The following is a 69,148-nucleotide window of genomic DNA, read 5'->3' as shown; positions in this document are numbered from 1 at the left end:
TTTAATTGTTTTCAAATCACTTTGTTTTTATTATAAAAAAATAAATAAATAAATAATGCTTTTGATTTTATTTTTAGAACATTGAATGCCCCCGTATAACCCATATTCATCTTTGAATTATTCAACTCTTATTTTAATCCACATCGGTAATTTTTGCCTTTCTTTTTAAATAAATAACCAAACATCATTGTAATTGAATTAAAAAAATCTCAGTTGAAAAAATATGGATAAAAATCCACAATGCACTCTTGTCAAAAAAACAACTCCCCGATGAAATCAAATAAAAGTTCAAATGTTAGAAAAGCGGTTATCAAATAATGAAAACATATACCGAATAGAATTGTTAAACACATAGAAAAACTGTGTAAAAAATCCTAAAACTTGAACAATGAAGGTTGATTTAGAACTCCAATGCATGTGTTTTCACACCAACTTTTAGTTTTTATCAGTTAGTACAATTCAATTCTCAAAAACTCACAACAATAATCAGAGAAAAGTAGCATAGCACTGCAACATTTCGTCCAAAGCTTTCAAGGGTGCAATTTTTTTTACGCGTTAATTTTGGGTAAGCCTTCAAGGGTACACATTTCTACTTAGCTTACTTGTTGCTCTATTCTAAATAATCTTATCATTTTCAGTGGCCTAGCTTAAATTTTTCAGATGAAAAATACAACTATAATAACATTCATAATCCCATGATCACGTGAGTGATTCTTAATTCTATGCTTGTCCACATATCAAGCACCATACTAAAGTACTTCAAAAGTTGTAATTTGTTTTGGAGTTGATATCATGAAAGCTTATCACCATAGATGTTTTCTTGTACCTCTCCCAACCCCATTATATACTCTAGCATTAAATCATCCCATTTAAATTCCTCTAAGCATCAGGATCATACAGGTGATAAACTCCCAATATGTAACAAACACATGATAAGTTCCACCTATGACAGGGGTAACATACTCAAAATCACTGCAAAGTCAAAGGATGAAACATTCCACCACTAAATATTTAAAGACCTAATCCAACTGTGCGGCCATCTCTTCGCCGAAGACCTGCAGTATACTGCTTCTCTAGATCCAGCTGGAGTTCCTTCTGCTTCTCAGCACGGAGTAAGTCGTTGTCATTTTGATTGTCAGAGTTCTGCTCCACTTTGGCTTCTCCTTTCACACCCTACAATTTGCCATAGGCACGAGTACAACCTCAGACTCAAAATGTGTTAGTAGGTGAAGAAACACTAACAGAGTGAGTCAGTCATTCAGGAACAACTAAACAATCTCCTCATGTTATTGTTCAGTCAGAATATAACAACCGAGTGAATTCAAACTTACCATGAGTTTGTTGAATTTCTCTTGTCGCTCTGGATCAAACACTGCCATATCCCAACGGTGGCCAGACTGCAACATGTGGAAAATGCATTACAGAGCAGCAATCAAATTCTTTGTTTACATGAGGCAGAAAAATGGTACAATAAAGCAAGAAACCTGAGGCAGAGGTTTTTCAGAACTGTAGGCCTAGGAACTCACCATTTACCACTCTAATTATCCTATTACAACATAGATAACTTTGAAAAGATGTGTATAATCTTTGGGCAAAATGAGACGGATAAGTCGGTTAACTATTCAAGTCAATGTAATAGGACAACTTGCACCATAAAATTTATGAACACCGTTTACTTGTAACGAGACAGTAAACAATATCAAAGGATAATACCATTCAAACAGAGGCCAAGGCAAGTTTGCCCTCAGGTCAGACTGTAAGTTTCTGATTTAGCTTAAAAGACCCCAACTTTACCCTCACTTTGGGTGCAGGGATTACCTAGGGTGGGTTTTACCTCATTTAAAGTGTGCGATATTCCCTTTATAGAAGATAAAGTAATCTCACACTTCAACAAATAAATCAACAGTCAATATAACACCCGCAGACATAACAAATTATAGGTGTGTTAGAATATCCACAACTGATTTTCTATCCTAATGGTTGAGGCGTCTTACTGTACCCTCTAAAGCGAGTACTCCAAAGTTGCTAGAGCGGGAGTTTTACGAGAGAGTGCACAAATTTTAAAGGTTGGATGCCTTCATGACTTACAACTGAGAAAGTTCTGTTCATGTTAGACAAAAAAAACGACCTTTTGTCACCTCAAAACATGCAGTCATGAAGAGGCCATAATTACAAGCGTCGCCAAAATTTAGAAGAGACCATATTGCTACAATACAACTATTAACCAAGAATCCAATATAAACGGGGAGAAAAGGGACACTATACACCCTAACTCAAAGTACTCCTAATGTTATACAAAAAAGAGTTCGGTAAGAACTCGGCAAATAAAGGGGAAAATGTAATAAATTATCAAAGATACCTCTTCAGTGGGTGTACTCTTTTTGCTGCCCCACAACAGTTTCTTCTTTTGGTCCGTAGTCAAGCAATTAGCCCCTACTAAGTTCTTGTTAACTGTAATGCATCAAAATTTCCAAATAAATAACAGATTATATCTACAAAAGTTAAAGAATTGGAAACGCAAATTATTAGAAAGAAAAAACCATTTATGGGGAAAATATATGAAATGAAAAGCAGACACATGTCTAAAAAATTGAAAGTAATAGTCATGCCCATGATATACATCCAACCCACAACAATCCATATTCTGCAAATGTTTAAAAATTATATCCAAGAACCTTCAAACAACCAGAATCCAACCAACGACAGACTTAAGTCCACATCCCAAATAAAAGCTTTTCAGGAATTGCAGTGTATACCTAATTCAGCAGCTCTCATTGCTGCCACTTTTGCAGCATCTACATTATTGCCACTATCAAAACCGCTGGTCCTGACAGCCCCTAAACCTGGCTTTGTCTCATGAGAAAGCTTTGAACCTGAAGTCTTCCTTTCATCTGCTTCAGCACAATAACAACTTAATACAATAATAGTTTTGAGAGTAATAATCATGCCTAGATTATGTATAAAAATTACAAAGACAATACCATCTTTTCCGGAATTGGCATCCTTGTCAGCTCCAAACAACTTTTGTTTCTTTCCAGAAGATTCTTTATCTTCAATACCAAATACCTCTCCTACTTTTTTAGAGTTTCGGTCCTTGTTCTTACTAATCTCAATGTCTTCTTTCTGGCTCCTAGTCTCTGAATAATACAGTGCACGGTCACTTTTGTGTTCTCCAGAACTTCTTTGTGAATCCTTTTTTTCATCTCGAGCATCCCCGTCTCTTGTACGCTTCTCCTTCTCCACCTCCTCATATGTTGCACGCTTCTCCCTATCTCTGTCCTTGCTTCTAAAATCAGACCTTTCATATTTTTCGCGTGAATACTTGTCCATACTACGCCCATAGTCTTTTGACCTGCTGTCGCTCTCTTCTCTCATTTGATCGCCCCTTGAGTCACGTGCAGAACGTGATGATAACCTCTCATGTTTTCTATATTCATCTGCGTACTTGTCATGCCTAGAGTGGCCATAGGAGGTCCGAGACGAGTGTCTGTCAGAATGTCTAAGAGAATCGCTGGTTCTGGCATATTTTGTGTCTTGTTCCCTGGCATCATACTTCCTTGAATGATGATGAGAGTCTCTGACAGAATCTTCTTCCCTTGAGCTGTGTTCGCGCTTGGGACTACCTGCATATAAATGAAGAGTATAGATCTCTTCATCCAACCCCTACTCCATATATATTATAGAATAGCTCAGATAAATCTTGGCAACACAATACACAAATTTAAAAAAGATAGAATGAAACCATGAGGTGGGCGGCGATAATTCCTATTAGCTAGTGCATCCCCGGTAGGCTTGCGAAATGCAGGAGCAGCAGCAGCATCAGCATCAGCAGAATCGTTGTTGTTGTTGTGGTCATGAGGCGGAGGAGACTGTGACTTTGAATCCATCCTACCTGACTACTGTAAAGAAACATATATGAGGTGGTAATAGTAAAACACTGACTGACTAAAACTAAATTGAGCTCATGAATATTCCAAGTTTCAAAATTGGTTGCTACAACAAATAAATGGAAGTGTTGGTTAACTCGTAAACATGTAAATATGTAAACAGGAATTGAAGATGAGAAGACAAAAAAAAAAAATAATAATAATAATAATAATAATAATAATAATAATATGTATGAATAGAAAAGGTGAAAATGGGGGAAGGAGAAAGGGGGCATACGAGTATGTGTGGGGATTTGAGGGCAAGTAACTGTGAATTGAGGATGATGAAGACGAGAAGAACGAAACCCTCGATTGATTGATTTTTCCCTCTTCTCTCCTCGTTTTGTTTCGACAAACACCACTTGCACTTTTTTTATTTATCGACATATTTATTTATTTTAAAACTTTATTGCTCTTTTTTCATTATTAAAAAAAAATAAAAAAATATTAAGAGAGGATATATTGGATTAGGATTCTAAAATATTTTAAAATATTTTTTAATGAAAAAAAGTCTTGTGATATTCAATTAAGATTATTTACGATTTCAATTAGATATTTATGGGAATCTTATAAAGTTTTAGTTCTTCCAATGTTATCTAGAATACTATTTACCCAATCTCATGTCAAGATCTCTTGGCGATATCTATGAATACTTTAGTTTAGTCTAATCTATCTATAAAGTCTACATAGACAATAATACCTACTCAAGGTCTATGATTGTCTACATGATCCTTATATGTTTTCTTATATCCTATGAAAGATTTGGTCCTAAAATATATCATCTATTAGACCCAAAAACGTTTTCTTTATATAATATAACTCTTATATTTCAATTATATAATGTTTATTTCTAAGGGTTAATTAAGTTTTTAGTCCCTATAAATATATTGAATTTCATTTTTAGTCCTCATAAACAAAATTTGATAGTTTTTGGTCCCTATAAATTTTTTCAGCACATAGTTTTGGTCCCTGTTAAATTAAAATTTGTTTAATTAAGCTTAAAACTTTAAATTTTTTAATGATTTTTTACATACTTGTAATATGGTTGTTTGTTTATTTGTATATGGTTGTTTGTTTATGTAATAATCTGGTTTTTTCACATCACTTCTTAATACACTCTTTGTGTTTTAGGGTGACAAGATTCTTGCTATTGTTCCAGCTCATGTTGTTGATCTTTTTATCAATGTGTTGGCTGAAGACTATGTCTACATGTTTGCTTTTTTCCATGTTCTGTGTGACACTGCTCGATTGAAGGCTGCTTACAATGATCATAGGATGGTTATTCACCCACAAACGGTTGTGAGAAAGACGTATGATTTTCTGGTGCATGGGAATGGCCTCACACCGCTTTCATCTCATATTTTAGCTCGGCCATCTCTTGGTGTAGGCCATTTGATTGGTAAGTTATGTTTTTTTTCAAAAATTTATTATTTTTTAGTGATGTTTTCCATTGGTTGATGTGTGGTTGTTTTGTAGATGTTATTGGACTCCTAACTGCGATTTCCTATCATAATGTTGAGGATGTAAGTTATGTTTTTTTTTTCAAAAATTTATTATTTTTTGGTGATGTTTTCCATTGGTTGATGTGTGGTCATTTTGTAGATGTTATTGGACTCCTAACTGCGATTTCCTATCATAATGCTGAGGATTCCACTGGGACCATGACTACAGTGTTGAAGTTTGAACTAACTGACCTTATGTGTGTATCTTTGTAAAAATCAGTTTTTTTGGTTTTGTGTCTGGTTCCTGTTTTAGAGGTTGTTCGTGTGGAGATATGTGTTAAAATTTGCAGGGGAAGATTTGATTGTGTTTTGTATGGAGCCTACGTTGGGTTGTTTCAGGAAATGGTCAATAACTCATCTCCTGGCTTACCTGTTGTTGTTCTGCAGTTTGCAAAGATCAATAGAGAAACAGGTTTTTTCAAGCACTTCATCTTGTCTTTCAGTCACTGTTTTTGGTTTATTGGTGTTTTCTGTGATGGTCTTTTTTTTCATTTGTGAATCATAGGTGCCTTCTATCTGGAATCTTTTAAGGATGTTACTAGGTTGCTTTTGAATCCTCACATAGGTGAAGCTCTTCAGTTTAGAAATGAGTATGTGCCGGTATATTATGTGATGATAGTTTAGGAAATAAATTTAGTTTGTTAGAGGTCCTAATCATTTTTTTCATTTGTCGCATTTGCAGTATTTTGCGGTCTGATCCATGTTGCCCTTTGGTGAGATGGAGGGTCGTTAGAAGTCTAATTACCTCGGATACTTCTCAGTTTAGGCGGATGTATCCTGTTAAGAAAGTGTATGAGCTGGTGCAATCGGTTGAGGATGGTTTATTTGTTGTGTATGCAGAAGTGGTTGAATGCATTGAGTCCCATACATGGTGGTATCCTATGTGTGTTTGTCAGAGAATTTTACCTATGCGTAATGGTGCGTATTACTGCCGTCATTGTGATATGAGTGTTTTCAAGGTTATGTTAAGGTAATATTGGGTGTCTTTATTCATTGTCAGTGGTTTTTAATTAGTTTGAAGTATGTTTTAGGTTTGCTGAAGGTTATTTTATCACTGGACTAGGGTCAAGATTTTAGTGGTTGATGATACTGATGCAGCTGTATTGGAGTTTTTTGATGATCTACTGCATGGCATCAGTTCTAAGAATTACAATGCTTTGGTAAATACCCAGTTCTAACAATTACATGGGATCAGTTTTTTGCCTATGTGTTCATTATATTGTCTAAGATTTTATCATCTAACATATTTTTCTAACTTTTCATCTATAAGGGTCCTAATGTTGTTGCCACTGCAATTGGTATGGAGCTACTTCAAGGTAAAAAGTTGTTGTTTATTGTTAGGAAGACACTTGGATTTAATGCTACTTCTGGTGATGCTTTTGAGGTTGTTCAGATTACCGATGATCAAGGGCTCATTAATGCTTATCGTCTCAATTGGTGACACTATACTCCCCATAAGGTAATTGGATTTTGCTTAGTGAACTATGTCATTTTGTATTAACATTTTTCTCAATAGTCCTGCGTGTTCAGATGTTGCATTGTACAATGGGAAAATTGTTCATTGATATTGTTTTTGTTGTCCAGTCCAAGTTCCATCCGACCTTTACTGCAATCACCACCAGCCCTTCTGGCAAAGTGTATGATTCGAGGGGTGGATATTGTGTCACTGCTGATGGGACGCTTACATGGAAAGACTCTCTGAAGAAGGTTCGCATTCTTGGTGCTAGTGGTTCTTTGGGTGACTCTATTGCTAATGCTATTGATGTTGATGCTGAGGATTGTTCTCGAGATGGTCATGTCTTTGAGCATTCTGGGTCCAAGCGGAGCTTGCCAACTCCGTGCCGATGTTCTAAGGGGAAAAATTCTGCAACTATGGTTAAGTTTGAAAATGTTGATTCCTTTGTATCTAAGTGCCCAAGTTTTGTCTGTGTTTCTGCTATAAGTGGTGTTGTTTCAGTTGGAGTTGCTCCTGATCATGGGTGTGTAGCTGGCCACGATGATTTCTTGACCTTGTCCCTTGGTTCCAAGGTCGAGGGTTCATCTGATTTTCCTTTCATTCGGTCTGAATTCTGGAGAAACTGTGATGCCAAAAAGGATTACTTGACTCTGTCTTGTGGTTCCAAGGATGAAGCTTCTCCCTCTGACTTAAAGAAGAGAAGGCTTTGATTATGTACCCTAATTGTTATTATTATGTGTAGCCAGTTATGTATTGCGTTGTATGTGTGTATTGTGATTTCCTTGTGCTGAAGCTTGCTAGGTTTGATTTAATTTCATGTTATGTACTCCTTTTGTTGGACTGTAATGGTTGTTATGTACTAGCTATGCACTTTAAGTTTAATTATAAGTTTGTTTGAATTTCTAGAAAGGTTTTTGCTCTTTTATTTCTGTTGGTAGAAGCATACATTTGTTTCTTTGCATTGAGTTCATCACTATTTATCCCTTAAATGTATAATGCTTTACTTGACTTTTTTTTTTTACTCTATTTTGCTGTCAAGATAGTGTTTTAGCCATATTGTAGGCATCTGTTGGGGCAGAGTAATTCATTTAAGCGTAGAGGAGAGGTTTACTGTCTAAATCTTTGGTTTGTTGTTCTGAACCTCATTTGATTGTAAGCATTTGTTGATTTATTTAGTTTCTTTTTTTTTTAAGCAACCATTTTTTCCTGACCTCTTTGTCTATAATTTTTTAGTCATATATTTGTGCTTTTTAGTAGTTTTTTTTTAGTTTTTATTGTCTGCTTTACATAGCAGGGCTCTATACATGATAGATGCTTGTGTGATGCTTTGTATGCTTGATTGACTCTTTCTTCTTTTTTTTTAAATCCCATAGTATTATTAGGCAAGGTTTTTGGCAAAAGGCATAGTTCATGATACCTTCCTTTTCATAATTCAAAACTGTCATTATTAAAGCAAACATGCTAACGCTATACGATAGCAGAAAATGCGTGACAGCACTGAAGGTAGGAAAAATGCAAAATAGTGATAACTACTAACAAATTCTCAACGCATCACAGCCACGTAGTAGTAACAGCAGCTAAAGTAACGCAAAATTTGCAGCAGTCATCCGTAGGGACTTCGATGCCAAATTAGAATTCCGATATTATCTTAGAAGACTATCGTGTTGGGTTTCAGCCCCATTCACGATGTGTATACGTCGGAATATCAGCGTTCATTGCTCTGTTGTTCCGTTCACCCCCGGATTCAAATTGCTGAAAATTCTTTTATTTCTCCTTTTCCGTATAACTCAAGATGTTGCTTGCAGGACAAGTTAGAATCCGTTGCGTATTTTCTTAATACATTAACTATATGTGCATTACTCAATGCCATATAAGGGACACCCTATTATGTGTGACTTTCGTCGGATAGTAAAATTGCCCTCCCACCGGTGCACGTCATCTGATCACAGCTTTATAGTGGAGTAACGATGCCGGGACACTTTACAAGCCCCTCGAAGTATATCATTTCTGTATGTTGGATTAATTTTAGGTGGAAATTCATAATGCAGTGACTTATAAAAAAAAAAACGCCGCAGCTGTCAGTAGTTGAATTATTTTGGTATTTAGAGGTGATTAAATATTCAATGCTTATCTCATTTGATGGGAGAATTATGTGTGCATTTTATCTTACTCAATATGTGATTTGTTGAAGATATGTTGGTTAATTATAAATGATGAAGAATATTGTCAACGGATTTGTTAAAGATGTGTTGGTTAATTATAATTGATAATTGATGCATAAGCACAACTTTGATATGTTAATAGAATCCATATTAGAGAATCAAAAAGTGTCTTACCATTTGTTAAAAAAGATGCTTTCATAGATGCAGCTTTTGTTTTTTTATATGGTCTGTCAGATGCTTTCATAGATGCTGCTTTTTAGTGGTATGTATTAGAGCTAAAGTTTCCTATGCTACCTCAAAATGACATTTGCTTTATTCTATTATCTCGGTGACACATGCCTTGCTAATCCCTAGGGTTGCATAGGATGTATTGTCCTTATACACCAATACCAATTTAGCTTGCCATTGTGAGTTTGTAGTTGTTTTTGTTGCCTACATCCTTTTTCTGCCATTCCCCTTTTAAGTTGTCTTCACCCCTTTCTCGGTTCTTTCATATGATTTAAGCTGTTCAATCTGAATTCTTAATTTTTAACTTCAATGTTTGTTTGAAATCAGTCCATATACTGTTACATGGATTTCCAAGATGATGTCTCACCTGCGGCCATTGCAAGACAAAGGAGGTTAGAGAGAATGCAAAAGCTTAAGAGAATGAGGAGCCAGCCTCCAAGGATTCGGCCTGTACTTAGACGTGGTTGTGAGTTGTTTGAATTAATTTGGCTTGAGTTATAGTGTATATTATCCAGTCTGACCAACACATATCATTTTTTCTAATTATAGTGTATAGGCACAACTCCTATATTCCAACATCATCCAGCTTGAATCCTCATTGTTTGCAGAATCCAGCTTTGGGTATTGAAGTTTTCGTTCACTGTTCTACTTTGCGAACACTGTTTCGTTTTTTTTTTCTTTTGAATTAGTTGATACTTTACTTATTCTAAAGTCTGCTTATTTGTTTATTGACAAGTATTTCTGATGCATTATGTGAAGAATCACACAACGTTGTCACTAACCGAGTTGAATCATCGAATTTGGGTCTTTTCCGTGATGGGGAGGTACAAGGTACAGAATGTTAGCATATTAGGATTTGTATAGAATTTTGGCATATTTTGCCTTTCATGCAATGTTTATATGCACTGATGGATCGATAATTTTTTTGTTTTTCCGTTGTCTTAGTTTTTCGTTGATAGCTATTTTAATTTTGTTCTCTTAGGATTTTTTTTTTATGACATGCTATTAGTTATTTTTTAATAGAATATCTCGATATTGGGGAAATGAATACCGTGTGCCAGAAATGTTTCGCTAGGGTGTGATATGCCGAGAGGGCTCGCAAGGATGTTGTTACAACCACACCCAAGACTTCCCTAGGTTGTATGCAAGGTAACATTACTCTTCCATTCATGACTGAACCGCCCCCTCTCATGAGGAATTTGTTCAGTGGGACAGATGCCAAATCTAGACATTTTCTATCCAATATAAGATCTTACAACAATATGTTTGCATTCACGTCTTTGGGTGGGAGGGTGGACACCGGGAGAAATGATGGTCATGGTCCACCACAGTTTATCATATCTGGGCAAAAATATCATCGTATTGGAAGTTTGGTTCCAGAAGAAGGGCAGACACCTAAGTTTGCACAGTTGTACATCTAAGACACCAAAAATGAAGTTTCTAATCGTATGTCGCATTTCAGGTGCGTTTTTCGTGTTTTGGACTATTTATTTTGTGGTAAATTTACTTTAAATTCCTAATTTTTATTTGCATGGATCAATGTTAAGGTAATATCGCTAGCTATAGAAGTATATGTGTCTATTTTATTTGATCCATAGTAAATTTATAATTTTTGGTGACTTAATTATCACAGTGAACTTTCAGATGGGAATGGTCTTGACCGTTCTTTGGTTCAAGATTTGATGAAACTTATGGATGAATGTAACTTATTAGTTAAAAAATTTAGGATGGTTCGTGATTTTCGTGAGGCTAATGTTGACGTTCCAGTGAAGTTGCGTTTGTTTCGAAATAGAAATTTTGATTCGCGGGTGTACAACGTTCCAGAGATAAGTGAGGTTGTTGCTTTGATTGTTGGAGATTTCGATAGTTTTGAAGATGGTAGAGACATTGTTGTGAGGGAGAAGGATGGAGGTTTGCGTCGTATACATGAAACCCATTCAAAATATATTCCACTCCAGTACCCTGTTCTTTTTCCATTGGGGGAGGATCGATATGAAGAGAAGATCAAACTCAATCATCGTACTACAACTGGCTCTGTAAAGAAACGTGTGCGTGTCTCGCTTCGTGAATTTGTGGCTTATCGCTTACAAAAACGTGATAATGAGAACTCGGTTATCTTCCAGGGAATGAGACTTTTTCAACAATTCATCGTTGATTTGTATTCTATGGTTGAGAACCAGAGATTGTCTTATGTTAGAAAGAATCAAAGTCAGATTCGCTCGGGTTTACTATGGCTTGATTCACGCGATAAGTTTGATTCCCCTAAGGCAATAAATTCGATTATATGTGCTGAGCTTCCAGATTCACAAATGTACCCAGAGTTATTTTCTACTGTGCCCATGTGGTTTTGCTAGATTAGGCTCTCCTTGCATGAAGGATCGGCATTGCACGAAGTTTTATCCAAAGAAATTTGTTCCTAGGACCACCTTCGATGAGAGTGGATATCCAGTATATCGACGCAGGGTGTAATGCCCTATTTTATTATTTATTTATTTTATTGAGTTTAGATGTCTTTTTATAATTTAGTCGATTTATTTTGATGAGTGATATTTTGTTATGTTATATGTTGATATTTATTAGTATAATATATATGTTATGTGGTGTAGAAATATATTTGTTATTTCGTGTGGAAATATTACGTTATTTGGTGTGGAAATATTATGTTATTTGGTGTAGAAATATATATGTTATCTGGTGTATAAATATATATGTTATCTAGTGTAGAAATATATTTGTTATTTGGTGTAGTAGAAATATATATGTTATCTGATGTATAAATATATTTGTTATTTGGTGAAGAAATATATATGTTGTAGAAATATATTTGTTATAAAGATATATTTGTTATAGAAATATTTTATATTATATATATATTAGGATAGAATATTGAGACTTTGAGGGCAGATTTGGAAATAAGAGAAAATACGTAGGTTAAAGATTTATATAAAAGGGGAGAGTTAGAATTAGAAAATAAGGATTACGTGGAGCCTATTTTTGGAGAAAAAGGGAGAAAACCAAGAGAAGAGAGAAGTCAGAGAAGAGAAGAATCTTGTGAGAAGAGGAGCAATCTTGTAGAGTCCGATCATCTAATTTAAGGTAAGGGTGGGACTAACTTTCTCTAATTCTAAGTTGTATAATTCTGAAATTGAGTTTAGCATGTTGTAGGTTGTAGTTATGAGAATTTGGGAATTAGGTTTTGAAGTTGTAATTGGTTGTTAATAGAGTAGAAAATCCGTTGAATTTGTGTAGAATTGATGTTCAGATCATGGGTTATTTTTAGTGCAATGTTTTATATGGTTTTGAGTGCCTTAACATGTATAGAAATGGTTAGACAAGTTTTTGGATCAAATTTGGGCATAGGGAAGTTAAAATTGGGATTTTGGGGGTGAAAAATGGGTTTTTCCCGAGTCGCTCTCTGACAACACGTCCTATTTCATGTTCTTGCGTCTTTTTCACACGTTTCTGTTTTGAATTGGCCTTTGGTGTAAACATGAAAGTTGTAGATAATTGAGTTAGCTTTCCAGTGGTTTTAGTTGGACGTGAAAATGATTTTTGGTTCTTGAGATATGATGAAAATACTCCAAGGAGGTCTTAGTGAAATCTTATGAAAATTCAGCATAACTGTTTCTAAGTTAATCCAAAACTTAAGGAATAATTCCAAACCTCAAAACTAGAAGTACTATGAGTTCAACTAGGGTGTTTAAGAGTATTTAATATATGTTGTGATGGATCTAATTTGGTTTGACGTGAATATCTTTGTTGGATAATTTGAAATACATATATTTATGTGCAAAAGGTATGATATAGAAAATAATTTTGTTATACCATTCAAGTTGTTATTATTAATGATGCTATGTTGTGAAGTTGTTGTATGTTGTTGTCTCTGCTGTATTGATTATTAAATCATTAAGTTGCATATGTTGGTCAAGTTGTTAAAGTTGTAAGTTGTTGTCAATGTCGTTAAAGTTGTAAGTTGTTGTCGATGTCGTTGAAGTTGTTCGTTGTCGTTGCATTAGTTGTTGAGTCCATGCATACTCATTTACGTTGAGGGTTTGATTCCCTGTGAGCTTTTGCTCTTTAAGTTGAGGGTTTGATGCCCTGAGAGTATTTATGCTCAATACGTTGAGGGCTTGATGCCCTGTGAGCTTTTGCTCTTTAAGTTGAGGGTTTGATGCCCTGGGAGTGTATTTATGCTCAATATGTTGGGGGCTTGATGCCTTGGATTGGTACCACATGCATGATTAAGAAGTCGAAGTTGCATTGTCGAGTCAAAGTCGTTGTTGATGAGTTGTCATCCATGAGTTGTTAAGTTGTTGAGTTGTTTTATATCCACATGTTGTTAATGAAGTGCTTATGATGATGTATATGATGTGTTGTTTATGTTGTTATAAGATGATGTTTATGATGTGTTGTCTATGTTGTTATAAGATGATGTTTATGATGTGTTGTTATAAGATGATGTTTATGTTGTTATAAGATGATTTTTATGATGTGAAGATTATGTCGTTATATGATGATATTTATGATCTGATTATTATGTGCTATATGATGTTGTATATAATGTGATGAATATGAAGTTAATGATGATTAGAAGTTGGTTGAGTTATTAATGAAGTATTATAAGAAGAGTTAATATTATTAATTGATGAAGTTTAAGTTGTTAAATGCTTTTGATGAATTATATGCTCATTATTATTGAATGTGAAATCTCACCCCTTCTGCTTGGAAATGTTGCCCTTCGTATGGGTAATTTGTAGGTGATCGAGAATAAGTTGTTGTTAGTTGTTGTCGTGAAGTAGACTATCTCTCACGTGTGTCTTTAGGTGCTCTGATACGTAACGGGATGGGATTTTGTTGCTATTTTCTATTCCTTACGTATTACTTTATGAATTTTCATGAATAAATTGTTGATTTGATTTGAAGATTTATCTAGACTGGATTTTAATAAGTTGTTTAAATTGAGGCCATTATGCCAACACGATGTTGAATTTAAATGTTTTCCGCTGCATTTGAGATTTAAATTGATGACATGAGATGATTGAAATGAATAGTAACTTTACTATATTTGTATTTGAAAGAAGTGTAGCATCCTGTTTTAGTTGTTTACTCTGATTTATGCAAAAAAATTCAAGTTGAGAAAACGGGGTGTTACACAGGGATACTGGGGTCACAGTGTTAAAGAATGGTATTCAACTTGATAATCGTAGTGTTGTTCCTTATAATCCAAAGTTAATTATGAAGTATCATGCTCATATTAACATTGAGTTTTGCAACAAATCAAATTCTATCAAGTATTTGTTTAAGTATATCACTAAGGGTGTTGATAGAGTTACTGCCACGTTAGAGACTTCAGAAGAACCATCTGTTGATGAGATACAGTAGTACTACGATTGTAGATATCTGTCTCCTTCAGAATCCATATGGAGAATTTTTGGGTTTGATGTTCATTGTCGATATCCTGCAGTTAAGAGGTTGACATTTCATTTACATGGTGAACAAAGGATAATGTTTAGGGATAGTTCAAGACCTGATAATGTTTTAACTCGAAATAGACACAAAAGAACCATGTTTCTTGCTTGGATGGATGCTAATCGAAATTATTCTCAGAGTTGGAATCTCACTTATGTTCAGTTTCCCAGGAAGTTTACTTATAATGTGGAAAATCGATCTTGGCATTTGTAGAAGAGTGGACAGTCGGTTGGGAGGTTGACTTTTGTTCCGCCAGGTACCAAAGAATTGTACTGCATGCGTTTACTACTGAATCGTCAGATTGGATGTACCTCATTTGAAGATATTCGAACTGTTGACGGTCATGTTTATAATTCTTATCGAGAGGCCTGTGCTGCATTAGGATTGCTTGCTAATGATCGACAATTTATCGATCTTATTAGCGAGATTGTTGTGGTTGGTTCGGGATCTAGCATTCGCAAGGTGTTCACTAGCTTGCTGCTAACTTCATGTATGAGCGACCCTTTAAACGTGTGGAATCAAACTTGGCATATTCTTTCTGAGGGCATTCTTTATGAACGACGGAGGACTCTGAATTCTCCAGGTTAGTGATTTTTCATTTTCGTTTAAAGATATGCATGTATATATATGTATATATTAAGATTGTTTTTTCGATTGATTTAATTTAATTTAATGTTATTAGCTATTGTTTTTCATTATGTGTTCACAGATTTGGTTATTTCAGAAGATGATTTAAAGCAGTTTTGTTTGATTGACATTGACAAGTTCTTGAGATTGAATGGTAAAGAGTTGAGTGAGTATGATTGCATGCCAAAGATTTTGAACCCGTCTCCTGTTATTTTTAATAATGTTTTGTTGGCCAATGAATTGTGGTATGATCATGAAGAGATGTTTGCAAAGCATGAGGAACATTTCAAGCTGCTAAATAGTGACCAATTGTCTGCATATGAAAAAATTGTAAATGTTGTTGATAATGAGCTAGACCATATGTTTTTTGTTGATGGTTATGGTGGAATTGGGAAAACATTTCTTTGGAATGCGCTTTCTTATCATTTTCGCTCAGAGGGGAAGATTGTACTTAATGTTGCGTCAAGCAGTATTGCATCCTTGCTTCTTCCTAGGGGTCGTACTGCTCATTCTCAATTTAGTATACCTTTGATGTTGTTAGAAGAATCTGGTTGCACCATTGAAAAGGAAGGCAATAAGGCTCAGCTGTTGACAATGGCAAGTTTGATAATTTGGGACGAAGCACCAATGATAAGTCGTTTGGCTTTTGAGGCTTTTGATAGAACAATGCGTGATATAATGAGTAATGTTGTTGATGGTGCTTCAAATTTACCATTTGGTGGTAAGACAGTTGTTTTGGGTGGAGATTTTAGACAAATTCTACCTGTCGTTCCAAAAAGAGGTCGTGCTGATATTGTTGATGCATGCATAAATTCTTCTATGTTGTGGCGGCGTTGTAGGGTGTTGAAGTTGACAAAGAATATAAGGTTGCAGTTTCCCACAAATGGTCAGGATGATGCGTCTTTGAGATTATTTGCTAGATGGATTTTGGATGTTGGTGATGGAAAATTGGGCATTGACAATGATGGGGAGGCAGTGATTGAGATTCCAGATGATATTTGTCTTAAAAATTCAGGGAATCATGTTGGAGATATTGTTGAATCAACTTATCCTAATTTATTGTCAAATATGAAAGAGTCCTCCTTTTTCCAAGATCGTGCTATTCTGGCTCCTACGTTGGAATTGGTTGAGAAGGTTAATGATTACGTCCTTTCGTTGGTTCCTGGTGAAGAGAAAGAATATTTGAGTTGTGATACTGTTTTGAAGTGCGATGAAGAAGTTGGAATAGATCGTCGATGAATTACTCCTAAATTTTTTAATGATATCAAATGTTCTAGGATGCCAAATCATAGACTTTGTTTTAAAGTAGGTGTTTCTGTCATGCTTTTAAGGAATATTGATGTTGCTTCTGGCCTTTGCAATGGAACCCGATTAACTGTGGTTAGTTTGGGGCAAAATGTGATTACTGCACGAGTTGTAAATGGATCTCATTCCTCGGAGATGGCTTATATCCCATGCATGAACTTGATACCTTCAGACTCAAATGCTCCGATTGTTTTTCAGAGACGTTAATTTATGTTGTGTCTTTGTTTTGCCATGACTATTAATAAGAGTCAGGGTCAGACACTGTCTCATGTTGGTTTATATTTACCAAGGCCTGTCTTTACACATGGTTAGTTGTACGTTGCTATGTCTCGGGTGAAAACTATATCAGGCTTGAAAATACTGATTGCTGATGACCATGGGGAATCTTCAAACTCTACCATCAATATTGTTTATCCAGAAGTTTTTAAAAAAAAGGGATTCGTCAATCCTGTTCCGTAGATCAAGGCTTAGGAACATGTTTAATTATATGTAATTTTTTTTTCATTTGTCGTTGTTAAGTTAAATTTGTTTGTGTTTGTCTTCCATGGAGCATTAATTGGTCAGGTATGTGTCCATTTTTTTTTATCAATGATCATTTTTTTAACTTTTATACTTTTTAATACGAGGATTATGTGCATGTATTTTTATTTTTTTACACTAAAGAACTATATCTTTGTATTTGATTTGTTTATTTATTTATGTGCTTAGGAGGTGTAGTATTTTTTGGCTCACGTTCAATTAGCAGAAGTGAGGCAAATACGTTCAATAAAAATGTGTAATTGAGCTTGGTTCAATTGGGCCCGTAGGCTAGCGACCTTTATTGGTCGGGTTGCCTGACCCAGATGGATTGCAGCATGGTACATGGGTAGGGTTTCTGGCCTTTCTTTCTTCCTATCGCTTTCGAATTGGCACTCACGACAGTCTCTTTCATCTTCCAAAGATGGCATTCCTCAGCACTCCGTAAGTGGTTAATGAAAAAATAGTCATGATTTGTTGTTTTTATTGGTAGTTTATCATGATTCATGTGTCTTGCAGCAGCAAACGTGCCTTTTTTCGTCTATAAAGGGTTGATCATTATATTTTTTTCTCTGGTGTTTTAGTTGGAAGAAATTTATATTGTTGTTGTGTGGTTGCGATGGTTTATCAATTAACATACATACTATGTAGGATATTAGTTGCCATGGTGTAGTATTTTAGTTGGTGATTTTTTGTTTGTGCCTGATTTTAATAAATTGGTTAATATATTTACCAAACGTATGACATTAGGTTGGTTGTTATACCTCATTTGTGCAAGATGTATGTAGGGTCATAATACTTAATCATTGAGTATAGCTTGAATTGGGTGGAAGATGTATGTAGGATATGTTGTATTAGGAGAGTTTTAATTGTTTTGAACGATTGGTTCTGTTTTTTGTTTTTTTATAAAAAAATGAAGGAATAGTAGTGTTATTTGCCCCATTTAGTATATTCGCCAGAATTTGTAGTAGTGATGTCCATTTTTTATTCTCTGATGTATTTTATTGTCGCATTGCTATTGCCAGCTTAGGACCTAACTTGGTGTTTTTTATTTTATTTTGTTTGATTCATTAGTAACCATGTCGGTGGCAGTTATGAACCTTTGAATTGTTTCCGAACCACTGTCTATCCTGATGAGGTATTCTACGGCTGTTTTTTAGTTGTATATGTTTGTTCATATTTGAGTATACTGAGTATCATTTTTATTGAAATTTGGCAGGATCATATAGAGGTGCCTGTTCGTTTTATGAATGATTGGAAGCATGAATTGATCAAGCAGAGTCGTGGTTGGATTAAGGACTTGGTTGAAAATTCCATTTGCATCGACACCTCTTGCATTACTAGTCATTATATCATTACGGGAGGAATCATGATTTCTCATAAATGTGGATTCCAAAATCCTCAAACGGTGATGTTGTCATATCAACCTATTGACAATCACTTTCGCATGGAAATTGCTCACGAGGAGTTGAATGAGGATAGTGTATGTCTTTCCACCGAGTTTTCCACGAGACTTTGTCTCAATGGTGATAACGATGGTAACTGTTCATTTCGAAGTGATTCTGATGATGTTTCTGATGAGTGTTATGATGGGTATTCCTACAATTGGGCTGTGAAAGTCACTGATTCTATTGCAAAGGGAGAGAGCGTACTGGTTAGTAAAGTTTGCACCTATTCTTATTTTTTGTGTATTGCTGAATAGTGGTATTTATTTGTATTTGTTTGAATTTTTCTGTAGCATTTTCCGCAGTTCGTTGTTCAGAGATTTCCATTTTTGAACCCACATCATGTTCATGTCTTTGAGGTTTTTTCTAGTTATACGGTGCAATGTACCGTGAGGACTATTACAAAGCCTGATGGGTTGGATGAGAAGTTCTTGACTAATGGATGATATGATTTTGTCAAGAGTTTGCATTTGAAGCTTTCTGATAAGATCTATCTGACCGTGCTGGATCCAGCTGTGAGAGTTTGTATTTATGTACAGCGTCACCATGTTGTCTGATTGCTATATGTTTTATTATGTAGTTATGTGGTGTGGTGATGTAATTGTTATTACAATGGATGATTTAGTTTGTTGCTGTTGTTGTTGTGAATCTTCACAACATCTATGGTTTTATGTTTCTATGTAATGTTTACCTTGGTTTAAGTAAGTATTATGAAATTTTATGAAATTATGTGCACGTTTTTATTCTATTTTTTGTAACATGTATGTAGACTATTTATCCACTTTTCTTTATAAATATTTAATATCAATTCCTTTGGATCAAACATGTGAGTAAATAGTGTTGTATTGCCTCATAGAGTATGGTGTCTATTCAAATTTTGCAGTACAGGAATTGAGGGATTTGAATGTGCTGGCCTCTATTTGTAGACAAGGTTTATTTGTATGGTTGCTTTTGTTGGAGAATATAATATGATGCTATCAGCCCTGTGCTCAATAATAAATTTTTTTTTGGTGATGAGTGCTCAATGATTAATATATCTATAAATATTTCAGAGGTTTTGTGCAGGTCACTCATTTGTTTCTAAGCTTCTACTTTTTTTTTTTCATAATTTGCCACAAGTTCGTTTGACTGATGGATGGTATTAAGATATTCAAGCAAAATAGGCCTCTCGCGAGTTTTATTGTTGTTCATTTGTCATTTCAGGTTTTAGATTCATTTATTTTGTTGTTAAAGATTTTATTCGTGTATATTTTTTTGCATGTGATTGGATATTGGTTTGAATGACTCACCTTTTTTTTATTACCCATTGTTAAGCCACATGCAGAAATTGATCCAGCGTTCGTCGATACGTTTAACGATCGTTTGGGTTCCCTTTCTTTGTTGTAAACAAAGAAAGAGGTGGTCATTGGATTAAATTTAACAAATCTGTTATTCATCCACTTATAGTAAAAGGGTGGGATGATCTTGAGAACTATCATGGATTTCCCGAGGATGTTTTGGTTGAGTTTCGTTACTGTGGGGATAATGTTTTGAGCGTTCAATCTTTCAGTCTTGCTGATTTTCCAAGTTCAACCCCTTCTTTCCATAGTAGGAGTGGAGATCCACAGGAAACTTTCGGTTTCGATATTCGTCTTACTGACATGGATGTTGCAAAGTCAAAATTGGTTACGTGAATTTTTTTTCTTAAGTAAATTTATGTATTTATATAAAGTTGGGTTTTTTTTGAAAATGCTAATTTCTATTTATTTTTTATGTCGTGTTCAGTTGCTTCCTGAAACCTTCGCTGATTACCTTAGGATGAATGGGTATATCAATCTTATCTTTGCACGGATAGTGGAGTCCATTGTTTTTTTGAGGTGTTTTTGAAAGATAATCCATCTTAGGTTAAACTGGGATTTGAATGGAATGAATTTTGCTTGTCTAATGGATTTAATGCTTGGGACTACATTCACTTCAAGTTATCTGTAACCAATCCTTATAAAAGATGTCAAGTGTTCAAGTTAACTTAATTGGCATTAGCCCCGACTGCAAGTGTGTTTTACAAGTGTGTTTTACTATTATTGTTTTGGTTTAATAATTTTGTTATAGTTTTTAATTATTTTGCATTGTTGTTTGTATTTATTATTGGTCTATATTATTTGTGGTAATTTAACTTTATTTTGTATTTGTTTCATTAGTTATTTTTGTATTTCTGTTAACGATGGTTTGAGTCTGTATTTGTTATTTAAGAATTCAAAACGTGGGTAGAATAATTCTCATTTCTTGATGAATCAATATATGTATAATAAATTCGTATGCACGAGAAATGTCTTTGTTGCCACTTATTCTTTGTACGACACATCGCATGATTTATGGGTGAAATAGTCATTTGTTATATATATATATATATATTTTTTTTTTTTTAATGATTGCTAGGTTTTTTGAGTTGGATGGAATATTAATAAAATAAAGGTTTTTGTTGGGTTCATCCCTTAAAAATGAAAATAATATGATTAATTAAATTGACAAAGTTGATGTAACTTAAATAGATAAATATATTTATTGATATGTTGTCTTACATATTGCATTGCCTCACATAAATATTACGAACTAAATTGACCTTGCACTCGAATGCGACATTGATTGCCATTCAATGGTAGACATTGTTTGGGTCTAAATAAAATGCCTAAATATAAATACTACCAGGCATAGCTTCAGTCTCTCCTTTAATAGATGCCTGAAATGCAAAGGTTCTTCTAAAATATTTTGTGTTGCAATATCGATGAGTAGAATAGTATTTGTATTGCTCTATGACAGAACAATTTGTAGTGAATACTAAGCATGAAAATGTCTCGAGGTGAAGATTACTAATAGCTCTTTTCTATGTCTCTGTCAAGACAAATGGTAATATCCATGCAAATCCTAAAAGTAGCAGGACGATAACTATAATACATTCTAAGTCGTCTGCCCCTATTTCTTCCTCATCAATGTTGTAACACCCCGTTACCCAAAAGCAATTAAATAATAATTAAACATACATCAGAGTAAATCCCAAACGGGTATGTCACACTACATTCAAAAAAATTTAAATAGAATATAAAAACTATTTAATAAACATCCTTCAAAATCATCATTAATTTGCAGCGGAATATTTGCATCAAAAGCAACAACGACAACCATTTAATTCTCCATAAATAAATCTTGGCATAAAAGCCTCATCAACATAAATTCAACAACCAATAAAGGGCTACATCATTAAGTTCCAAAATTTGATACATAGGAATGAAAATAAGCAGTTAAATCCTATCCCGTACGTATCAGATCCCTAGACACTTGAGCCACCACCTACTACTCAGGATCACCTGCAAGTTACCCATATGAAGGGCAACATTTTCAAGCAGAAGGGGTGAGATTCACAACAATAAATATAGATAATAAATTCATCAATTGAATCTAACACCCTAACATAATTATAATTCATCAATATATAAATATATCATCATTAACAACATCAACAACAATGGTATATATAACCAACAACGTCGACTCATGCAACTACTCAACGACTCCACTAAGACCCCTCAACAATGCACATGCATGTGGTACCAATTTACAGGGCAGTAGCCCTCACCGGATATTGAATGGTTAAAGCATTCATTCAGGGCCTAAGCCCTCACCGCTTTGAACAACAAGGTGTTTCAGGACATGAGTCCTCCCGCTTTGAACAACAAGGCGTTCCAGGGCCAGAGCCCTCCCGCTTTTATGCTTATGCAACTGACTCCACTTGTGTATATCTACATACAACTTCAACAAATGCATATATGTATATATGACTTACAACTCCATAATTCATCAACATGTATGATTTAATTAAATAAAAGCATACATCCCAGTCAACAACAGATCATCATAATCAATTCAGTAATTCCAGAAAAATGCACAATTAATCATAATCATGCTTAAACATCAATATCATTCAACATTATTCAATTAAATCACAAACAGCTCTGAAACTGGACAACTCGCCTCGCGAGTACATCTACTCGCTATGGCGAGCACAAGAAAACGGGTTGCTCGCCATGGCGAACTCAAGGCGAACTCAAAACAGGTGCTCTCGGAAGTTTTGACATTTTTCTCACTAAATCTTCATTTTTAAGTTCCCTATTCATCTTTTTAATCTGAAAATTGTCCCAGACCTCTCTAAAATCATCTAAGCACTTAAAACTATCCATATTACAACTTATAACAACAATCCAAAAATCATGTTTTTCTCACGGGTACTCGCCATGGCGAGTTGGCTTGCTCGCGGGGCGAGCTATGAACATTGCTCACTCGCGAGTGATGAATGTCAGCACGACCAGAATGCAGGTTTTTCCCCAAAAATCCAATTTTCTCACTTTCACTCCCCAAATTGGTTTACAGATGTGAAATAACTTACTGTATGCACTCAGAACCTATTTCTTTCTGACATCAGAACAACAATCTCCACCCTCAAATCACCCAAAAACCTAGAATTCAACATAAACCCCAAAATTCCCAATTCTCACATAAACCTGTTAAAAATCGAAATCAGAATTTATCAACTACACTATTGAAGTAAACCTCACCCTTACCTTAGTTTTGCAGAAAAAATGCACAGCAATTGATTCTCATGGCTCTACTTGCTCTTCTCTCCCTTTTCTCCCAAAAGCTTGGTTGTACGTAAAAACGTTTCTCTGATTTCTCTTTTCTTAACTCCCAAAATAATAACTCCCCTTTATTTCATTTACTCCCCCCTTAATTCTATTAATTCTAATTAACTCCCCAAACTCCAAAATAATATTAATTTCCCACTTATTCTAATTATTATTAAAATAAACTATATAATAAAATAATACACACCACATAAATCACAAATATTATTTAAAATCATTTAAAAGACTCTAAATAAATCAAAAATAAATAAAATAACAACTAGGGCGTTACAACTCTCCCCAACTTAGAGAATTTCGTCCTCGAAATCTTACTTCAATCAAACAACTCTGGATACGACTCCCGCATCTTACTCTCCAGCTCCCAAGTCAAACTCTCACCAGTTACTCCACCCCAAACAACCTTCACTAGAGGTATATCCTTGCCTCTCAACTTCTTCACCTCACGGTCTTCAATCCTCAACGGTAAGGTCTCAACTGTAAGGTTGTCTCTAACCTGCACGTCATCTCTCGGAATAACATGCGAAGGATCCGCTACATACTTCCGAAGTTGCGACACATGAAATACATCATGCAAATTCGAAAGATGTGGTGGCAAACCAACTCTATATGCCACTGTTCCAACCCTCTCTGAAATCTGATACGGACCAATGAACTTAGGAGTCAACTTCTTCGACTTCAATGCACGTCCTACCCCCGTCATAGGAGTAACTCTCAGAAATACATGATCTCCCTCTTGAAACTCAAGGGCTTTCCTACGCTTGTCATGATAACTCTTCTGTCGACTCTGCGACGCTTTCATCTTCTCTCTGATCATCTTGACTTTCTCTGTAGTCTGATGAACCAAATCCGATCCCAACACAACACTCTCTCCTGACTCAAACCAACATAAAGTGTAACACCCCGTTCCCAATAATCAATTAATTAATAAATAAACATGCATCAGAGTATTAACCCAAACGGGCATGTCACACTACTAAATCAACATTTTGTAAATATAGTATAAAATCTATTTAATAAACATCCTTCAAAATCATCATTAATTTTGCAGCGGAAATTTTTGCATCAAAACAACATCAACCGTTTAAATCTCCATAATTAAATCTTGGCATAAAAGCCTTAACAACAGGGCTACATCAGCAATATTCAAAATTTGATACATAGGAATGAAAGAAAGCATTAAAATCTCATCCCACGTATCAGAGCCCTAGACACTTTGAGCCACCACCTACTACTCAGGATCACCTGCAAGTTACCCATAGGAAGGGCAACATTTTCAAGCAGAAGGGGTGAGATTCACAAACAGTAATAATAATATATAATAACATCAATTGAATCTAACACCTTACAATATCAATGATTATTCAATATGCATAAGTATTTCATAATCAACAACATCATCCAGATATAGCAATTCAACCAACAACAACAACTCATGTAATGACATGACAACACCTCTAAGACTCCTCAACAAATGCAGCTATGCATGTGGTACCATATTCAGGGCCGGAGCCCTCACTGCTATCGAATGGTTAAAGCATTCTTATCAGGACATAAGTCCTCACCGCTAAACACCGCTTTGAACAACTAGTGTTCCACCGCTTTGAACGACAAGGCGTTCCAGAGCCGAAGCTCTCCCACTTTAATGCTTATGCAACTAACCCACTTGTGTATATCTACATACAACTCAACTAATGCATATGTATATATATGACATACAACTTCATCACAACCAATCCAACATCAGAAAAATGTATAATTAATGTTAATCATACTAAAACATCAAGTCATTCAATGTAACATATTTTCACTTGGTTTCATACCCACTTCAATCCACAAATTCATTAAACTATACCCACTCGATTAACAATGTGTTTAGTAGGATTCAGGGTATATATAATGGTCTTACAAGTTAAAAGGAACACTTAGAAATACTCAAAAGGATCCCCTAGTGCACGAGGCAAGGTTCAAAAGTGGCTGACTAAGGTCATCTTCAACAACAATTCAGATCATTCTAACAATCACACAAAACTTCTCCAATTTATCCAACAGATTCTAATTTCATTCCAATTCTGATCACAGCAACATTATAGATTAAGAAATCATTCTGAACATCAAATTACAACACATTAAACATAATTCTTACACCATTCCTTTCAAAATCAGCATCAACCCTAATTCCCAATTTTTATTCTCAAGAACAATTCATGTTAAAACAATTTTCAGAAATTATATACTATGATTATCGAGAGATAGTCTCACCCTTACCTTATTTCAGGAAATCGCACGACACACGGGTGATCTTGGCTCTACTTGTTCTTCTCTCCCCTTGTTCTTGGTTCTTTTCTCCCAAAACTTGTTTCACGTAAAACTGCTTCTAACCATTTCTTTTCCTAACTCCCAAAACTATAACTCCTCCTTTATTTCATTAAACTCCCTTAATTTTTTATTAAATCCTAATTAACTCCCACACTCCAAAATAATTCTATTTCTCATATTATTCTAATTATATTAAAATAAATCATATAATAAAATAATACACACCACATAAATCACAATTATTATTTAAAATCACATAAAAGACTCTAAATAATTCTAAAATAAATAAATTAACGACTAGGGCGTTACATAAAGGAGTCATGGACCTCCGACCATACAAAGCTTCGAACGGTGCCATACCGATACTCGAATGGTAACTGTTGTTGTATGTGAACTCTATCAACGGTAGGTGACTATCCCAAGCTCCACCTTGTTCAAGCACACACACTCTCAGTTTCCAATGATTGGATCGTCCTCTCCGACTGACCATCTGTCTGTGGATGATAAGCCGAACTCAACCTCAACTTCGAACCCAAAGCATCTTGTAAACTCTTCCAAAATCTAGAGGTGAACCTCGGATCCCTATCCGACACAATACTCGACGGTACACCATGTAGCTTCACAATGTTATGAATATAAATCTCCGCCAACTGAGCTACCGGATAACTGATATTAATCGGAATAAAGTGTGCCGACTTCGTCAACCTGTCGACCACAACCCACATAGCATCATGCCCTCTCGGAGTGTTCGGTAAACTCGTTACAAAATCCATAAAAATGCTATACCACTTCCACTCCGGCCGGCACATCCAACGGTGTCAACAACTCTGCAGGCTTCTGATGTTCAACCTTAGACTTCAGACAAGTCAAACATGCATACACAAATTGAGCGACATCACGCTTCAAACCGGACCACCAAAACAGCTTCTTCAAATCATGATACATTTTCGTAGCTTCCGGACGAATACTTAAGCTACTCTTGTGACTTTCCTCTAAAATCAACTTTTTCAACTCGTCATTATCAGGAATACAAATTCTTCCTCTGAACCTCAATACACCCTGATCATCAACCTTAAAGTCACTATCCTTAGTGCCATTACCAGCAACCATCAAATCAACCAGCTTGACATCCACTTCCTGTGCTTCTCGGATACTATTCAAGAAATCATTGTTAATCTTCAGCATCCCCAACTGTACACTCTGGGGTGTCAATTCACAAACAAGACTCAAATCTCTAAACTGCTCTAGCAAATCAAATTCTTTCACCATCAAAGCAGACATATGCAATGTCTTCCTGCTCAACGCATCTGCAACCACATTGGCTTTACCCGGATGGTAATTCAAACCAAAATCATAATCCTTCAACAGCTCTAACCACCTCCTCTGCCTCATGTTCAATTCCTTTTGATCAAATAAATATTTTAGACTTTTATGATCACTAAATACTTCGAATCTGGAACCATACAAATAATGCCTCCAAATTTTCAAAACCAAAACCACCGCAGCCAACTCCAAATCATGAGTAGGATAATTCTTTTCATGTATCCTCAACAGCCTAGAAGCATACGCTACCACCTTACCATCTTGCATTAAAACAACACCTAAGCCCAACTTAGACGCATCAAAATAAACTACAAAAGGTTCTTCTGGCTTCGGTAAAATTAAAATAGGATTAGTTGGCAACCTTTGCTTCAATTCATTGAAACTACTCTCACACTGAGCATCCCACACAAACGACTTACCCTTACAGGTCAACTGAGTCAACGGAAGTGCTAACTTCGAAAATCCCTCAATGAACCTGCGGTAATAACCAGCCAAACCCAAGAAACTTCTAATCTCAGTCACTGACTTCGGGGTTTCCCATTGTGATACTGCATCAACTTTTGAAGGATCAACTGCAATACCACTACCAGAAATAATGTGGCCAGGAAAACTCACTTCACTTAACCAGAACTCACACTTCGACAACTTAGCATACAACTTCTTTTCTTTTAACACTTACAATACAATCTTCAGATGCTATGCATGCTCTTCTTCAGTCCTTGAATAAATCAAGATGTCATCAATAAACACAACCACGAATTTATCTAGGTAGGCATGGAAAATTCGGTTCATATACTCCATAAACACACCAGGCGCATTAGTAACACCGAAAGGCATCACCTTATATTCATAGTGACCATAACGTGTCCTAGAGGCCGTCTTCTGCATATCCTCATCCTTCACCTTAATCTGATGGTAACCTGACCTCAAGTCAATCTTACTGAAAACATTTGCACCCACTAACTGATCCATTAAGTCGTCAATTCTCGGAAGTGGATACCTGTTCTTTATCGTAACTTTATTCAACTGACGATAGTCAATGCATAACCTCATAGTACCATCCTTCTTCTTAACCAACAACACCGGCGCTCCCCAAGGTGACGCACTTGGTCTTACAAACTTTTTATCAAGCAAGTCTTCCAACTGTTTCTTCAATTCAGCACAAACATTTTGTGTTGCAATATCGATGAGTAGAATAGTATTTGTATTGCTCTGTGACAGAACAATTTATAGTGAATACTAAGCATGAAAATGTCTCGAGGTGAAGATTACTAATAGCTCTTTTCTATGTCTCTGTCAAGACAAATGGTAATGATCCATGCAATATCCTAAAAGTAGCAGGACGATAACTATAATACATTCTAAGCCGTCTGCCCCTATTTCTTCCTCATCAATGTTGTTGATGAGGAGTAAAATGACTGCAAGTATGGTAATGCAGAATAGAAAACACTTGGCCATTTGGCAGTATTAGTAAATTAAATTTGATTGGTGTGAGTATTGTTGAAGAAGGTGATGTATTTATAAGAGGTATTGGGTAGAGTCTGTTTGTGCTGCTGGTGCTATGTTTAGTAATTTTATTGCCATGGAATGCTTATGGTCGTAGTCAAATGGTCAACATCTTTTGTGGTCTTTGATTGTAATATTCCAGCAGCTTTTTCCCCCTTTTAATTCTCACAGTTGTTGGCCACTTAGGGAGTATATGTAGGCACTAATTGTTTTCTCTTTGATAGATTCGCATGCTTGGAAAAAGGTGGTTGTCCGGGTGATTTTGTTGGAAAATTTGTTGTTGTTTTCGTTTTGTATATTATGTCTGTGTTTGTCTTTGTGGTTTGTGTTGCTCAATATGTCCTTTGACATCAAAAATCAACGTTGATGAGGGGTCGTATGTAATGTATGTCATGCACGGGACATGTGTTTTATGAATACACGCGTTGTTGCTGATACTCACATATTTGAGCTTTGAGGGTTAAGTGTTTGTTGTGTTCACATGTATTGTGTAAATCTATATTTACCCGTGCGCTCACATGTATTGTGTGAATCTATATTTACCCGTGCGTTTGCGCACAGGTCGAACACTAGTTCATAACAAAGTAATGAATCACTAATATTTGTATAACTAATTAGTCACTGTTTAATTACAACATAATCATTCCACTTAGGTTTATTGATGATCTTTTGGGTGAAAACATTACACTCTTGGCTCTCACGATATATGTGACATTGCTCATAACATTTGATGTGTCACAGTTAAATTGATCAATGTTTTGCATTCTTACCTTTTTTTTTGTGGTGGCTGATGTTTGAACTTGAAATCTTGCATATACTATGCATCGTAAGCAGTGGCGGAGCCACATGAGGACCAGGATGGCCATGGCCTCCCCATTATTTTTGGGAAATTACTATTATACCCTTGACGCTGTTTAAAAATTACAAACATGTCATTCCTAGTTTAGTCTTCTAAAACGCGATAAACATGCTCTCCCTCTCCGGTATTGCAGTGATACCTCCACCATCTCCCACCGTCAGCCACGCCGCGACCGTCGCCTTCTCTAACTCTCCATCGAACTCAAACCCACACTCATGTCACTCATCTTCTTATCTTCTCTCTGTATCGATCTCTGATTTTCTTCATTTGTCTCCATCTCTCCAACAAACCCTAACTGAGTAAGTGTATATTATTTTTGTTTTTTTGTTTGGTAATGATACTGGTGTTTCCTATTGTTTGGTGATGTATTTGGTGTTTGATTTGTTTTTCAATTTCAATTTTTCTATAACCCTAATCAAAACAAAAAGGGAAAATAAAAAAGAAAATCAAAAACTGAAATGTTGATTCCTCAATTGTAATATTGATTTATAATAGTTTTGAACTGCTTATTACCATTTAGTGAGTTTTGAACTGAGAGTGATTTTTCAGTGACTTTTCCTATATAATATTAACTTGTGTATGCTATCTTTTTTTCTGAAGTGTTTTTCTTTTGGTGTGAGTTTTGTTGTATGGCAATGACTTTTGAGAGGAAAATGTAATAAATAATCCTAAATAGTAGAGGTAAAAAAGATGGAAAATGTAAGCTTATTTGATTCAAAAAAATGTAAGCACATCTTCAACTTCAACTTGTAGCGTGCCTAGATATGCTAATCTTGTTGCTTCCTCTATTTTTGATTATGTATGGTTTTTCTATAACTATAATCATGTTCTAGCAACCTCTCATGAAAAGTAGCAACATTCATGGCATTTTCCATCAGAAAAGTTCTATCGAACCTGGCTCAGCTTTTGAATTCAGCTAACATGGTCTTATGTTTATGAAAATCAAGTGAAATATAAATTGGTTCATTTTGAAATCATGTACGTTATTTCAATGAAATTGAAACTGGCTTCTGTTATGAAATTTGAATGTTATTAGAATTAATGTAACATTGAAACCATGTATTGTAATTTGATTTTTACTTTTTTTTTTATTTGATTTTGAAATTATGTTGATTTTGAAAGTGTTTCAACAGGAAAAGTTGAAAAATCTCTTCATTTTTTAAGAGGAAGGCCGATGACATTGAAAGAGTTGACAAAGATATATTTTTTCATTTGTTAGCGGCCACCCCAAAAATTTTTGTTTTGGCTCCGCCATTGATTGTAAGTTAATCACGAGGACTATTGCATTCTCACCTTAACATTAACATTGCACAAGTGGTGTCATAAACTCAGGCGTGCATTCACAAGGTACAACAGTAGTTGAATACAACTCCTTAAGAAAGTAAATGTGAGACGTTGGATTCATCCAACGGTCCAGATTGTAGTTCCCAAAACGACGTCGTCTATACTAAGAAAAGAAGAGATTTTTCGTAAATCGACCGACGTCGAGAAGAGAGAAAGCTGAGAGAAGTCTCTGCCTACACCACCGTGGGTCGTGGTGGCGATTGTGTCGAGAGAGAGAGAGTGAAACACATAACTTTCCCTTTCCTTTCTCCTCTCACTCCCGTTAGCTCTCTGTCCCTCAATCCTCTTCTTCCATTTCTTTTTCCTTCCTTTCCCAAATCAACCAATTTCATCACCAAATCAATCATCCTTAAGAATAATTGATCATCTAAGTAAAGCAACTTCATATTCAAGCTCTATTGGTAGAAATTTGGGGGTTAGGGTTTGTGCTTTGAAGTAGAAGGAGAATACCCATATTGTGAGAGTTGCTCATTGAGACTCTTTGAGGTATATTTATCGACTTACAATTCTCAATTAGTGTTTATTTACACATGAAGATTCGTTTAGAAATTATTTTGTAGGTTAGAATGGATAATGTAGGGATTTTATGGTTAACTCTAGTTAGAGAAGTGGTAGAATGAGTTTCTAATTCATGAGAAAATATTATTGATGTTCAGATTCGGTGGAAATTGCTCCGGTGGTCATTCGGAAAGGCATCACTAGGAATTGATATTTTCACGAAAATTGAATTTTTATACTTTCTTTGAAGTTGATTATTTTGATTTCATTTCATTAAATCCGATTTTTATATTCTATTTGGATTTCTATTATTTCAATTCCTTTTCATTATGTGTGATTTCTATATTTTCTTTAAGGTTGCGGATTTGGGTTGACCTCTTTACAACATTGGGATTTCGATATAATCTTATTTGGTTTGATAAATTTACAAAGTTTTTTGAATTTTCATGTATACACTTGATTGTGAATTTTCATGCGTATAAACGATTGTGGATTACTTAAATTTTATACGGATACTAGTTTTGTAAATCTATATTAGATTTGAGAAAGTAAATAATTGTGCTTGTGTGTTTCCCTTCTAGTTGGTGGTGATTGTTGTCTCCTCACTAAGTCTTTATGACTTACCCCTTCTTCTTATATTTTTTTCAGATTCAAAGTCAAGTGCGTAGAAAGCTTGTAGCAGAGTTAAAGATCTGTCAATGTCATTCTTTTGGGTAGGTCTCCTCCCTTTGTATAAACTGAATGGTCGATGTATCTGCAGCTATTGGTAGTCGACAAATGTTTTGTTTTGAGTTGTATAAACATCTAGTTATGTCACTTTGAGATTCTGCTGATAATACAAGTATATAGGCAGGATTCATATCTTGGAAAGTATTCAAAATATAGAGCATACGCTGTCGAAATTTCTGTGGATATCATTATAAGTGAAAGTAAATTTGAAAATTGTTTAAATTATAGTTTGTCAAGGATTGTCAATAGGCTTGCCGGACTAGGATGCTCTAGTTCGTGCGCCGGTCACGATATTGAATCTTGGGTCGTGACAGAGAGAGAGAGAGACAAAAATGGCGTGGAGAATTTTCACATCACCGCTTCTCAATAAATTTCAGTTCTTATCCTCATCTACCACTTTCTTACTTCGCCACAAAACAAGGTACTTCTCTCTCTCCCTCTTCGTCTATTTCACTTTTACAAATGACAGAGTCAAAATAATTTTGATAATATTGACTTACACTGTTGTAGCTTGAACTATGTTATATGCAAGGTTTATGCCCAGGAACACCATCAATTCAAGCTTCCTTCTACTTCTACACGAGTAGGATGCCTAAGTTTTCATTCAACTCCATTTTTGAAGTGTAATCATGATAAGGTCGTAGAACAACCTCAGGATTCGGATGGTGATGTCAAAGTACCGGCGAGGAAAAAATTGAAGGGGAAAAGAGCTGTTGTAAGGTGGCTTAAGTTCTTTAGATTTAAGAAGAAGAAAGAGTTTCAAAGGATGACAACAGAGGAAAGAATTTTATACAAGTTATTAAAGGTACACTCTCTTTAGGAAATGCTATGTGACATTAATTGCTTGAGTGGAATATTTGCATTTCTTGTTTCAGACTCTTGCTCCTACTTTAACACCTTATTTTAAAGATTTCATATTTTTACTCTTAGTCTATTGATAAAGTTGTTGTCGCGTGACTCAAAGGTCACTAGCTCAAGGCTTGGAAACAGCCTCTTGTGTAAAAAACATGGTAACGCTATGTACAATACACCAAAATGGTAGGACCCTTTCTTGGACCCTGCATATGCAAGAGCTTTAATGCACCGGGCTGCCCTTTTAGTTTATTGTTACCGGGGTAACAATGATCTCATCCAAGAACAAGGGTGGAGCAGAGGTCGTGTCTATTAGTGGTACTAAAGAGAAGACACTATATCATGACATTGCTAAATGTTTTCTAAGTCTTTATTACATTGCTAAATGGTTAATGTTATCTTGGTAGAACATTATGTGTCTCACAGAGCAAGACTTTTATTGTCCTTTATGAAGGTCAATCCTAGAATTCCTATCTACAAGTTGTACATTCTGTAGTTAATTACTTGTTTTCTAGTATTCATAACACTTCAATGGACCTCTGATATGAGTATCTTATCTTAAATGGAAGGACCTAAAAGTTATAAAATTACAAATTTTTTGAAGTTTGTGTAGATCAGGTTAACGCCGGTTAGTTCTTCTCTTGGCTTGTCAGTTGTCACCATAACAAGTACTCGTATAGACCTTCCTGCTTGATTTTTCGGTTATAATATTTTCATTTTTACTCCTGCCATTATTAAATCAAAGCTGTCCTGCACTAAATTCATTTCCATCACACCAAGATCCATCATTTTTGGTTTTTATCTATGTTGATGTCATATTTCTTTAACCTTTTTATTTCATTGTTTTGAATTAGATATATATAAGTCATATTTATGTTTGTCTTACTGCTGTGTATTTTATGTTTATTATGTTAGTTGGTGAATATAGAATTATTTCTTTCTAATGCAGGCTCGGAAAAAAGAAGAGAGACTTCGCGAAGCTCTGAAGAAGATTGAGCCTACAGAATCATCAGAAACAATCCATGATCCCGAGATATTGACGCCAGAAGAACACTTTTTCTTCTTAAAAATGGGCCTGAAAAGCAAAAATTACGTGCCAGTTGGAAGAAGAGGAATTTACCAAGGTGTAATTTTGAACATGCATCTACATTGGAAGAAACATCAAACTTTGCAAGTGGTGGTGAAGACATTTTCAGCAGAGGAGGTTAAGGAGATTGCCACTGAGCTGGCAAGATTGACTGGAGGTATAGTGCTTGGCATTCATGAAGAGGACACAATAATAATGTACAGAGGGAAAAATTACTCTCAACCACCAACAGAGATAATGTCTCCACGAGTCACTCTCCCAAGAAAGAAGGTACTTCGTTTGGTGTTCAATATTTCATAAGTTTTGTGAATAAAAAAACAGATTTGGAGTTTCCCTAAGTTGGTGTTTCAAAATTTCTTCATACTATTCTAGGATTTCATTCCCCAAGATTAGCATTTTGGGAAAATTGGTGAGAAGAAATTATGTTTTCGCCGTCATGAATCCATGAGTTGTATTCTTGCTCAACGCCATTAATATTCTGTCAATAACAACTGACTCTAACCATTGTCATTTAAGCTGATAAAATGTTAGATACGACTCTCACAGTCGGTTGCTTTTCTAGCGTGCTTCATTCGAAAAATAGTGATGTATTTGGTGTGTTTTAAGAGATGTGTGTGTGTTGTGCACGCACAATAAAATATCTGTAGAGTAGAGACTGTGTTTGTCCTTTGCATCTTCTTCCTGTTACCCTTCTTTTGGAAAATAAAAATTTGGACCATTTCTAATTGTATCGTGTTTTATCAGATGTCCCTAAAGATTGCCTCCACCACACAATAAAAGATTGCTTCACCTTCCTATTTGCCTACTTCCCTAGCCTAATCTCTGCAATGTCTTATTTCTAGCATTTATTTGCAACCTTGGATCTATATAAGGTATATATGCAATCTTTGCTGTGCATGCTACTTGTCTGTTACTGTTGCACAAAAAATTGAACTATTACTTTCCAATTTTGAACTTTTTCAAACTTTCTTTTTTGTTATGCTAGTTCTCATTGTCTCTCCTTGGGTTACTCTCATTTTATTCAGGCATTGGATAAATCAAAATATAGGGATGGCCTCCGCGCTGTGAGGAGATATATTCCCAAACTCGAGCAAGAGCTCGAAATTCTTCGAGCACAATTTCAAAGCACAGCTGAAAGTAACACAGAAGCAGCTGAGGGAATCCAAATAAGTGACAAAGTGAGTGTTGAACCAAGTAGTGTTTCAAATCTCCAACTAGAGAAATTAGATAAAGTTGGTGCAATGTTTAATGATAACAACAGTTGCTCGGAGGATGAAGCACATATGGACTCTGATTTGGATTCATATTCTGATAAATTATCAGACATCTTTGAGACAGATTCAGATACAGAGGATTTGGTAAAGGAGGAGAAACCTCTTTATTTGGACGAATTTAATAATTTTCCGGAGCAAAGTGATGGAGATACAGATGATTTTGAGGAGCATCTGCAGCAAATATCATACAACTCTAAAAACATGGAAAAAGATGCTGACTTGCCCAAGTTTGATGAAGTTGACCAGATTTTCCTGCGTGCTGCATCATTTTTAAAGAAAAAGAGAAAATGAGACTCATCATTGTACTCGATGTAGTTTTTTTGTTTGTTTGTTGGGAAATGGTATTATAGCAGAATATTTGAAGGATTCATTTATTGAGGATAAACCATTAAAACCATCAATTCTTTTTCCTCTTTTCTGTCAAGTACCATCAACTACAAATGTGTCTGGACGAGGGAATTATATGAGCTAATGTAATTTTAGATGGTGATTAAATCTTTTCAATATAAATTATATCTTTTATAATATTTTTGGAGAATTGTTACAATAAAGGGATTTTCATGAGGCATTATGTAAAGCTCAAGTAAGAGAGTTTCAAATACCATTTAAAAAAACCCAAGAGTGTGTTTGGATTTAAAAATGTTGAGGTAATGTAATTTTTTGAGTGAGTTCAAATCATTTTAGATAAGTTCTATTGCTTGGATGATAACTTGAGGAATTTCAAATAATTTTAGATGACACCTAAAAGTGAGGAATTTCAAATTTTTTTCTTTTTTATTTTTTTTTTTTAAATTTGCATTTTGGTCTTCGTATTATTCAAAAGTAAGCGCATGTTTCAAAAAAAAAAAGTAAGGGCAAAAAATTGAATATTGACCCCTTAATTATAAAAAATTACAAATTGAGCTCTCAAAATTTTCAAAAACTGCAAATTGGTCCCTTAATGTTTTTGAAATTTGAAAATTGATCCATATTTTCCAATTTTCAAAGTTGATCCAAAAAATTCAAAATTTATAAAACTAGCCCAAAAATCATAACAATGAATGAATTATTTGAACTCCTTAGAATACTAATATTTTTAAAATTTTCAATTCTCTCATCCAAACACACTTTAAGAATTTAACCCAAATTTACAACATCTCCAAATATATATGTGTGTGTGAAGTTACGATGATATATTTATTAAACTAAATTTAACACTTTAGTATATTTGAGGAGAAAACAAGTGTAGATAGATGGAGAAAAAATATTTTGTTGTTTGGTCAGGGTAGAAAATAGAATTTAATGCCTCTTATTCTTAATGAAATGGTATAAATATGTAATTTTTAAAAAATAGGAAAGAGATAAATTAGTATTTTTTGAGGGGGGAAGTAGAGATATTGTTATAAATTAATGATGATAAATATTTAAAATACTTTTTTGAAAGTGTCCCCACCCTCTGATGTCAAACATCTCTGTTCTTTTTCAACCGTCGATTTGTATCAGGAGTCTTGGAGTGAAAGGAATGTCACGATGAGAGGGGAAAACTTTTGAAAAAAGGAAGGAGTGAGTATAACAAATAGAGGACGTTGAAAAAAAGAGGACATTGGGGGTTCATATTTCTTCTTAATACAAAATTCTCATAATTTGGAGGAACTCAAAGATTGTATTGGAGAAAAGTTTTGAGGGGTTCTGAAGGATTTATATGAATTCTTCATATTTAATCTATTTTGTTATAATATTCTTAAAATTAAAAATATATTAATAATAAGCATTAATATATCATTCTTTAAAAAAATCCGTTTTAAAAAATGTCAAAATTTTCTTTATATTTTCCTATATTTTTTTTCAACCCCAAAGCCATCATTTCCCCTCCCTTCCAAACTCCTAAACAAAGCCCTAGAAAGGTATGGAGAAAGATTTAAAAATCACGATAACAAAGAAAGGAGGATTATGAATGAATATGAAACATGAATGAAAATGAAACTTAAAATTTCTAATTTCTAATTAAATCTCGTTAAAATGGTAACAACACCACTACAATATGAACAATATTTGATACTGATAAAAATTATTTAAATTTTATTCAAAAAAAGATTTCATCGTGTTATATGATGAAATTGATATATTTTTCTATTAAAATATATTGATATTGCATATCCCTTTGTCTCAAACAAAATTATGCATTACACATTATATGAGATTTTAAAACATTTTTTCTTTGTCCTTGTAAGTTTAGCTCAATTGACAAGGACAATGGATAATATATGTAAGATCTAAGATTCAAATCCCGGTCACCACCAAAAAAACATTTCTTTATTTCTCAAAAAAAACATTTCTTTACACAAAGAAAACAGATAAACTTTATTTACATTTCGAGTAAGTTTAGAATTTTACATGACCAAAGGATTAACAACGGAAAAAAAATTAAAACATTTTTCATCCATTTTATGACAATTTTAGTGACAACTTTTTCTCTCTTTTTATTGGTCAAAAACAATGGAGAGAAAAAAGGAAGAGAGAGAATAAGAACATCATGTGAGTATGAGAGAGAAAGTTATACAAAAGTTGTCACAAAATGGTTGTAGGAATATCATTTCTCTGTTTTTTTACACATTATTTTCTGAGATATCATTTAGAAAGTTTAATTAACTGTAGTTGAATGAAGGTTTAATCGTAATTTAACAGAGGGATAGAAGAGGCAATAAATAAATATGAGTATAAGAGGAGAAGGGTTTTTGGGTTTTGGTTTTAGGGTTTAAGAATTCATTCATTCATTCACAGTTTATCATCATTGCTCGCTCTCTCTGTGACCAACCAATATGTGGGCTCTTCGCAGAACTTCTGTTCGCCTCACCTTAAGGTTATCAATCTCAATCTTCACTCATTTTAATTTTATTATTTTATCCCAGTTTAATCATTTTCCCTATTATCATCAATCAATGCTTGCTTAATCATCACTAATTTTATGAATTTGTAGAAACCAAGGGCTTAATAATAACAATTCTGGAATTTCTCGTGCCGCTTCTGTCAAATTAATTCCAAACACTTCAGAGGAGGCTGTTCCTGTTCCTGTTCCTGATTCTCATGCTCGATTTCTGTCAACGAACCTACACACTCCTCATGCTTCCCACAGATTTACTTTCACCACCCGTGAACTTTCGTCACAGGCTGATGCTAGCAGCCAAAAAGAGGATGATGCTGATGATAATGATGACATGGAGATTGAAGATCGATTGACTGAGCCAGATGCAGACGGAGATAGCCGTGACACTGCTGAAATAGACATCAATGAGCTGGAGTTGTCGGATACTGAGACTGATTCATCCGACAAAAAATCATTTTCTTCAAGGAGACGGTCAGAACTATTCAAGGCCATTGTAAGTGTTTCAGGTTTGTCAGTTGATTCTGCTCTCGACAAGTGGGTTGAAAAAGGTAAAGAATTAAGCAGGCAGGAGATTGGGTTGGCATTAAATAGTCTTCGAAGGCGTAAAATGTATGGAAGGGCTTTGCAGGTAAATCTCTCACACCCTTAATTATGATATATAAATAACTAAATATAATTTGTCTATTTGGTGGGATCTTACCATCTATGTTCCGATTCATGATTTACGATTTTTCTATACCAAACAATCTTAAGTGGGATCTCAAGTTTGACAACCATGGGTCAAACCATTATAATTTATGAGAGATTTTGAAGTAAATGATATATAATCTTAAACTTAATATGTGATAGGCCATTATGAAGTCATTTGATAAATGAGCCAATCACACATAATTGGCAGAGCAATGGCTGTTATTGTATTTATGATGATGGATATTTGACCCCACCTAATAATGGTTTAGTGTTTATATCTGCAGCTATCAGGTTGAGTCCAAAGTGGCATTGATGTTTGATATCATGCTATGCTTGTTTAATCTTCCAATTCCTCATTAGTAGAAAATTAGGAATGATTTTCACGGCTTTTTTTTTTTTTTTTTTACCACAGTTGGGTGATTAGTTCTCAAATTTATCTGGATAGTGCAAGTTGAACTTGAAAAGATATTACCAGTTTTCTTGGGGTATTTGGTCCTACTTAGAAACAGACAAAATATATTCCTAAATCAGTGTGAATTGTGATTACCAAGTACGAGAATCGAAACCTCTAAAGCAAAGTCATGAATACCATAAACGATATTTATTTTTTATATATTTTGCAGTGAGCCATACATTGGATATACAACTTGGGTGTATTATTTTTTATTTTTTTTAATATAATGACAGTAAGTCATATATCAATACATGAATTTCCCACTTATTTAAAAAACTGTAAGCCTCTTATACTACATATGTACAACTATTTGTTTTTTTTTTGTTTGATCGGCATGTACGACTATTTGTTGTGTCTAAATAAATAGCCTCCTCACCCTGAGCAGTCAATGAGAGATACCCTAAACCTCATTAAGTTGCTGAACATGGCAATAGGTTCTTGGCCACATCCTAAATTGCCTCTTGCCTCACAACTCACAATACATAGGCTCTCCACAACCTCCATGTTCTTCAACTTCTATGAAATTACCTTGACAACCATGGATGTGACTCTATTTCCAACACTCCCCTAAAGCTGGAAAATAGCTATTTCCCATTTCCAGCTTGCATAACATTCTTTCAAAATATGGACTGCCCAATCCTTTGGTAAGAATGTCTGCAAGTTGGCCTTGTGAAGGTACATACGTGTACGAATCAAACTACCAACGAGCTTTTTGCAGATAAAATGTCAGTCCTTCCCAGATTATGAGCTTGCTGATTGCTGGCTCATTATCATAGCACAGCTTCATAGGTCCATTCCATTCCAGCCCATGTTTTCTTTAATGAAGTAAATCGACATAAGAATAGTTTACTTTCTGTATGTATTTGTCATTGTATTACTGTTAGATTAAACTAGTAACAACTTCGATTCAGTTATTATAGTGTTGGCTGTATTTGTCATTGTATTATTGTTAGATTAAACTAGTAACAACTTCGATTTAGTTATTAGAGAGTTAGTTTCTGACAATTGAATGAGTTAGAATACATTACCTGTCATGCTTTCAGGGGCCTCCCTGCATTATACAAAGCATCATGTTGTGTTTTGATTGGGTGGTCATTGGAGGTTGGTTGCCAAACCCCAATATGGGGAACGAAAGCTCCACTTTACTCTTCTTCTTCCTATTTGCCCACTGGACTAAACCCTACTGCCCCACCTCTGTGCTGGACTTTCAGCCAAACTTCTCTTCATCATCCCACTTGTTTACTGGGTGATTTTCCTGAGCCCCAGTATTTTTTTTTTTCAGCTAAGTTCACTTGTTTGACTTTCTTCTGGCCGATTATGCTTAATTTTCTGGCCAGTAAAGCAACGTGTTGGTTGCTGATCACTCTCTGCTGATTCATGCATTTTCTCTGTTGGTTTAGTTCCAAAAAAACTCATTCTCTGCTCCCACTCTCTCTCTCTCATCTAACTTATGCATGTCTTTGTTTCTTTTCTTTTCCTCTTTTGCTGTAAGTGTACTTCATAGTTCACATCCAACAAATTTTGATCTCACGAGTCCATTCATACTGTTTTATGCAGCATTTATATACACATATTATAAATTATTTACCTTGTGTTGTAAGTTGTACCCATATCCTTTGGTATATTGGCCATCCTGTTGTAGCAGTTTAGAGGTTGCCGGGTTGGTCATTCAATGCAGCTCTCCGGGGTTAATAACTATAGTTAGGCCTTCAGGGATTCAAGATCCTCTCCATTTTTTACCCACTCCATTTTTCCATTATCAAAGTTTTGGGAATATAAATGTAATAATGTGACATTTTGTGGGTCCAATTATTTTATTGACACTTCAAAACCCTTCAACACTATAGTAATGGGGAGGAAAAATGGAGAGGATCCCAACTCGTCTGCAGGGGGAGAGGGAATGGTTCGTTTCCTTTTTGGGAATATATTGCAGGCCTATTGTCTTATTTGATCCTTCTTTAGAAGTATTTTACGTATTAAATCATTAAATATTAATGTATATTTTACCTTGTTTATGTTTCTGGTTCCATAATATGATGTTTTAATTTTTATAACACAAGTTTATCTTTTTTCTTTCTTTGGTTGGAACTGTAGGCCTTGGATTGGCTAGAGTCAAACAAAAAGCTTGAATTTACTGAGAAAGAGTATGCTTCTAAACTTGATTTGATTGCCAAATTGCGTGGCCTACCAAAGGCAGAAAAATACCTCGAGCATGTTCCAAATTCTTTCAGAGGAGAATTATTATACAGAACATTACTAGCTAACTGTGCTAGTCTGGAAAATTTGAGGAAAACGGAGGAAACATTCAACAAAATGAGGGAGTTAGGTTTTCCTGTTACAGCATTTGCTTGCAATCAGTTGCTTCTCATTTATAAGAAGATTGACAAGAAGAAAATAGCTGACGTGTTACTTATGATGGAAAAGGAGAATGTCAAACCTTCTTCTTATACTTACAAAATTTTAATAGACGTGAAGGGCCTGTCTAATGATATTGATGGGATGTCTCAAATTGTTGAGACAATGAAGGCAGAAGGTTGTGAACTAGACCATCTAACACGGGCATCCTTGGCCAGGCATTATGCCGCAGCTGGGCTTACCGAAAAAACTGAAGCTATATTGAAGGAGATTGAAGGTGAAAACTTAAAAGAGAATATGTGGGTATGCCCAACTTTGCTTCGCCTTTATGCAATTCTGGGTAGGGCTGATGAAGTGGAGAGAATTTGGAAGGTTTGTGAGTCAAAGCCACGGGTTGAGGACTGCCTTGCCGCAATTGAAGCTTGGGGAAGATTGAAGAAAATTGAAGAAGCAGAGGCAGTTTTTGAGATGATGTCAAATAAATGGAAACTTACTGCCAGGAATTACGAATCACTCCTGAAAATTTATATAAGGCATAAGATGCTAAACAAGGGTAAGGATCTTATTAAGACAATGGGAGATAGTGGATGCACAATAGGTCCAACAACCTGGGATGCACTTGTGTCTCTTTATGTTCAAGCAGGGGAAGTCGAAAAGGCAGACACTGTTTTGCAGAAGGCACTACAGCAAAATAAGATGAAGCCAATGTTTACTACTTTTATGACTATTATGGAGCAGTATGCAAAGAGGGGCGACGTCCATAATGCAGAGAAGATTTTCTATAGATTGAGACAAGCTAATTATATTTCTAGAATATCTCCGTTCCATGCTCTAGCACAGGCTTATAAAAACGCCAAACTACCGGCATATGGGATCAGGGAGAGGATGAAAGCTGATAACCTATTCCCCAACAAAGCTTTGGCTGACCAGTTGGTGCAAGTTGATCCGTTTAGGAAAACTCCAGTTTCTGATTTGCTTGATTGAGGAGATTAGCATATTATCTCTTGTGCTTCAACTTTTCAAATGCAACTATTATTAGTTAGTTTGATGGTAAGATTGAACTTCCCGAATTTGAATATTTTGTCTTGTACTGATTAATGCATTAATAGGTTTTATAATTTCATGGGGTTCATTTGTTGAGTAGGTATTTTCTCCATTTCTAAAAAAAAGTGGTGATATTTTGTTATATAATTTTGGTTCTATTATCTCCATCATAGAAATGTATGCTTTTATACATCATAAAATGAAGTTTTTGATTACTTTTGAGAAATTGGAAGGATCCAACAGTGCAAGAAATATTGAGAGGGTTTGACAGTAATTAAATAGCTTTTAAGTTTTAACATATACGTTTTTCCCATTTCTATGGCAAGGCTTTTTTCACCTGTAAAGGTGTCTGGCTATAAAACCTTTAACTTATTTTCAGCACAAGTTTTCAAAGGGGCGTGCCTTCGAATGTGCGATTCTCTTTGATTTTTGTTTCACGAGGGTTTCGAAGCAAGCATTCCATCATCAGCCTGATTACATTCGGGCTATCACATTATGTGTTTACACTAGTTGTACGTGCCTCTTTTTTTAGGCATTTCTTTTTGTTAGGTGCTTAAGACAAGTTTGAGCTATGAATGTCAAGGAGTTTGTTTGTCTTGGATCCTCTCTGACCTAGGGAGTTTGGGGAGAACATTTTTCAAAACGTTATCTTGGGATCCTTGGGTTGGAGGAGGAGATGATGTTTTCTATTTTGAATCCTCTCTTCGGCCAACTCTTGAAAAGTTTTGGGAGGAACATATTTAAAACCTCAAGACAACTCTCTCCAGTGAAACTCGTTGAGATTTGGGTAGAAAAATGTTATCTCAAATAAGAGTGTCCAAGACATTATCTTTCTTTGGAGAGGATGCTTTTTGAAAACATTATCTTTGATCCTCTCGCGTCAAAACTCTTTGGAGTTCGGAGTTTGGGGAGGTGCTTTCAAAAACATATTAGTTCCCAATTAATTATCTCTTATCTTCTCTGCATCAAAACTCTTGAGAATTTTGGAGAGATTCTTACTAAATGTTATATTAAGAGTTTTGTTTTTCTAATTAAATAGACTTCTATGGTTTGATTCTAAAATTCTCATCAAAAGGAGTTTTGTTTTTCTAATGAAATAGACTTTTATGGTTTGATTTTAAAATTCTCATCAAAAGGATAAAAGACATGAGGCTCAGTCAAACATGTCAATTTGAAAATTCTTTCGATTGCACCGAGATTTCATGTGTGAGTTATGCGCATTTGTTATAATGAAAAATTGGCTCAAAACTTGCTTACCAATCTATCTTAAATTATGAGATAGTTCCAATATATTGATTTGGAAGGTTGTGTATTTGTAATGTTTATATCCAATTGAATGAGATGGTCTAGTGGTTGAATGCACTATTGTTTATTGTGTTTTGTCTAAGGTTACAGGTTTAAAACCTGACTATGGTTTATTTTTATTTTTTTAATAAAATTCATTATTTTAAAAGGGAAAAAATAATACAAAATGAAGGAAATCGTCCCTTTAGAATAAACTCATGTCGATGTGATTGTTCAAACGGAGTCTTACCACTATGTCAATATAAAAGCTTTTAAATTAACATAAACATTAATATTATTTAACTGTCAAAACGACCACAACAGTAAGACATACGAATTTGCAAGTTTTATAGCCTTCTCTCTCTCTCTCTCTCTCTCTCTCTCATTTTATCACTTTAAATTCTCCTCTTTTCTAATGCATGAGTAAAGTGTAGGAAACATTTTTTTGTAAACTACTATTGAAATACACGCTTAGCGTTTTTGTACGTAAATCACAATACGGGTTCTAAAATATCCGGAAGGAGATTCATTGGTAGACCACTTGCATATAATATATACATATTGATGTGGACAAATCAAACCTAAATGCCAGTGTCGAAACACACACACTTTGGTGTTCTAAATGCATTCTTCATCATCTTCAATAGTGTTTTCTAACACTCATCGTTACTATTCTCAACTTTTGTTTATTCATCATCTATGTAATAAGACATTGAATCGGTTTTTTGTCCTTCATTTTGTTAAGGTTCTTTATTCATTCGTTATTCATCGTAAGACTCTCTAATTACTATTTCAAGGGACTTCTCTATTAACTTCACTATCATTATAGTTTAGTAACATAATATATGAGTTTGTTCGCGCACATGCATGCATGCGGTTACCATTTAGCTTGAACATATGAAAACATGATAATCATTGTTAATTGTGTTCCTTATTTGACTACCCAGATGGAAAAAAATACAAAGGGAAAACCTCCATCCTTGCACCCATAAGACATATCCCATAACTTACAAATATTGTCAATCAAATCAAAGCACAATGTTTTTGTAGCGAATTTACATCTCTAACACAAAGTACATGCAGATGCACACATTCTGGTTTAGGTTTATCATGTTCAAGAACCACCATATGAGTGTGTGTTACTTTTAATAAAACCTCATGGGAGGTAAAAGCAATTTTCTCATATTGTTATTATTGTTAATGGCAAATATATATAAAGAAGATACGGAAGATACAATGTACAAAGGATGAAAATGATTGTCTAATGGACAAAATTAGACAATGAATTTGAAGGAAAAATAATAATATGAAAGGTTAGCAACAATGAACAAACAGTAAATAGATATATTTGTTATGGCCTTTGCAAGAATAGTAAACAAACCCGTTGATTTAGCACTTATTTCCTTATGTTACGGTTTTTAGTGGTTGTAGGATATGACCGAGTCTCTCTCTTTCACCAAAAAAATATTCAAACATTGGATCAAGAAAAAAACCACCTCTTACCTATCTAGTCATGAAAATTTCCTCAGTTTCTTCAATGTCAAGATTAATTCCTTAATGAATTAATTTTTGTTACAAAGTTCACAAAATTAAGAAGGAAATATTGTGCATGTCCAAGTCTAGAACATCAACTTTACATACCCAAGAATATCATGAGAACCAAAAATCTTATACCAACATGCATGTGTTGGTTTCAGCTTACAAGAGAGAAAGCCCCACAAGCTATTGATAAAATTGCATGCTATTACTACATTAATGATACAATAATCTTGTTATGATTTTATTTTTAATTTTTCATTATCAAGGCATATATATTCATGAAATTTTAAGTATTTGGTGGAAAGATTTTCCATTCCAGATGTAAAATAACAAAATGATGGGTAAAGATAGTAGTATGATGAAGGCATGGGAGGCCACGGTGAAGAAGACACAAGCAGTTGCGAAGAAGCGTGCAAATAGCATATTTGGATCAACATATGTAGCTTCACAACATGGAGATCATGAAGAAGAAAGCAAGGATGAAACAGAAGTATACCATGCAGAGAGGGTTCTACCCAATGGAGATTACTATAAAGGAGAATGGGCTGATAACTTCCCACATGGGAAAGGGAAGTACTTATGGACAGATGGATGTATATATGTTGGAGAATGGTTCAAAGGAAAAACTATGGGAAAGGGAAGGTTCACTTGGCCTTCAGGGCCAGCTTATGAAGGGGAGTTCAAGAGTGGTTATATGGATGGAATAGGTGCATACACTTCTACTAATGGGGATACTTATAAAGGACAATGGGTGATGAATTTGAAACATGGTCATGGTGAGACGAGTTATTCGAATGGAGATAAGTATGAGGGAGAATGGAGAAGAGGTTTGCAGGATGGACAAGGGAGATATGAGTGGAAAGATGAGAAATATTATATTGGGGAATGGAGGAATGGGAGTATTTGGGGTAAAGGGTCATTTGTTTGGAGTAATGGGAATAGGTATGATGGCTATTGGGAAGATGGTTTGCCTAAAGGGAATGGAACTTTCAAATGGGGTGATGGAAGTTTTTATGTAGGTAATTGGAGTAAGGATCCAAGAGATCAAAGTGGAACATATTATCCTTCTCCAGGGTCATCGCAATCGCAAGAGGGTCATCTTGATTGGGAACCACAACAAGTGTATACTGAGTTGAGTGAGTATCAAGTTAGTCCTGGGGAGAAGGTTTCAGTTTTGCCATCACAGAAGAGACTTGCAGTGTGGAGGTCTACCAAGGGGGAAGGTGGTAGTGCTAAGCCGAGAAGAATGTCAGTGGATGCAGGGAGGGCAAGTGTAGGGCTTGAAAAGCCAAGTGATAGAATGCATTTATGGGGCGGCGGGGAAGGTGATGGTAGTAGAACTCCAACTGGTAGTAGAACTCCAACCGGTAGTAGAACTCCAACTAAAGATGATCATGAGTTGCTTGGTTTACATTTACATGCTTCTAATAATCCAAGACAAACTTTGAAAGCACCAAAGAAATCAAAGAGGCAGGGAGAAACCATATGCAAAGGACACAAAAATTATGAGCTCATGCTCAATTTACAATTGGGAATCAGGTAAAGTAAAAAAGCTTAAGAAACAAAAACAAACAATGTAGCATTTTTATTCATGATAATTGTTTGAGTTGTTGCATATAATAGGCATTCTGTTGGAAGACCTGCCCCCTCGGCATCTTTAGATCTGAAGCCTTCAGCTTTTGATTCCAAAGAGAAAGTATGGACTAGATTTCCTCCCGAAGGATCCAAATATACGCCTCCACATCCGTCCAGTGAGTTCAAATGGAAGGACTATTGCCCAGTAGTTTTTAGGTAGTTAATCCTTATTAATTTTTATTATTAAGTTCCCTTTTGTATATGATAATTGATCAACATATAATTTTTACCTCTTAAAAATTTCCTTAGAACTCTTAGGAAGCTATTCAAGGTGGATGCAGCTGATTACATGTTATCCATATGTGGAAATGATGCGCTGCGCGAACTTTCTTCGCCTGGAAAAAGTGGAAGCTTCTTTTACTTGACCAATGATGACCGTTATATGATTAAGACAATGAAGAAAGCTGAGGCTAAAGTGAGTTTCATACTAGTTATCTTATCGAAACCAAGGCACACACATTATTAGCATAATATTGATTTGGACATGCTGATTTTATTTTGCAGGCTCTCTTGAGAATGCTTCCTGCTTATTACAATCATTTTCGAGCATTTGAAAATGCTCTAGTGACAAAGTTTTATGGATTACATTGTGTCAAGTTAAATGGACCTTCTCAGAAGAAGGTGTACCTATATGTTGCATAAATTTTTTATTGTTTAAAAAAATTTAAACATTTACTAGTATCCATCCTTATAGTATAGCATACATTTTTGATAAGAGAGAACTATGAAATTCATATTTATAAAATTTATGGATTTCAGGTACGATTTATCATAATGGGCAACCTTTTTTGTTCTGAGTATACCATACATAGACGCTTTGATTTGAAGGGTTCTTCACTTGGGCGCATAACGACTAAGCCTGAGTCAGAGATTACTGAAACCACCATCCTAAAAGATCTTGATCTAAATTTTATATTTCGACTACAACGATCTTGGTTTTTAGAATTTTGCAGGTGATAAAAGTTAAATATATTATAGCAAATTTTAACATGACCTAGCTAGCTATCATATAACAAATTTCTATTTTTACCTTCTCGAAAAGAATAAGAAATTGAACCATGTCATGTGTTTGTTATATATGATCACAGGCAAATCGACCGGGACTGTGAGCTTCTGGAACAGGAGGGAATTATGGACTATAGTCTACTAGTTGGCATTCATTTCAAAGATATAGCACCAGAAGGAGATCTTATTCCTTCAGGATCTCATACTCCACTCGATGGTATTTTTCTTATCCATAATAGTATATATGTTATCTTAATTTTTGTTCATCCTCATTAAATTCCTAGAAAAATATTTTGGATATTCAAATTTAGGTGATTCAGAGGGTGAAGGAACGCCCCGTATTTCACGAGAAGACATGGATCAACTTCTGCTAGATCCTTCCAGGTCACATGTCTTTCGAAAATTTTAATATAGAATCAATGTTTATAAAATAAATTCTTAAAACAATTATTGTATATTTGTTTGTAGATGGGCAAGTATCAAATTAGGAGTGAATATGCCAGCACGGGTTGAAAGGACAGTGAGAACAAGTGATTGTGAATTGCAACTCGTAGGAGAGCCAATCGGAGAGTACTACGAAGTTGTCTTGTTTTTCGGTATCATTGACATACTTCAAGACTATGATATCAGTAAGAAGCTTGAGCATGCCTATAAGTCCATTCAATATGACCCAACCTCGATATCAGCCGTTGATCCAAGACAATACTCGAGGCGTTTTCGTGACTTCATATTCAAAATATTCTCACAAGATTCTTGAAATCTATCATAACCAACATTTTATTTTATATATATACAAAGATAGGGAATCTCAATTAACTTTGTTTTATGTTTAGTTAGCAGATGTATCTTGTACACCATTGCTAAAATGTAATTTCTCCAACAAGAGATGGGGGAACAAAATGTGTTCCTTCATGTTGTAACTAATCTAGATGTATATTACTGTTTAGAATTAGGAAAAGGGAAGATAAATGTTTTTGTTCAGTTTTGTTTACTTCATCACTGCCTTTTTTTTAAAAATGAAAGCCTAAGCAATTAGAAAAACTTACTCAGACCTAATAATAGATTAGATTATCACAATAAGTATATAACGTCCCTAATTATTTTTTTTTAGGAATTCACATCACTAACTTTTATGATCCTAGATGGTTCCCTAATTTTTTTAGTGAAAACCGGTTTGATGCAACAAAAAACGGATTATAAGCAGAAAAACCCGGTTTTTTTAATAAAGTGGTTACATGAACCGAACCGAACCATAAATATGATCCGGTTTGCTTTGGTTTGGTTCGGTTCATGAACCTTTCCCACCCTGACTGAATAAAACCAAGCAGTTTAGTCTGAATGGCGTAAAGCGCCGCACAAACCAAAACCTCAAGCAGCAGCAATGGCGAAGGGTGACGATTCTGTACTGAAAAAACATAACAAAAAGCTCAGGAAAAAACAAAACAGCAAGAATTCCGTCTCTGCTAAGATTGCCGCTGTTATCGCCTCCAAGAAGCGCCGCAAGGCCGGAAAACGCCGCATCTGCGAGGTTCATTTCATTCTTCTTCCGTCTGTGTAGTTTCGTTTTTTCATTCAACATATTTTCCATTTTTTTCAGTTAGTTGTTCAGGATGCACTGTTTCATGTCACTTCTTATTCTAACGGATATAAGTAATGTTTTTGAAGGCATTTCTTTGTTGAAGATGTTAAGAAATTGACATAATGTTTGTTGATTTGCATAAATAACTTTTATTTTTTTTCATGATATTGTAGGGAATGTGCTTTAGCTTACCTTCTCTAGATGATCCATTCAATGATAGACAAGGGAAACCGGAATTTAAAAAGAAGGATCCTAAAAAGAAAACATCTTCCCAAAAAGAGAAGACAACTCCGGTTAAAGGGAAGAGTGTACCCGGGGAGAAAGGCACCGCAGTTGGTAGGAATGGCGCAAACAATAAAAGTGAGATGGTGGAAGTTTGCTGCGGTGAACAGCATGATAATGAAGTTTCAGACTTCCCTTCCAAATTTGTTTTTTGGTGTCTGAGTGCAATTGAAAACGCACTCAGACATGACGATGCTTACACGGATGGAGAGGGAAACTCTTTCTTTCTTAACCCATGGGGATTAGAATTTTCAAAGCATTTTTCTACTGGTAAAGATCTGATTGACACCGGTGGAACCTTTGCTACTACTGAGCAAATTGCATGGATGGTTTCCGCGGCAGCTGATATTTTTGTTAGAAAAGAGAAACAAGGCTTATCATTAGACACCCCCTTTCTTTTGTTCCTCGTCCCTTCCGAAAAAAAAGCTGGCCAGGTTAGATCAAATTCATCTGCATGCTTACAATTTCATCTCTGATAAAAATCAGTATGCTGAAACATCCATCCGACACACTCTCAGGGGTAATTCTAAAAGTTTAAATTTGTACGCAGGTCCGAACAGTTTGCAAGCCTTTGAAATCTGTAGGAATACATACAGTGAGTGTTCATCCGGGTGCTTCCTTAGATCATCAGATTCAAGGGTAATTTGTTTAAAACTTGTCTTGTTTTCCATGAATATTTTGAGAATGTGCATGCACATAATTAGTTGTTTTAAGGTTTTCTCAGCTTACCCTTAATGGTAGCAAACTTCTTATTGAACATTTGTTTTGTCTTCAACAGTCTGAAAAGTTGTGAGCCTGAATTTCTCATTTCTACTCCTGAGAGGCTCTTGGAGCTTGTTTCATTGAAGGCAATTGATATTTCTGGCATCTCTATGCTGGTATGTTTTCTTTCCAATGTTTCATGCAGAAGATATGTACAGTAGCGGAGCCAGGAAAAAATTCTTGGACCAAAATTAATAATATTAATGATTATAAAGCCAGTTTTGTTTGCAAATAAATGAGCAGCAATCTTGTGACAACCATGGGAGAGGTGTTTATATATCAATTAATAACATACTCATATATTCAAAAGACAAAATTCTAGAGAGGATGAATACATAATACCTTGAACCCTTTGTACTTAAGTAAAATTAAAGTCAAAACCAACAACTTAGGTAAATAAAAGAGGAATATGAAGTAGTATAAAGTCAGATGAAGCTTGCATGAGAAAGGACAAGGTGGGCCAACATATAAATTATTTAAAAGTTAGGGGTGTTTCATATTTTCCTCCATGGAAAAAAAAATTACTTATTTTTTTGGGGGTGGGCCATGGCCCACCTTGGTCTATATGGTGCTCCGCCACTGGATATGTATATATCTATGATGCACAAATACTCCTCGGATTAGGGGCGTCCCGGTGTCGGATATGTATCGTGTCCGACACCGACACATATGATTACATTGAATAATGTCATTTTCTTAAATTATTATCGGTGTCGATGTGTCCTCTCCGTGTCTGACTCTGTGCTTCATAGGTATATATCTACGTAGAAGAAGAAAACTTATGCATAAAACAATGTTACATATATATATTTAAAAGAAGATCCTCCCCCGGTTTCTCTTCCTTTTGTTTTTTTCTCTCGATCGTCTCTTAATTTCTTGGTGGTTCTTGATTTCTGTCATGGTGTAGTGATGCCTATTCGGGATTCACTTGATTTCTATTTAGTGCTGCAGTGCTAGTAGACTCATTTGTGTCCACCCTCCTTACCTAATAGTGTTGTAAAGAGTAAGCATAGGCACGTAATTTAGGTGAGGTTAACCCTGCTTTCACTTTAAATGTTGGGACCATACTTTAATTACCATGTTATGTCTGTTTTCAGTTCTTTAGGCCTCGGAAATTATACAAACTGTCTTACTGGTCTAAGAAATGTGTTTTCCCTGACACTCAGCTGACTACAAATGTCTTGCATGATTAAACATTCATCTACAAAAGATGTTCCGTTTAATGAGCACCGGTTCCATTTTTCCTCTTCATATCAATCTAAATTAACTGCTGTTTGATCTCATTCTTCTTCCCCTCCAATCTCTGATAGTTCCCCTATTCTATCCCCATTGTCCCCATTCCCATCCTCTTCTCCACCAGCTCCTAGTCATGCTCCATCTTCTCCTCCTTCTCCTCAATCGGGCTTGTATTGATTCTGAATTATTTGGCTGTTCAGATGTTCCACAATCTGTGCTTCTGGTATCCTCCAATTCTATTATATAACAGGTCCTTATGATTCTTTGTGTGCCTCCCTCCTCAACAACGGACTGTATTCCTCCTTATTATCCTTCCTCTATATTCCCCCTCATTTAATATTCATGTTTGTGCTTATTGTCTATCATCATAACCATATTCTTCTGCTTAGGAGAGTGACAATTATAGGCATCTTTTAATTAACAATGAAAAAAATGTATGTATGGGTTTATATGAATAATGTATTACCTGTATTCTTTATAAGTCAGTTTCAAACATCTCTTTTTTATAATCTATTCTATTTATCATCTTTTATTAATTAGTTAATGTTTTGGTATCAAATAGGTTATTGATGGGTTCGATGCTATTTGTAAAGCTGGCCACGCTGATGCAATAAAATCCATCAAGAAGTTTATTTCTGGAAATCCTAGTCTTGTGGTTTTCAATGATAGCTTCAACCATACATCTATCCCAGTGGTTCGGCATCTTCTGACGGGACCTATTTGTAGAATATCTATCAATAATTCAATTGCTAGCCTAAGTTCGTGCATTGTACAGTCTGTTCAAGTGTGTACATCAGACGAAGATAAACTTGTTAAGGTAAATTTATTGCTATGCTAGCTATGGATTCTATTTATACGCCCTCCATTCCTTTTTAGTTTCGTTTTATGGTTATTTATACATACCAAGAAAAGAAAACTAATAAATTGTTACTTTTGATGGAATTATTTGTTTTTTCCTATATAAGCCTTGACTATTTATTATCTCGTTTCACACATAGTAGTCAATCCCGGATAGCGGTGCGTAGCAGCCGACCCCAAACATAGGATAGCGTATAGCAGTATGACAAATAGCGGTCGCCGATATTGGATTATTTTTTGGACAAATTACATGAATAATACGATAAAGTATAAACAAACTTATATTTAATTAATATAAAATTAAATATAACACTCAAATCTCATGAAACATTCATAACATCAAAAAACAAAAGACAGGGGAACAAATAAAATAAAATAAAACAGAAAACAGAGAAAGGAAAAAAGAGCAGAGAAACCATCAAACAAAAGACAGAGGAACAAATAAAGAAAGAACAGAGGAATAGAACAAAATGAACCTGAACAGTGGAAGAGAGGAAGAGATCGTGTGAGAACAATGGAAACAAATTGGTGAGGGCGAGAGCGTGACAGAGAAAGAGAGAAGAGATCATGTGAGTTGAGAACAGAGAAAGAGAGAAGAGGTCCTTGGGTTGTGCTTTCCAGTTTGTGTTTTCCAATTTGAAGATAGAAGAGTGTGTTTCGCGGCACAGCTGAGAAGAGAGAAAGAGTTGAAAAATGTTAAGAGTTTAAGAAATCCCCAAAATGCCCTAAAAAGGTTTTAAAAATAGGGTCAATTTGGAAATTTCCTACTAAAATCAAATAGCGGCTGCTTCAGCCGCTATCCACTCCACTTCGCCACTATAGCAGCTAAAGTGGCCGCTATCTGATTCTGCACCGCTACGATGATTACCGTAGCGGTTCGTCGCCGCCACACCATGCGCGGCTGCTATAGCCCCGCTATTGACTACTCTGATTTCACATATTTCTCTCTACAATAGACAAATGGATATTACTGACAAAACAATAATAATTAGTGTTGTGTTGAATTTTGAAAAGGACTAGCAAGTATTCTACAAGAGTGAAAATTAACACATGGGGGTACCTTACTAACTCACCTTTTATTGTTGTTTTTCTTGACGTTATTCAATGAATTAAATTACTTAAAGCTAGAGATAATTATATGAATTTCTCTTCTCTAGTCTTTTTTGAGAAAAGATTTACCATTAAAATGACCTTGCTTCCCTCTTAATAGATTTAGAGAAACTTCTGTGTTCATTTGAAAAGATTTTCACCAATGCATGATCTCATTGTTCTACTACCATGTTTGAATTTTATCAAATAATTTTATTTTCATGACTTTCACAATTTCATCTTTCATAAACCTATGTTTAATATATTATTCTTTTCACATTTCCACCCTTAAGATTTGTAGTATAAAAGTTCTTATATTAGATTTTTATAGTCAATACAGCTCTGAGAAATGCTTGCATGTAGCTATGCAATTTTATTTAGATGTGCAAGTTTTAAAAGCATTTCTTATTACTATTATTCTTGCAGAGCATTGAAGTCCTGCGTCAATTTCGGAGCAGCCAGACTCATAGTTCAAACCTTCTATATATTTTGAGGAAGGATGTCAAGTGCCATAAATTGGTGAAGACTCTCAAATCCATGGGTTGTTCCACGTCACTCGATTCTGATGCAGCAACTATAAATGATAGGTAACACACCAAATGCTTTTATAAATATTTTGGTTTAATATTTTGCATTATGATATGCACCATGATCTCAAAACATAGCTTACAGGAAATCTAACCTAGCTTAAGAGAAGTCTACCGAAAAAATAAGTGTTTATAAGGGGCTATCGCTGCCATTTCAGCCATCGTTGGTTATTACAGCTTTAAGGAACTTTTGTAGTACAATGTGTGTGCCTATTGTACTATTTTCAAACCCCAATTCGTTGTTGTGTTTGACCTGCTAAGGTCTAGCGTTGGTTGGTTTTTATGCATTAGCAGTGACAACTGTGTTGGTTTTGTTAACCATGGTCCCTGCATTCTTCTAGAGTCTCAAACACAGGGTGGAATTGGGCTGTGAGAGAGCAATAAAATAATATTGATAGAAAGGTCGAGATTAAGAAGTACTAGTACATTGAGTATAACAAAACAGACAGCTGGCAGTGTGTGAATGGAGTGGGGGTCTTGGCAGGTCGAGGGCTGAATATTGATAGGAAGGGAGGGAGGGTGTAGGAGGAGGCCATGGGTAGACGAAGATAATTTTTAATGCAAAGTTGGCTGCTGTTGGCCTTGTGGGTGGAGATTGCTTTTTACAATCCCTGTCCTTGGGTATCTTTCTATTGTTTTTTATCTTTTTTGCTACCGTTTGTGTTATCCCGAGGATTTCCCCCTGTTGCAAGGAAGTTAGGATCCTTCCATTTCTCAAAAGAAATGGAAAGCTCTTTTACTATAGTTCAGTATAATATAATTCACATAGATGCTTTAATAAATGTCACATATTTTTGAAATATGTGCTATTATACACACAAATCTATAGTAATGAAGCTTGCTTTCCATTTCTTTTGAGAAATGGAGAGGATCTTTACTCGTTGCAAGGAGCTGAGCTATACCTTTTGTTCTATAAATAATAATCAGTGATATTCTATCCCGATCAATTTAGTACAGAGGTTCAATGAAATACGAAGCTTATAATAAATGGTTTATTTGTAGCTAAAGAATAAAAGGAGCGAATAACATTCAAGATCCTGTACAAATTTAAATGACTACTCCTATTCTGTTACAAACTTATTTTCATACCAGTATCACAAGTTGTACTATAACCTTTATACTTTTATAGTTTTATTGCTTCACTTTATATCGAACTTTCTATAGTAACTTATGTACTGTTTTGTTGGACAGTGTGGATTCAAACAGGAGACTGGTTACAATGATTGATTTGGAGGATATCTCTACTTTGGATATAGGGATGTATGATGTAATAGTCCTACCTAGTCTTGTACCCTCTATGGACACTTACGAGCATATTTTGACAAACATGGCCCGTCAAAGTGTCAATGGTATTTTGCATGGTTTCTTAACAAAAAGCGATACAGAACATGCTGGACCACTCATCTCAATTCTTGAACAATGTGGGCAGGAAGTGCCCGAGACCTTGAAAGATCTTCATCAGGCATCAAACATATGTCGGAAGATTGAAAGTTGAAGATTCGTTATCATTGTTTTTCTTGTGTGCATCCCATATTTGCTGCTCTTGTGAGTTGTGATCAATTCCATGTTTGGAACTAGGGTTTGGATCTTTGAATGGGAGGATGATTTGGTGTGCTAATTGGATTTCAGAAACATTGCATCCCCATAAAGACTCCCTTTCAGAAAATTTTGTAATACTGTCTTCGTTTAGAATATTTCTTGTAGCCGAATGAAGGACAGTAGAATTTGGCTACAAAAGTTACGTCAAATTTTAGCTTTTAATGCATTTCTATTTTCCTTATGTGACAAGCTGAGCCTTAGCACATAGGATCGAATTTTACTTCTTTTTTTCTGAATTCTTTTGTACCCGTATCAAAACGAAGTACTTAACGTGCTAAGAATAGTTAGAAATCTTTCCCCCTTTTTTTTTTTAGTATTATTTTAGAATTATTAATGCTTATGATTAATATCCAAAAACTCTTGGCAGTTTCTAACACTCACTTTTTATGTACCATACAATAAACGGTTTATATTTTAGGATAATTTTTTTTCCAAAGCGACTTATAATTTAGAACAGAGAGAATATCGTTTACTAAAGTAAAATTCAATAAATAAGGGTATATAAATGGCAAAAAACAACAAATGTTGCATTTGGTATAGTAAAGTGACAATTATTTTAAAAAGCAAAAAAAGCAAAAGTTTTTTTAAAGGAGGCTAGAGAAACCCTCAAATTTGTAAACATTTTGACACGCAAGCTCGGCAAAAACACCATGTTTTAAAGGGGTTGAAGGTGAGTCCCATCTAGTTCAAATACAGACCCTGAGAATAGGCATGTACTTGTACATTATTATTTATGTTATCCATACTTGTTGAACCCAACAAAAGTGGACAACATGAAAATATATAACAGCAGAATGTCTATATACAATTTGTGGGTCGATGGACATCAATATTTACTAATTGTGTTTCCCATCATAGAACTGGGCATTTTTGGAGGATTTAAAAGTCTCCAAAAAATCTTTAGCCTTCTGCAGCTCTTCCTTCTGCCTTGATTTGTCCCATTTATGTTCAGCTGCCATTAATTGAATCACACGAGGTAATGCCCGTCTTGCTGCATCAGTGTCAAGGAAAGCAAGTCGAGACCTCCTTGCAATGAAGTCAGTGGCAGATTCACAATATTCATGACGAGCACAGTAAGCCACCTCAGCCTCCAAAAAAGGGTAACCATGAGCAAGCCGCTTACCCAAATTTTCATTCTACATACAAAACAAAATGCATAATAATATAAACCTTCCCTTGTATGAACCATAAGTACATTGTTATATAATCAACACTTACAATAAACCATAACTAAAATGCACAAATTTTCGGTTGATTTTTCAAACTAGAGTAAATCCAGGTAATATATAGAAGCTAACCTGAGCAATGGCGGCCACACGTTCACCCAATGTTCCATATGCATGAGACAAGTGTTTTGCTGATGCAGTGTCCATTACCCCAGGAACAACTTTTCCCCCATGTGTTAGTTTCATGCGCAAATACTGTTGCGTGAGAACTGTAAAAGAAGCAGGATCCCACCCTTCGCCACCAACAATCCTAAGGTTATTGGTCACGCATCCACCGACGGGGGTCAGTTTCCCTGCCTTTATAGCTACATCAACAGCATCTTCAGCCATGCTGAAACACAAAGTAATATTCATAATGGTTTATATGTGTAGTAGGAACGTTGCATGCTGGAATGGAACAATGAGATAGAAGGACATTAATGAATGAAGCAGGAGAACTAGGAAACAAATTTCATAAACGAATTAAGATCAGGGTTAGTTGGAGAAACAACATCAGGAAAAATTTCGACAACATTATGCATGAAAAGAATTACCTGCGATAGGTGGTCCACTTGCCACCAGTGACGGTGACCAGACCAGGGTGCTCTTCAAAGACAACATGATCCCTGGAGATGCTTTCCGTATTTTTAGCTGATGGGTCTGTTGCTAGTGGTCGAATGCCACTCCAAGCAGAAAGAACATCAGAGCGTCTGACCTAAATTTTCCAAGCATTATTTTAGCCTTAATAAGAATCTGCGTATAAGGGAGAAATGCATCTAAATTGAGTGACAGTTCACCCCGATTATTTTTCTTGGACTTAATTATGTATTAACAAGGACAGACCCAGTTAATTGAAAAACAAGGGTGGTGACATTCACCCCAATTATTTTTCTTGGACTTAATTATGTATTAACAAGGACAGACCCAGTTAATTGAAAAACAAGGGTGGTGACAGGGGTGTTGCTACAGATGGAATGATAGAACACAACATCATTATCAATATATATAACATAAAAACGATGCAGGATACTATCATGACTTTGTCCTAAGATTATACATAATTATTTCCAAACAAGTATTAATCAAGGGAAGAAAAATGCAGAAAATACAATCTGGAGGACGCGCCAGAGTGTCAACGTCCTGCCATTGGCCATGCGTGCAGCTGAGGATGGCATTTCGTCGACGGTGGTGGCCGGAGAGATGGGGACAAAGTGGTGGAGGCACATCAATGGCAAGACACACGATGGTAGAGAGTAGAGACATTCACCCGTGAAAGGCAGCGCTACTAAATATTTGGAAAAACTGATATCATAATTGAGGGCTGGGCCAATGGGCCCAATCTTGTGGTATTCGTTAAAAGTCAGGCCGGCTATTCCCTGAATACCGTTAAGCTGCTAGTCCAACTTTGCATTCCAATTCCCACAAGAAGTTCCTTCAAATGAGATGCAAGGATATTGAGAATTCAGGTTTTGATTCACATTCAGACGCCTCACCTAAACTCGTTCAAAAACTAACAATCAAAGAAAGATCGTAAAACCCAAAAACTGATTTCATAATGGAGGGTTGGGCCAACGGGTGCAAAATCTGTCTGCAATGCTTGTGGTGTTTGCTACAAGTCAGGTCGGCTTTTCCCTAAATAGCGTCTAGCTGCTAGTCCAACTTTTGTCCATATTAGCATTCCAATTCACATAAAAAGTTCCTTGAATGAGATGCAAGGATAATGAGAATTCTGGTTTTGAAGGGAGACTGATCTAGATAAGGCCACGCAAGAGAAATATCCTACTAGGATCATTCTCCCTTCAAATGAACTCCAAGGTGAGAATGTTATTAGTGTTTGGAATGTGTTCAAGTGAGGCATTGAATGTGATTCAAAATAAGAATTCTCAATATCCTTGCATTTCATTTAAAGGAACTTCTTGTGAGAATTGAATGCAAAGATGAACAAAAAGTTGGACTAGCAGTTATTCAGGAGAGGTCCGCCTGACTTGTAACAAACCACAAGCATTGCAGACTGTTTTTGGAGGGTTGGGCCAACGGGTGCAAAAACCGTCTGCAATGCTTGTGGTGTTCGCTACAAGTCAGGTCAGCTTTTCCCTGAATAGCTGCTAGTCCAACTTTTCTCCATATTTGCATTCCAATTCACGTAAGAAGTTCCTTGAATGAGATGCAAGGATAATGAGAATTCTAGTTTTGAAGGGAGACTGATCTAGTTGAGGATTTCTCTCTCGTTGGCTTACCGAGTGTCGCGACTTATATTATTTTTTTATTGAATTTATTTCATTTGGTCATTGGTTTTTGCACTAGGTTGGAATGGGAAGAATAGGAGAAATAGATTATGATGATCATATTTAGAGCTGAAAAGGGTTATAGAGATATGAAAGTCAAAAGGGTAGGGTCTTGGGTCTAGTAATTTTAGGTCGCTTAGGTCATTAGGAGACTGGTGTCCCAATTGTCTCTTTCTTTTGTCTAGGCATTCTTTATATGTTATCAATTTGTTGCAAATAGAATTCCCAGGGATGAGAGAGAGAGAGAGAGAGAGTAAAATCCCAGGTTTGGCATTTTTTTCTCTCTTTTTATAAAATTCTTATCCATGGGAATTCTTTTTGCAAAAAATAAAATAAAATAAAAATAATAATAAAATGAGTGCCAAGAAAGAAAGAAAAGAAACAACTGGGACGCCAACTCCTTTTGTCAAAAAAAAAAAAAAAAAAAACTAGGACACCGACTCTTAATGACCGAAGTGACCTAAAATAACTAGACTTAAGACCTTACCCTTTTTGACTTCCATATCTCTAACTGTTTTCTTCCTCTAACTACTAAATATGATCGTCATCATATATTGCTCCTATTCCGATTCTGTATAAAAACCAATGACTGAAAGAAATGAAATTAAAAAAATAAATAAATAACATAAGACGCGGCACTAGATAAGGCAACGTGAGAGAAATCTCCTACTAGGATCATTCTCCCTTCAAATGTATTCCAAGGTGAGAATGTTATTAGTGTTTGGAATGAGTTAGAGTGAGGCAGCTGAATGTTCAAAACAAGAATTCTCAATATCCTTCCATTTTTGCATTTCAATTCCCACAAGAAGGTCCTTGAAATGAGATGCAAGGATATTGAGAAATTTTGGTTTGGAATCAGAAAGTATCATTTGTTAGCAGTTAAATCATACCTTAACATTAAGGTAGTCAGATATGGCATCCAATATAAATTGTATTTCATCTTCATGTGGTTCTGGAAGAAAAGTAATGGCAGTGTTGGAATCTGTAGTTCCAGCAAGAGTTCTTCCCAGCCAAGGCAGCATAAAAACAACGCGCCCATCCTTAGTTTTAGGAACAATTAAGCCCATTCCTTCAGGAGAATAATAATCAGGGAGTATAATATGTACACCACTACTCGGACAAATCACATCTCGTACGTTTTTGTCAGCCATTTTCCTTACAGAATCACAAAACGGGCCGGCTGCATTCACAATCACTTTTGCATATGTATCAAACTCTTTGCCTGCATCATGCAAAATAATAAATAAAAACAATTAACAACGGAACTGTTGAAACATACTATTTTTTAAGCATAAAGGTCACAAACTTGCTGTGTAGTGTGCACCCACAACCATAGTATACACACTTGTAAGGAAACTGTATTCATTGTACTCAGTCCGCAACCAAATTGTCGCTCGATTCACATGTAAAACAGTTATGTTTCCATATGAAATTAAGTAACTGCCGAGTATTTGAACAATCCTTGTGAATACTGAATAATAATAATAAATGTGCAAAAATAAAAGATTATACTTCTAAAAATTAATTCTTCTGATTGTGCGTCTTCTTCCATACATTGTCTAATCTTAGTAAATCCAATATAAAGAACAAACTTATGCTATAAAGCGGGTCCAAGGAAGGGTCTGAGTCATTGCGGGTTAGTCACACAATAACAACTTCAACCCCCACATCAAGACTCCCCTGGAACAATTGGAAGAGCTTTTATGGAGTTTATATGGCCTTGTTGCTTAAGTGGGTGTTTGATTAAAATTATAAAAATAGCTTATGATATCTAATATCTATATGATTTTTTTGTGCTTATTTCAGTAAGTTTCTCATACATGCGTATGAAAATCAGTGAAGCGATTAGCTCTTATAGCCAAAACTCTCATGTCATAAGTGCTTATTCAATAAATAAGTTCTTCATTATGTTGTTTATCCAAATGTGTACTCAATCAGATATAATAATTTATGCTATAACCAAAAAAGTGAAAAATGTAGCAAACAATAGAGGACAGTGGTAACAAATAGAAGTAAAAGGTGTTACCAGTTAAGTTGTCCCTAATTCGTGCACCAACTATTCGTTCACCACCACCATCCTTCAATAGGGATACAACTTCAGCATGGTTTAGGACTGCTGCACCAGCCAATGCAGCTGTGCAAGCCAACCCAACATTAAGCCTTGCATCATTCATCTGGCCATCGTAATAAACAACTGTGCCCCTCAAGCTTCTACCTTTCCCCTCCGTTGCCAAAGTAGGAAAGAGCTCAACAGACTCTTTTGTAGAATAATATCTTGATAAATGCAAAAGCCGTGCTCCAGCTACCAGATCGTACATTTTCAAGCCCATCCAGTAGTACACTACTTCAAACCAATCAAAACATGGGGTCATGCAAGGTAAAGCATTGCATAGATGTGGTGCATTGTCGATAACCTGCTTGCGCTCCTCAAGTGCATGGAATACTAACTTGAGTTGGCCATAGTCAAGTTTGAAGACAGCTTTCTCCAAGTAACGAACACCTAAGACCAAAAACCAAAATATGATTTCAAAAGTCACAATCAGAGTAACAATGTAGGTTACACTAATAATTCATTCGAGTTCAAAACCACACTCGTAAAAACATTACTTGTATAAATTCACAAATTCATCATCCTTTTATTCAGTTGCAGCACTATCACATTGAAATTACAATGAATGAGAAAAGTATATACTACAAAATTCGATTATCTAGATTGATGAGCAGAAGAACACGTGTATCTACCTCCATGTACGAGTTTAGTGGAGCGAGAAGAAGTTCCAGATGAGAAATCCTCTCTTTCAACGAGGCCGACACGGAGTCCACGTGTGGTGGCATCCAGGGCAACGCCGGTACCGGTGGCTCCTCCGCCAATTACGAGAATGTCGAGCGGGTTAGCGGAGGTGGAGCCAATGAGTGACGACTGCTGAACTTGTCTGGACGGGAGGACGGCGTTTGGGTCGTGGATCTTCTGTTGGAAAGCTGCGACCTGGGATCCATGATCGTTGGATGTATATGAAGGTGAGAGCAGGATCGCGCCGCCGTAAGCAGTGGCTGCAGCTACTCCGATGGCGGTGCCGAGTCGTCTCAGGCGAGTCATGTCATGAAAAAAGTCGGAGAGAGAACTGTGGGCCTTGTTTTTCGGTGACGACAAGTCCAAAAGTCTGACCGGTTTCAACTGAAAAAAGTTCGAGTCAACAGACAATTACCCGAAATTGTAAGTTCGTCGATTGATCCTGATATTCTGATAGTTAACATGAGGTTTTATAAATATCCGTGAAAAATTTTGCACTTATGTGCAAAATGTTTCCGAAACTTGAATTTTTTTTTTTTTTCTTCTTATTCTTGACTCAAAAATATTAAAGGCAAATAATTAACCATTAACTTTAATACTTTAAACTCTACAAACCCTTAAATTTTGTCAATTTTGACAACATGATATGTTAAATGCCGATTTTTTTTATAGCTTAATAAATCTCTCTTTAAGATGGGTTCGCTTAAAGCCCTTGAAGATGATGTTTATCTTGCTCTATTTTTCCAACATGATAGGTTTTTTTAACTGCCAAGAATCTGCAACCCAATTTTAGGACATTTTCGGCAAGTATTTTTTTCACTTTGTTACCAAATTTTGGGTGAATTTGTCTCTTATCCATTTCACTAATAATACTAGTATGGCTATGACCCCTAAATTTGAAAAACATGAGTTTATTTATCAATTTTGACCTATATCTCTTTCAGATATTGTGTACAAAATTATATATAACGTTATTGTTAATATTATTAACCTTTTTTTGAATGTTGTCATTTTTTTTATGTCAATCTAGTTTTGTTATGGGAGAATAATATCCATCATAATATTATTGTGGACTTAGAAATACGATTCATTACATGGCTAGGATGAAAGGTAATAAGATGTTTATGATTATCGAGATCGATATAGAGAAAACATTTGATTTGGTTGAGTGTTTCTTCAAGTTTCAGTGTTCTTCTATCCACTTGAAGATTTTGATGGTTTAGTAGACTTTAATAGTAGTGTACTTGCCTTTCATAGTTGTTGTTTTCCCTCTGAAAGTTGTTAATGTAGTACTGGTTTTGCCTTTGGTATAGAGATCGATTTTGTTTGTATTGGGTGTTGTTGTAATTCACTTCCTCTTAAGGTGGACAATATATGGTCTAGTGTGATCCTCCACATAACTTGCATTTCATCACTTGCTCAGATTGCTCCTTCTGAATGCTTTTCAGTTGTTGTGTGATTTTTCCGATTTTCTTGGTTAATTCTTCCACAATGTTATTCAAGAGTTTGCTTTGTGCGAGTGGAAAATTGTTCGTATCTAGCTCTAAAATGTCGGTCTTCTTTCTTTGCATGATGACATCTATTATATTCTGATTGTTGATCATTGATGGTCATGGATTCCTTGATTTTAATAACATCAACACAACTTTTTGACATAAGTGCGCCTCCTGTTGTTGCGTCAAATTGAATTTTATGTTGTTGCTGAAGACCATTTATGAAGATATGAATATGAGTGATATCATCAAACTTGTGGCATGGACATTTGCGAAACATGAATTTGAATTGTTCTCATGCCTTGCATAGTGTCTTATTGGAAACCTTGTGTGAAAACAACGATTCTTGTCCTGGCGTAATGAATTCTACTACGCGGAAAGAATCTTTTGATGAACTTGTCCTCTAGAGTGTTCTAGTTTTTCAGAGTTATTGTTGGTTGATCCATATACTAATCTTTGACACGTTCAATGATGGAGTGTGGGAATAACCTTGAGCATAAATTTTCCTCTTCCTTGTCCAACGTTCTTAGACTTTCGGCAATTTCGTAGAACTTCACCAAGTAGTTGATGGGATCTTCATGGTCCATTCCGGTGAACGGATTTGCGTGTAGGAGTTAGATAACTCCTGTTTTGATTTCCATCTGTCGCCGGTTGTTTCCAGGCTTGGTTGATTCAACGAATCTCCTCATGTCATTGTTGTTCATCAACGGTGTTGGCGTTTCTTCCTTGTTGGCCATGTTTGTTGTTGATTGTTGTAGATATTTCCTTTTTTTTTTCTATGCTTGGCGTCTATTTTTCCTTACGATCCTTTCGATCTCTAGATCGTAAAGCAAATGACCTTCAAGTGTTTTGCCTCACATCCACAGTAACCAAACAGTTATACCAACAATTAGTAAAGTTGTAAATAATAAGGACAAACTAAAACTAAGAAAATGAAAATATTTACAGGTTATGTCTGGTTCGCTAGGCAAGTTAGTCTTGCCTGGCAAATTTGGTAAAATAGAGACAAATATTTACAGGTTCATAAGAATTGTAAACAAGAAAAATCAATCTAATTTGACGCAGACCCAAACAATGACGCCATTTTATAAAGAGGAATTTTTCGATCCTCGCACAACAATAAGTATTATGTCAGTTTTATCAAAAAAAAATTATCGAACTACATAGACTGCACTTAGCTCGATTTTGCACGTATTTACATAATTTATAAACAAGGTTTTAGGTAAGTGTTTTGTTGATGTGGTTAAAAGTAAACTAGTCAAGATAGAGAAAGTTGTACTGAGATTAAATTTCAATAATTATTCCTCGTATTTTTCTACTTAATTGATCATATACTTTTTATGTTTTTAATATAGCTCCAGCTATCCCTCAACACATGTCTCCATCTCCGTTTAACAATACACAATCCATTAAACCAATTGACTTCTGAAGCATCGATGGCACATGGTTGATTGTTTCGATGGCATACGCGTGGATAATTATACATGAATATAGACCTACCAATTATCGCGTTATACATAATTTAAAACATGTCTCTTAGATTGTAAGGTCGACTAAGACTCAAACTAAATCAAAAGATCAATTGCAGAACACTACATCGCGGGCAAATCATTAAAAACATATTTAAACTAAAGATTACATTGAATGGATAAATCATATACAACCAACCATATTAAGAGCGCTGCATAGAATATTAGTTATTTACATCCAATCCCAACATAAAATAGAGTTTACTTACCCATGGAATGCATAACTAACTTGAATCCATACTCCCTAGCCCTCTAATGGCGTCTCACACTGTCTACCCTCTGCTTTCTCTCCATTTGTCTCGATTTCTAGTTATTAGGTTTTGCAGAAATGAACTACATGTTTATTTAGAGATGTTTTGTATATTTAAGTTCGATAGATGAAGCAGGGCTTGCCTAAAGAATCAAGCTTCCTTCCTTAGAGGAAAAAACCAGCTGTCTTCAAATATTTCTTAAACCGTCTTAGTTTGCTTAGCAGACCAAGCCTCTCCTAACAAAACGCCTTTGGCATTTAAGTTCGATAACACTCCTCTTTCTCATATCTATTTTCTTAATCTAATAGGTGTCATCGCCATATTTGTTTTCCAAATCTATGTCTATGTGAAAGGCAAAATAACCGACCTTTGTGATGTGAATGTTAAGAGATCTTATTGTGTAGAATTTTTCAAATTTTAGTTGACTTTATAACTAGGGGAATCAAAATGTTGGGTTTAGAAATGAGGGTATCAAAACTTAACAATTTTGAAAATAGGGAGATCAAAATTGCATTTAAGTCAAATAAAAATAAGGCTAAAATATGGTTTTAATCCCTGCAAATATGCCTCGTTTTGGTTTTAGTCCCTGGTAAAAAAAAAATTGTTTTTGGTCCCTGCAAAATATTTTGTTTTTGAAAATAGTCCCTAGAGGGACTATTTTCAAAAACAAAAAATTTTGCAAGGACCTTTTTTAAAAACAAAATATTTTGCAGGGACCAAAAACTACAAAATTGGTTCAGTTATAATGTGTCACGTATGCAAATCATCACAAAAGTGGGGTCATGGACTATTTTCAAAAACAAAAAATTTTGCAGGGACCAAAAACAAATTTTTTTTTTACAAGGGACTAAAACCAAAACGAGACATATTTGCAGGGACTAAAACCATATTTTAGCCTAAAAATAATATTAATCAAAATTTCATAAAAAATATTGTTTGTAATTTATACACCCTAACGCAAAAACAAAAATTTTGTGAGAAATTTAGGTTAAGACTAATACAACCTCACAAATCCATATTTTGAAGTGATAATTACACTCACTTATAAACACATGTTCATATCATCTTTTATCTGATAAACTTTTAACGATCTTAAGGAGTTTTTTAGTTGATATATATTTATTGTGAATAAAAAAAAAAAAGACTTTTACAATTTGTTTCTCCTTCACATACATTCCGAGTCTCCTGTAACAAAGAAAGAATAGCGATATGAGCATGTTAGGGTTAACCAATTTCATACCCTCATCATCACTCTCAATCCATTCTCTTCGATACCAACCACAACACTTTTCTACCATTTCCATCACCTTCAATTCTCGAAAACCACGCCCACTTCCATTGTCTGCATCCAACAACAGCAACAGTAATGGGGTAAAAGAAGAGGACAAAAATTCACAACAACCACCCTCTTCTTCTGGACAAGAAGAACAAGATAAACGACCCCTTTTTGGTTTGAATTGGAGTAGCCTTTTAGATCGAGATCCTGATAATGTCCTTGCTCTTGGGCTAACTGGTATTCTCACATGGGCAAGTGTTCAAGTTCTGTGGCAACTCTTGTTTATCTCTTTGGCTATTCTTGTTGCTGCCCTCAAATACTCCTTTATTGCTGCTCTTCTCATTTTCATTCTCATTGCCCTTCTCTAATTCATTCCATTTTCTTTCTTTTGTAATGTCATGTTCATATATATCTAATGGAGAATTCATTACATAATTATTTTCCCTTTATACTTTATGTTAAAACTATTGTGCATAAGACCTCAAAATGAGTTTATAATTTAGTTGGAGTATCACTTGCTCTATAATCCGGTTTTATAGGGTTGAGTTAGGTTCGACTCAAATTATTTAAAATCCATTGGGCCACCTGCTATCGGGTAACACAATAGATATCAAGTTCTAGGTGAGAGGGGGTGTGTTAAGAGTGTGGGAGGTTTGAGTTAGGTTGAAACCAAATTCTATGAGCTTAGACTTGTTATTTGATTCTTTTGTTTACTAATTGACTAGTTTTTAAGGATTCTCACTGTTATTTTTCATTTTCATCATTCCAATGGGCAATGCAATTTTTAGCTCCTATACTTTCTTTCATTTGATGTAATTGAGAACTAATTCAGTGATGCCTGCATACTCTTGTGGTTCTTCTGTGTTTTTTCCCCAATTTTTGTCATGTTTTTCTCTGTATAGTGAAAAATCTAGGTTGTTAGGGTTTTTGAATGATATGCTTTTCAATGAAAGCTGAAAAATGGAATGGATTCTTATTGATATTTTACTGAACATGAATGGCAATTGTAAGTGTCTTATTATCTTACCTTTGCTTTAACATTGCCTAGATAAGTCTAATATTAAACAATTGTGGCATATGATGGAGCACATCTCGTTCATGCCTAAAGGTAAAATGAAAATTTTGCAATTCACCCTGCCATCAATCTCAAATCTTTATTATTCATATTGCATAGTAGATATCGTTCTTTGCCAATTTTTGCTATTATTTTTTATTCTGGACAATTTCGATTTTCCTTGTTTGGCGTTTGATGCCATTTTTTATACACTGTCTGTTATCCTTGTCATTTCTGTTTCTTTAGCAAAACAAACTAGACTAGCTTGCTTAGTTTATAACTGTCTAGGTTTTAGGATGTGGATTAGACAAGTAAACAGTTCCGACAACGGATTATTGATAACTCAAAAATTGTGAAATTTATGTAAAAGTGAAAAGGAAAATCAACCAAAAATGGTTTTCTTATTGTGCTATTAATTTTCGCTCTGGAAAAATGAATGAATCAGCTGCTATAGTGTTAGGTATCGGATGGTATTGATAGGGTAAATGTTGATGCAGTCGGTTATTTTAATATACAATTATTTAGGAGTAGTTTTTGGTGGTGTCCAAGGTTCGAACCCCGGACCTATTTTTGGTGGTGTCCAAGATTTGAACCCCGGACCTTGCATATATTATGTATTGTCCTTACCAACTGAGCTAAGCTCACGGGGACATTATTCAGGAGTAGTTAACAGTTTGTATTATATGTAGTATTTGTATTTATTAGGAGCAGTTATAGGCAGTTTATGTCCTGCTATTATAAATAACGTCATTTGGCCACAACTGTAGGGAAGGATTCATATTTATTTAGTTTGGAACCATATTGGTTTTGGGCAGAGAGAGAAATGTCTCTTCTCTGAGGAGCTCTTGCTCTGGAATTATAGAGGCATAATCTTCTGTAATATTTTCTTTTCAATCAATAATATTATTTCTTTTGTATCTCTTCAATTTGGCTTCCTATCATACAATAATAATTTAAATTTCATTTAATTCCACGGAAAAACTTTTATTGTTTCCCACAGGTTACACTTTCATTGCTGCTCATCTGATTTTGATTTTGATTTGTCTATTGAAACTTCTCTTTTCTTACTTCCTTTGTAGTTGCATTTTAGTTGTGTTTCCCAAATATGTTATTTGGGTCAAGGAAGTAAGTATATATGCAGTGGAGAATAGGCTTCCCCGGCCCCTTTTCTCAAAATAATGACAAAGCTAAGCTTTAGGTCCTACGTTTTAAACTTTTAATTAAATACTGGATGATTGTTGTTCCTCTTCAAAAGTATCCTAGTTCCTGCTGGACAATTCTAAGGTTAAACATCTGTTTATAGTTT

The 69,148-nt window shown here is 35.2% G+C and overlaps 10 protein-coding genes across 19 annotated transcripts; 7 read left to right on the top strand and 3 right to left on the bottom strand.

Moving 5' to 3' along the window:
- Nucleotides 1–515: 515 nt before the first annotated feature.
- Nucleotides 516–4,302, bottom strand: LOC11424300 (arginine/serine-rich coiled-coil protein 2). 3 transcript variants are annotated; one of them, XM_039834955.1, is made up of 7 exons: nt 4,165–4,302; nt 3,743–3,899; nt 2,982–3,623; nt 2,757–2,891; nt 2,360–2,451; nt 1,332–1,397; nt 516–1,173 (listed from the first exon to the last, which is right to left on the bottom strand). In XM_039834955.1, the coding sequence occupies exons 2-7, from the start codon at nt 3,885–3,887 to the stop codon at nt 1,012–1,014; spliced, it is 1,242 nt and encodes a 413-aa protein (XP_039690889.1). In that variant the 5' UTR covers nt 3,888–3,899; nt 4,165–4,302; the 3' UTR covers nt 516–1,011. The 3 variants fall into 3 exon arrangements, with proteins under 3 accessions (XP_039690889.1, XP_024631772.1, XP_039690894.1); XM_024776004.2 differs by having other exon boundaries at nt 3,743–3,896; XM_039834960.1 differs by lacking the exon at nt 4,165–4,302 and having other exon boundaries at nt 2,982–3,663; nt 3,743–3,883.
- Nucleotides 4,303–15,019: 10,717 nt separating this feature from the next.
- On the top strand, nt 15,020–16,609 carry LOC112418551 (uncharacterized). Its single transcript, XM_024774946.1, has 2 exons — nt 15,020–15,326; nt 15,453–16,609. Exons 1-2 carry the CDS (start codon nt 15,020–15,022, stop codon nt 16,607–16,609), a joined length of 1,464 nt encoding a protein of 487 aa, XP_024630714.1.
- Nucleotides 16,610–17,596: 987 nt separating this feature from the next.
- On the top strand, nt 17,597–20,309 carry LOC120578137 (uncharacterized). The gene is made up of 7 exons (XM_039830330.1): nt 17,597–17,635; nt 18,266–18,329; nt 18,411–18,845; nt 18,930–19,013; nt 19,098–19,157; nt 19,262–19,337; nt 20,083–20,309. The coding sequence occupies exons 1-7, from the start codon at nt 17,616–17,618 to the stop codon at nt 20,307–20,309; spliced, it is 966 nt and encodes a 321-aa protein (XP_039686264.1). The 5' UTR covers nt 17,597–17,615.
- A 3,325-nt stretch (nt 20,310–23,634) lies between these two features.
- On the bottom strand, nt 23,635–29,331 carry LOC120578135 (uncharacterized; the record flags this gene model as incomplete). The annotated part of the gene is made up of 3 exons (XM_039830328.1): nt 29,273–29,331; nt 26,682–26,778; nt 23,635–24,039 (listed from the first exon to the last, which is right to left on the bottom strand). Coding segments are annotated over exons 1-3 (561 nt in total), but the record flags the coding sequence as incomplete, so codon positions are not given.
- Nucleotides 29,332–29,400: 69 nt separating this feature from the next.
- Nucleotides 29,401–35,607, top strand: LOC11429426 (uncharacterized CRM domain-containing protein At3g25440, chloroplastic). 8 transcript variants are annotated; one of them, XM_003590217.3, is made up of 6 exons: nt 29,401–29,612; nt 31,804–31,868; nt 32,134–32,305; nt 32,395–32,689; nt 33,686–34,093; nt 34,849–35,607. In XM_003590217.3, the coding sequence occupies exons 3-6, from the start codon at nt 32,217–32,219 to the stop codon at nt 35,386–35,388; spliced, it is 1,332 nt and encodes a 443-aa protein (XP_003590265.1). In that variant the 5' UTR covers nt 29,401–29,612; nt 31,804–31,868; nt 32,134–32,216; the 3' UTR covers nt 35,389–35,607. The 8 variants fall into 8 exon arrangements, with proteins under 8 accessions (XP_003590265.1, XP_024631731.1, XP_024631721.1 ...); XM_024775963.2 differs by having other exon boundaries at nt 32,113–32,305; XM_039834952.1 differs by lacking the exon at nt 29,401–29,612 and adding an exon at nt 30,588–31,143.
- Nucleotides 35,608–37,765: 2,158 nt separating this feature from the next.
- Nucleotides 37,766–42,645, top strand: LOC11429425 (pentatricopeptide repeat-containing protein At1g80270, mitochondrial). Its single transcript, XM_003590216.4, has 3 exons — nt 37,766–37,936; nt 38,054–38,588; nt 41,199–42,645. Exons 1-3 carry the CDS (start codon nt 37,896–37,898, stop codon nt 42,441–42,443), a joined length of 1,821 nt encoding a protein of 606 aa, XP_003590264.2. The 5' UTR covers nt 37,766–37,895; the 3' UTR covers nt 42,444–42,645.
- A 3,015-nt stretch (nt 42,646–45,660) lies between these two features.
- LOC11429424 (phosphatidylinositol 4-phosphate 5-kinase 5) lies at nt 45,661–48,723 on the top strand. Its single transcript, XM_003590215.2, has 8 exons — nt 45,661–46,865; nt 46,950–47,117; nt 47,211–47,376; nt 47,466–47,582; nt 47,721–47,914; nt 48,050–48,183; nt 48,278–48,350; nt 48,435–48,723. Exons 1-8 carry the CDS (start codon nt 45,661–45,663, stop codon nt 48,721–48,723), a joined length of 2,346 nt encoding a protein of 781 aa, XP_003590263.2.
- Nucleotides 48,724–49,271: 548 nt separating this feature from the next.
- Nucleotides 49,272–56,249, top strand: LOC11424303 (pre-mRNA-processing ATP-dependent RNA helicase prp5). The gene is made up of 7 exons (XM_003590214.4): nt 49,272–49,494; nt 49,719–50,261; nt 50,378–50,466; nt 50,606–50,705; nt 52,388–52,642; nt 54,199–54,359; nt 55,551–56,249. Exons 1-7 carry the CDS (start codon nt 49,348–49,350, stop codon nt 55,852–55,854), a joined length of 1,599 nt encoding a protein of 532 aa, XP_003590262.1. The 5' UTR covers nt 49,272–49,347; the 3' UTR covers nt 55,855–56,249.
- Nucleotides 56,250–56,594: 345 nt separating this feature from the next.
- Nucleotides 56,595–62,545, bottom strand: LOC11419875 (glycerol-3-phosphate dehydrogenase SDP6, mitochondrial). Its single transcript, XM_003590213.4, has 6 exons — nt 62,191–62,545; nt 61,475–61,948; nt 60,339–60,670; nt 57,718–57,878; nt 57,257–57,515; nt 56,595–57,094 (listed from the first exon to the last, which is right to left on the bottom strand). Exons 1-6 carry the CDS (start codon nt 62,543–62,545, stop codon nt 56,795–56,797), a joined length of 1,881 nt encoding a protein of 626 aa, XP_003590261.1. The 3' UTR covers nt 56,595–56,794.
- A 4,105-nt stretch (nt 62,546–66,650) lies between these two features.
- Nucleotides 66,651–67,237, top strand: LOC11419874 (uncharacterized). The gene has a single exon (XM_003590211.4). It carries the CDS (start codon nt 66,722–66,724, stop codon nt 67,154–67,156), a length of 435 nt encoding a protein of 144 aa, XP_003590259.1. The 5' UTR covers nt 66,651–66,721; the 3' UTR covers nt 67,157–67,237.
- The last annotated feature ends 1,911 nt before the right edge of the window (nt 67,238–69,148 follow it).

This window comes from Medicago truncatula, chromosome 1 (genome assembly GCF_003473485.1).
Source record: "Medicago truncatula cultivar Jemalong A17 chromosome 1, MtrunA17r5.0-ANR, whole genome shotgun sequence".
NCBI classification, from domain to species: domain Eukaryota; kingdom Viridiplantae; phylum Streptophyta; class Magnoliopsida; order Fabales; family Fabaceae; genus Medicago; species Medicago truncatula.
The sequence above is the reverse complement of the archived record's forward strand: the minus strand, read 5'-3'. Positions and strand labels throughout refer to the sequence as shown.

Excerpts from the sequence above, each read along its gene's own strand:
- LOC11429425 (XM_003590216.4), top strand. The coding sequence starts at position 37,896 with ATGTGGGCTCTTCGCAGAACTTCTGTTCGCCTCACCTTAAG. Across the intron at positions 37,937-38,053 it reads TCTGTTCGCCTCACCTTAAG|AAACCAAGGGCTTAATAATA; the intron begins GTTATCAATCTC and ends ATGAATTTGTAG. Across the intron at positions 38,589-41,198 it reads TGTATGGAAGGGCTTTGCAG|GCCTTGGATTGGCTAGAGTC; the intron begins GTAAATCTCTCA and ends TTGGAACTGTAG.
- LOC11429426 (XM_003590217.3), top strand. The coding sequence starts at position 32,217 with ATGGCGTGGAGAATTTTCACATCACCGCTTCTCAATAAATTTCAGTTC. Across the intron at positions 32,306-32,394 it reads TTACTTCGCCACAAAACAAG|CTTGAACTATGTTATATGCA; the intron begins GTACTTCTCTCT and ends ACACTGTTGTAG. Across the intron at positions 34,094-34,848 it reads TCACTCTCCCAAGAAAGAAG|GCATTGGATAAATCAAAATA; the intron begins GTACTTCGTTTG and ends CATTTTATTCAG.
- LOC112418551 (XM_024774946.1), top strand. The coding sequence starts at position 15,020 with ATGCGTTTACTACTGAATCGTCAGATTGGATGTACCTCATTTGAAGAT. Across the intron at positions 15,327-15,452 it reads GAGGACTCTGAATTCTCCAG|ATTTGGTTATTTCAGAAGAT; the intron begins GTTAGTGATTTT and ends ATGTGTTCACAG.
- LOC11424300 (XM_039834955.1), bottom strand. The coding sequence starts at position 3,887 with ATGGATTCAAAGTCACAGTCTCCTCCGCCTCATGACCACAACAACAAC. Across the intron at positions 3,624-3,742 it reads TTATCGCCGCCCACCTCATG|GTAGTCCCAAGCGCGAACAC; the intron begins GTTTCATTCTAT and ends ATTTATATGCAG. Across the intron at positions 1,174-1,331 it reads AGAAATTCAACAAACTCATG|GGTGTGAAAGGAGAAGCCAA; the intron begins GTAAGTTTGAAT and ends GGCAAATTGTAG.
- LOC11419875 (XM_003590213.4), bottom strand. The coding sequence starts at position 62,545 with ATGACTCGCCTGAGACGACTCGGCACCGCCATCGGAGTAGCTGCAGCC. Across the intron at positions 61,949-62,190 it reads CACTAAACTCGTACATGGAG|GTGTTCGTTACTTGGAGAAA; the intron begins GTAGATACACGT and ends TTTTGGTCTTAG. Across the intron at positions 57,095-57,256 it reads GTGTGGCCGCCATTGCTCAG|AATGAAAATTTGGGTAAGCG; the intron begins GTTAGCTTCTAT and ends TTTTGTATGTAG.
- LOC120578137 (XM_039830330.1), top strand. The coding sequence starts at position 17,616 with ATGGCATTCCTCAGCACTCC. Across the intron at positions 18,330-18,410 it reads CCACTGTCTATCCTGATGAG|GATCATATAGAGGTGCCTGT; the intron begins GTATTCTACGGC and ends GAAATTTGGCAG. Across the intron at positions 19,014-19,097 it reads AGGTTTTTTCTAGTTATACG|AGTTTGCATTTGAAGCTTTC; the intron begins GTGCAATGTACC and ends GATTTTGTCAAG.
- LOC11419874 (XM_003590211.4), top strand. The coding sequence starts at position 66,722 with ATGAGCATGTTAGGGTTAACCAATTTCATACCCTCATCATCACTCTCA.
- LOC11429424 (XM_003590215.2), top strand. The coding sequence starts at position 45,661 with ATGATGGGTAAAGATAGTAGTATGATGAAGGCATGGGAGGCCACGGTG. Across the intron at positions 47,118-47,210 it reads TATTGCCCAGTAGTTTTTAG|AACTCTTAGGAAGCTATTCA; the intron begins GTAGTTAATCCT and ends AAATTTCCTTAG. Across the intron at positions 47,583-47,720 it reads ATGGACCTTCTCAGAAGAAG|GTACGATTTATCATAATGGG; the intron begins GTGTACCTATAT and ends TATGGATTTCAG.
- LOC11424303 (XM_003590214.4), top strand. The coding sequence starts at position 49,348 with ATGGCGAAGGGTGACGATTCTGTACTGAAAAAACATAACAAAAAGCTC. Across the intron at positions 49,495-49,718 it reads GAAAACGCCGCATCTGCGAG|GGAATGTGCTTTAGCTTACC; the intron begins GTTCATTTCATT and ends ATGATATTGTAG. Across the intron at positions 50,262-50,377 it reads CCGAAAAAAAAGCTGGCCAG|GTCCGAACAGTTTGCAAGCC; the intron begins GTTAGATCAAAT and ends ATTTGTACGCAG.